At 48.0% G+C, this 70,291-nt stretch overlaps 5 protein-coding genes and 1 long non-coding RNA gene across 10 annotated transcripts in view; 3 read left to right on the top strand and 3 right to left on the bottom strand.

Moving 5' to 3' along the window:
- Positions 1–1,018, top strand: part of LOC120700859 (ethylene-responsive transcription factor ABI4-like) — a 1,113-nt gene extending 95 nt beyond the window's left edge. Inside the window, exon 1 of the mRNA XM_039985068.1 lies at positions 1–1,018. This exon is cut by the window's left edge and continues 95 nt beyond it. Within this exon, the coding sequence (XP_039841002.1) occupies positions 1–649 (649 nt within the window). The 3' untranslated portion in view covers positions 650–1,018.
- Positions 1,019–7,699: 6,681 nt separating this feature from the next.
- Positions 7,700–9,153, top strand: LOC120699045 (transcription factor MYB77-like). The gene has a single exon (XM_039982909.1). The coding sequence runs from the start codon at positions 7,911–7,913 to the stop codon at positions 8,928–8,930; it is 1,020 nt and encodes a 339-aa protein (XP_039838843.1). The 5' UTR covers positions 7,700–7,910; the 3' UTR covers positions 8,931–9,153.
- Positions 9,154–10,363: 1,210 nt separating this feature from the next.
- On the bottom strand, positions 10,364–21,911 carry LOC120699044. Its single transcript, XM_039982908.1, has 16 exons — positions 21,730–21,911; positions 19,992–20,514; positions 19,499–19,745; positions 18,825–19,123; positions 18,488–18,661; positions 17,585–18,319; positions 17,418–17,512; positions 17,265–17,318; positions 17,084–17,172; positions 16,901–16,966; positions 16,191–16,736; positions 13,429–13,503; positions 13,095–13,165; positions 12,862–12,919; positions 11,504–11,705; positions 10,364–11,385 (listed from the first exon to the last, which is right to left on the bottom strand). Exons 2-16 carry the CDS (start codon positions 20,387–20,389, stop codon positions 10,748–10,750), a joined length of 3,747 nt encoding a protein of 1,248 aa, XP_039838842.1. The 5' UTR covers positions 20,390–20,514; positions 21,730–21,911; the 3' UTR covers positions 10,364–10,747.
- A 9,411-nt stretch (positions 21,912–31,322) lies between these two features.
- Positions 31,323–36,835, bottom strand: LOC120699043 (ran-binding protein 1 homolog a-like). Its single transcript, XM_039982907.1, has 4 exons — positions 36,509–36,835; positions 36,258–36,409; positions 36,029–36,154; positions 31,323–31,896 (listed from the first exon to the last, which is right to left on the bottom strand). Exons 1-4 carry the CDS (start codon positions 36,694–36,696, stop codon positions 31,688–31,690), a joined length of 675 nt encoding a protein of 224 aa, XP_039838841.1. The 5' UTR covers positions 36,697–36,835; the 3' UTR covers positions 31,323–31,687.
- A 2,049-nt stretch (positions 36,836–38,884) lies between these two features.
- Positions 38,885–42,142, bottom strand: LOC120699042 (ERBB-3 BINDING PROTEIN 1-like). The gene is made up of 10 exons (XM_039982906.1): positions 41,946–42,142; positions 41,726–41,822; positions 41,019–41,103; positions 40,783–40,932; positions 40,538–40,691; positions 40,115–40,330; positions 39,902–40,038; positions 39,728–39,819; positions 39,322–39,504; positions 38,885–39,118 (listed from the first exon to the last, which is right to left on the bottom strand). Exons 2-10 carry the CDS (start codon positions 41,820–41,822, stop codon positions 39,054–39,056), a joined length of 1,179 nt encoding a protein of 392 aa, XP_039838840.1. The 5' UTR covers positions 41,946–42,142; the 3' UTR covers positions 38,885–39,053.
- A 7,566-nt stretch (positions 42,143–49,708) lies between these two features.
- LOC120699041 lies at positions 49,709–53,045 on the top strand. Of its 5 annotated transcripts, XR_005685167.1 has the most exons (8): positions 49,716–49,905; positions 50,652–50,725; positions 51,278–51,537; positions 51,627–52,302; positions 52,376–52,435; positions 52,522–52,632; positions 52,708–52,747; positions 52,825–53,045. It is a non-coding gene; the product is annotated as an uncharacterized LOC120699041 (long non-coding RNA). The 5 variants fall into 5 exon arrangements; XR_005685169.1 differs by having other exon boundaries at positions 49,712–49,905; positions 50,354–50,725; positions 51,278–52,302; XR_005685166.1 differs by having other exon boundaries at positions 49,714–49,905; positions 51,278–52,302.
- Positions 53,046–70,291: the final 17,246 nt, after the last annotated feature.

The following is a 70,291-nucleotide window of genomic DNA, read 5'->3' as shown; positions in this document are numbered from 1 at the left end:
CGGCCCGGAGAACGGCAAGTTCCGCTACCGCGGCGTGCGCCAGCGGAGCTGGGGCAAGTGGGTGGCGGAGATCCGGGAGCCCCGGAAGCGCTCCCGCAAGTGGCTCGGCACCTTCGCCACCGCCGAGGACGCCGCGCGCGCCTACGACCGCGCCGCGCTCCTCCTCTACGGCCCGCGCGCGCACCTCAACCTCACCTCCCCGCCGCCGCCGTCGCTCGCCGCGCCGCGCTCCCACCCGCACTCCTCGGCCTCCGCCTCCGCGCCGCCCGCGCTCCGGCCGCTCCTGCCGCGCCCGGCGCCGCACCAGCACTCCGGCGCCGGTGCCCCTGCGGCCCCGGCCTTCCACCACCACCAGTTCCAGTATCACCTGCTGCCGCCGCCGCTGCAGCAGCCGACTCCTCCGCTGTACTACGCCAGCATGGCCACTGCGTCCACGGTCACAACCACGGTGCCGCCACGGGTGGAACCGCAGGAGCCGGCGGTCGCGCCCGCGGTGGGCTCCTCTACGTCACCACTGGAGCCGCCGCAGGTGGGCACACCGGAGGAGGCGGGCTGGGAGTACAACGGCGGCGAGGAGGAGGACTACGCGGCGGCGCTGCTCTGGGACGAGCCCGAGCCCTTCTTCTGGTTTGATGTCTTCCTCAAGTGATGAACAGCACTTGAATTGAAGGCTTCAGAGAGGGGCGGCCATGGCGGCTGCTCATGCCCATGCATGCATGTGTTTGGGAGCAAGCAAGCAAGGTAGATATATAGGCTTACTAGCTAGGGTTTCTGATTCCTTTGCACCAAATTATCTTTAGCTTTTTCTCTCTCATTCTTCTTTTTTTCCCCTGTGGGGGTTTGGTTGCGGTATAGTAATGTGAGGTGGTATTGCTGGGAGGGATTATTTAGGGTTCCCTGCTGCTGATTTAAGATTCCATTTGAATCATGCCTGTTCCTTGCATGGATCCATCATGCATTGGATGCAAACTATATATTCGTGTGGTGGCATATATAAATATCAGAGATGCAACATTTTCTCTCTTTTCGTCCTTGTCTATCATCAGTTGTCTCCTTTTGAAATAGTGAACGAACTACGAAATCCAGATTCCTTGGTTCTAGTCCAGAGTTCTGGTTGTAGCCATTGCGCATGCAAGTTATGGCGTCATGGATCAACAACGATCTGAATCACTGATTGCATCACATAATTTAGAAAGGGTGTATAGTAGTAGTGTAATTTAGGCATTTAAGCAATGAAAGACTTTTTGTCTGAGATATATTTAATTGCTTTGGTTTGTTCATTAAATTTTGGAGTAGATGTAGCCTCATTTCCCTTTTGTGGAGAGTTTTATGGACATTGGTTCCTTTTTTTCCAAAGTTGCTGCATGGAAATTTGATAAAATTAAAGAATAGTCTGAATAGTCTGTCAATGTGATAGTTTTGTTGGATTTGACTAACATATATATGAATTTTATGTCGTTAGATAAGAAAAACGGAACATGAATCAACTATCATTGATTCAGATCTTGATGATGCCTAAACCTCAAACCTCTGAAAGTACCTCTTCATCTTGTTTTGCATATCGACGATACTTTCTTCTTAAAAAAAAACACCTCAGCCTTTTCCTGAAATTGTTTTCGTGACATTTCGCTTGAGTATCATAAAACTCGCCATTCTTTGTTTCATCTTCTGTTTGGGTAGAATTTGTCCCGTTTAATTCAAGGAATGCGAAAAATAGCAGCCAGGGTCACGGTGGTCCAAGGCTCCAAGCTAATAATAAGGGAGATGCATGCTCTACACAATAACCGCTGGATCTTTATTCCCAACACAGACGGATATTACTGCTTAATTTGTGGGATCTCATTAAGTTGAGTCGTGAGAATTTACATAATTTGTGGAATCTAGTTTGTGGCATACTTTTTTTTTACCAAGTTGCCATTGGTTAGGTTTCTTATGGTGGAAGGACTTTATTTACAGCCTACACTACTAGTCTCTCCGATCCGAGGTTTCCATGATGTAGTGTCGAGTACGTGTGCATGCAACTGCTTGCTTGTGTGTATTGTATTCAGGAAATAGAGATCAATTGTGTCATTTTTGGTGTAGCAAAAAGAAATGAACAGCATGCATTATCAGCTATCTAAAGACCAAGTGACGGATCGGAGAGGGTTTGTGTAGGCATTGCAATCAACAGAAGAATAAAATGTGGTAGATATCAAAAAGAAGCTGAGAATTCCTTGTATTTTGAGATGGAGGGAACACTATGTAAAAAAAAAGGTCTAGTGACGGGCATAGGTGACGGACATCATTCTTTTTTGTGTTAAAATAAATATTTACAGCGTGAATAAAAATTAAAAAAATATTTTCTGTTTCCCACCGCGCTCGCGTCTCAAGCCGCAAGTCACGCGATTTTTTCAGCATTGCTAGGATTCAAACTCACAACCTCATCATCGCGCGTACCCTTCCATACCACTAGGTTACACCATCACATGTCACCAAAAATGAGATATTTTTCTTTTATCATCACTTTCAAATGTCTTACCTTTTCACAGCTACAACAATCTCAAATGAAAATCTTTTCAACTACAAAGTTGTAGATCTTGCCGCGATCTACAACTTTCATATATACTTTTCTTCATCTGATGTCATTTGAAAATTTTGAAAATTTCAAATTCAAAATTTAACTTATGTATTTGTGTGCCAAAACAACCTCAACTGAAAAAATTTCAACTACAAAGTTGTAGATCTAGTTGAGACCTACAACTTTTATATAGACCATTTTTTTAATATGAGACCGTTTTAACTTTTTTTAAAATCGCATATTCAAATATTAATAAAAGTCACAAAGGTGACGCGCATTGATGTTACACGTCACATATATCATCACAAAGGTGACAGACAATATTTTAGAGAGGCCCCCAAGTGGTCGAAGGTGACGTGCATCATCTTCGTGCGTCACCTATATAACAAACGGGACATACAACAACAACAACAACGTGTCACCTTTGTGCACGTCACTATAGGTCATTTCTTACATAGTGGAATGGCCGGCAGAGCATCTAGTTACAGTCAAATGACTAATAACTAATAAATAATAAGTACTCCCTAAGTTCCAAATCATTAGTCGTTTTGATTTTTCTATATACATAGATATTTGCAATGAATTTAGATATAATAAATATCTAGGTGCATAGTAAAATCTATGCATCTAGAGAAATCAAAACGACTAATAATTTGTGACCGAGGGAGTACTGATTAAATGGCAACTAATTATTAAAGCGCCCCTAAAATCTGTCTAACCAGCCAGCAAATCACTATTCAGAGATTAAAAGCAGCGGTGTGGAAATTGAATAACACTAGTACCCCCTCTATTCCAAAATATAGGTTTTTGACTTTTTTAACCTCAAGATTGACTACTTGTCTTATTTAAAAATTTGTTCAAAATATCACTTCTTTTATTGTGATCTTTTTATCAAAGTTCTTCAAAAATAACTTAAATATGAATATGTTTGCATTTTTTAAAATAAGAGAAGTGGTCAAATTTTGTGTCAGAAAAGTCAAATGATCTATAATTTAAAACTAGGAAGTACTGCTCAGTTGCACGAGGTCGCAGTACTTACAAAACTACGCATGAGAATGAGTATATACTCTTTTATAAAAAAGAATGGGTATATACGGCCAGGACACGAGCAAACGTAACCACCAACCAGCAACATTTCTTAAGAAATTAAAGGAGAAAATCTTTTTTACTTCCCTGGACTATGAGACGAGTCCGCGATTCCTCCCTAAACCACAAAACTATCCGTTTGGACTCCTCAAACTCACAATACCGTTTGTGTTTCCTCTTTGGCTGGTTTTCCTGCTTTTCTTTTATATTTATTAGGCTGAATATTTAAAAAATTACAGTAAAGTATATAAAAATTATAAAATAGAAAATCTGATTTTGTTGAACTCCACATGACTAGATCTATGCAGTGAACATATTATACGATATACTTTAGTACATAATTTTTTTTCTGTAGATTCAAATATATACTCTTCTATAATTAATTTATAGCTACAATTTGGTCCAATTATGGTGAAAATTTTATGGTGTTCTAACCATTACATTCTTGAGACGTAAAAATTTTCATGCTCATTGGATAATGCATGCCTGAGTTGAGATTTGTCTAGGTAAACCTTCAAAAAAATGTAGTAAATAACAAAGAAATCATAAAACGGAAAATTCAATTTTTTTTTTGGATTCCACGTGAGTAGAACTATGCAGTGAATATATTATATGCCATACTTTAGTTCAAACTTTTTTATGTAGATTTAGATATATATTATTTTGTAATTAATTCATAGCAACAATTTTGTGATCAAATTATGGTGAAATTTTTGTGATGGGCTAATTATTACATTCTTGATCTACAATAAAAATTGCATGCTCATTGAATTATGCATGCCTGATTTATAGATTTGTCTACATTTATCTATATACTCCCTCCATACAGTTTTGATAGATATATTTGCATATGTCACAATGACCAGAACTTCAAGTGTGCTTATCAATCTAATAAATGCAACACTGACTTTTTATTGGTTCTCCAATGTTTTAACCGGAAGCTCCTTGTTACTAGTGCTATTTGTTGCCATAACTCATGCCGATAGTAAATATAGCTATTATTTTTTAATATTTGAGTTTTTAAAATATATCTATCAAAATTGGATGAAGGGAGTATTTATCTAGGTGTATCTAGACAAATCTATAACTCGACATGCATGATTCAATGAGCATTATTTTTTTTTGATAGTATGAGCATTAAATTTTACTTCAGTTTTTTTTTAGAGTAATTTTTACTTCAGTTGAGAGAAGTGGGTGGCCTGGCCTGGCCTGTTGGGAATATATATGCGTGGGCCGGGCCCATGACCCACATTCAACTACGTGGTCAGGAGAGGAGGGCTCGGACCGGATCGACTCGGCCCAGGATGGGAAGAAGGACAGGCCCCGCCGGCCTTTGCCTTTCAGTGTTGGTGGGTCCGTCCAGAACTCATCGCTGAGCCAGCTTTCTTCCGTTCCCTCGTCGTGTCGTGTGTGCAGGCGAAGCGGAACGGAACGGAACAGCTAGCTCGAGCCCGGCTTGTGGATCGATTACGCCGAGGCTGTCTGCAGGCTGCAGCTTGGTCAGGGGCGGAGCCACCATTAGGGCGAGCCCGGGCGGCCGCCCTAGGTCCCTTTGGCCGAGCAGTAGAGGATATCCTCAGACCTCAGTTCTCTATGCCACCGGGAAGGGAGCAAATCGCGGCGGCGATTGCCAGACGCGAGGACGACGCTGAAATTTGAGAGGAAGACAGGCAACCGCGTACTGGGCCGAGACTTGGTGGCTCGTGGGCCGAGTATTGGGCTGCGGGACGCTTCAGGCTTCAGCCCAGCGTAGCCTAGGGTTTGCGTGGGATTTGGTGGCTGCTTGGCCAGCAGCCCAAGCCAGCCGCGCGACGCGACCGCACCCCCGGCAAACGCCCGCCTGCGCCTGCCGCAGCTCGTCGCCTCATCCTCTGGCCATTGCGCCCGCCGCCCGGCCGCCCGTCGGCCGTCGCCCCATCCGGCCGTCCGGCCGTCGCCCCATCGCCCCGTCCGGTTGTCTCGTGCACCACCGCAGGCCGCCTCGGGCGGCCCTCGGCGGCAGCACCTCCCACCGGCCGCGCGCGCGGCGCACCCGCAGCCCGCCTCAGCCCTCGGCGGCGGCGCCTCCCGCCGGCCGCGCGCCTGGCCGCCGGCAGCCTGCCTCGACTGGGGGACGGAGATGGAGGCAGCCGGCGGGGGCGTGGGGCGGCGGCCGGTGGACGGAGGGCTGAGGCGGCCGGCGCCGTGGGCTGCAGCGGCCCTGCGCTGCTGCGTCGGAGCGGCCGGAGGCCTGGAGCGCCGGGCACCGGCGGCCAGTGAGCCTGCACGCGCGCCTTCCGTGGCGCGTTGCACTGTTTCAATGGTTCTGTTCCGCCCTAGGTCTGACCTTGTCAGGCTGGCTTCGCCACTGAGCTTGGTTGTGTGCCGCGGTGCACGTCAGCCAACCGCTGCGTGCGTGCAGTGGCGTGTCTCGATCGAGTTGGTCCAAATTAATTATAATTCGGGCGAACAGGTTCCGGTCGAGCGGCACGCACGGTCGTCGATCATGCCGCCCTGGCCGGAACCTGAAACCGTACCCCTCTAGCCGGCCGATCTGCCTCTGGCATCTACTAGTAGTCGAGATCTGCGGCTTTCTGCGCGTGCGGTTGGCACGTTGGGCTCCCGATCCGCGCGCCTTTTCCGGTTTGGTGCCAGGTCGACGTGCCTGCATTGCGTCGCCAGTCGCCACCACATGATGCATATCGCGGGTGGTTCGTTACGCCAACTGCTGCTGCTGCTGGCTGCCGTCGTCCGATCCGTCGGTCGCTGCGTCGCTGTTCGCTTGCATTGGCCGTCGTACGTCTCTAGCTAGCTAGCTAGCTCACTCCGCCGCGCGCCGTCTCTTGCCTGCCTGCCTGACTGACTGCTCTGCTCGCTCACCGCCCGTCCATCGATTCGGCACACCATCCAGCACTGCACAGACGACATGACGCGACTCCTAAATATGCGCGCGTCGCGCGCCTTTTTCCCACTGCCGTGCCACCGGCCCGGCCCCTTTCTCCTCACTTTCGTTTCGATCTCCTTCTGTCTCTTCTAGTATGCCTTTCTGTACCCACATTGGATAGGATCACCACCACCAGGCACCAATGCAAGTCATGTCGCGACTGCCACGTTATTGGATATTTTGGAGGAACCAGTATATATATTAACAAAAATAATTAACCAAAGTGGTATTCCATTTGGTTAATTAGTTGGGATAGATGATGGAAGCTGCTTCTTCTTCTATATCATGTCCTAAATCAATGGTACTCGACTTATTTATTTGTTTATTGATCAAAGTACTCGATTTTAGTTTTTTTTTAGTACAAGTACTCGATTTTAGTAGTTGAGATGTAAGCAGAAGCGCTTATAAATAACAAAAATCGTAATGAGCCGCTGTCGTCTAATTAGTATATTTACTATCTTTTTCTGTTGCGGCAGGTCAAGAACTAACCCTTATCGAGCTAGCCGGTCGGTTCTGATCGGATTAGGGATCAGCTCGCCGCCGCACCAACCCCCCGCACGTATTTTTTGGGCCGCAGGTGTCTCGCTCGCTCCTAAATAACCTCCGAGCAGAAGAACCAGGAGCCCAACTTTTCTTTTTAGAAAAGAACCAGGAGAGCCCAACTGAATGAATGAATGAAACACAGACATGCATCCATTTTGCTTTTCTTTTATTTATTTACCTTTTGGCACGCACAGACGACACTGGAACGGCACCGATCTCGTCTGACACGCAACGACCGCGGCACCGACGACGTCGCCGGTCGCCTCGCGTGACCACCAGCAGCCGCTGCGCGCGCGCGGCCAACTCAACGGCGGCCGGTGGGAAAGGCGCAAAACGACGCTGGAACCGCCGCCGCAGCGACACCACGCCGGCCGGGCCAACTCAACCCAACCCGCGCGACGTGACGCGTGCGGGGGCGGGCGGGCAGGAGCGCGCGCGCGCTCTGTCCCGAGACCGAGACCGAGAACCCAGCCCGGCTGGCGGTTCGCCATTCCCCGGCCACCACGGCGACGTACGCCAAGCCAAACCCAAAACCCCCCCCTCCACCGAAAACGCACGCCCAAAACCCACCGCAAACGGCCGCGCCCGAAACCGCCCCCGCGGCCCCGCCCCTCCACCTAACCTCCCTCCCCTCACACGAACGGCGAACCAACCCAACTCCTCGGGGAGGGAGCCGGGGAAACGAGAGCCTCGGCTTCGCCTCTCCAACCACACCCCACGTCTCCTCCGCCGCCCCTCGCTCCTTATATACGCGCGCAGCCCCAGCCCCGGCGGCGACCGGTCGATCGATCGCGCGAGGGAATGGTGGTGCTGCCGGGCGGCGAGGCGGGGGGAGCGGGTAGCGGCGGCGCCCCGGCGGGGTCCGGAGGAGGGGCGGCGAGGGTGAAGGGGTCGTGGACGCCCGAGGAGGACGACCTGCTGCGGCGCGCCGTGACGCGGCACGGAGCGCGGAACTGGAGCGTCATCAGCGCGGAGATCCCGGGCCGGTCGGGCAAGTCGTGCCGGCTGCGGTGGTGCAACCAGCTCAGCCCCGGCGTGGAGCGCCGCGCCTTCACGCCGGAGGAGGACGCCCTCATCGTCTCCGCGCACGCGCAGTACGGCAACAAGTGGGCCACCATCGCGCGGATGCTGCACGGCCGCACCGACAACTCCGTCAAGAACCACTGGAACTCCACGCTGCGCCGCCACCGCAGGGCCGCGGCGGCGGCGGCCAACGGCGGCGGGTTGCAGCTGCGCCCGCTCGCGGCGGCGGCGGCGGCGGCGGCGGCGGGCCCTCCGCCCGTCCCGCTCCGGCATCTGTTGGCGGAGTCGGCGCCGGCGCCCCCCGTCGTCCCGTTCCAGCCCCTGGATCTCAAGCGGGAGGACGACGGCGACGACGAGGAGGAAGATGACGAGGACGAGGACGGAAGCAGCGAGGACTCCGTGCTCATGGCGCCGCCCAAGAAGCGCCCTTGCCTCGGCGCCGGCCACACTACGCATCCTTCTCTGCTGGGTGCAGTAAAGCCGCCGCCGGAGCACACCAAGCCTCAGCCACCGACCCCGGCCGCCGAACCGGTCACGTCGCTCACCCTCAGCCTGCCAGGCGGCGGCGGGACTGTCTCCGAGACCCCGGCACCGCGCGGCGCTGCGGCGGTGTCGAGCGTGGATGGAGCTGCGAAGATGCGGGCGAAGCTGGAGCAGGACTGGCCGTGGCTGCTGCCCGTGATTCGGCAGATGATCGGCGAGGAGGTGCAGCGACACCTGCAGGGGGCGAGCGTGCAGGCCTGCTCGCTCGTCGCGTCGCCGGCGGGCGGGGCCGGCGCCGCCGACGGCCAGGACTGATCGGCGTGCGTTCTCAGACGACGAACGGACGGGCGGCGGCCCATCGGCGGCCGAGCTCCACCACCATCTAACCCCTTTAATTTGTTGTTTAATTTCTTGGTTCATCATCGCATGAACAATGTCCATCGCCATCATCATAGGTAGGATCTTAGAACAGTTCCATGGAACAAAATTTTACTTACTCCTGCTAGCAGCAGTAATCCAAGCAAGTTACAGATCGAGACGACTGCAACCATCCGTCCCATAGTAGATTAAATTAAACCTCCATAGATCGATTTTCTCTCTAGGGAAATCAGTTCGTTCGTTTGTTCGTTTGATTATTCGATCCGTGGGTGGATCGGGGTCGAGGGATGGATGGAGCAGTGATGGCTGCTGCCGTTGAGGTGTTTGTTCAGTTGGGCGGTTCAGGTGTGGTTGGGTTTCATGTGTGGGTCATTGAATGTGTTGTGCGTGCGCGCGTGTGCGTTGGGGGCGAGTGGGGTTGGGTGGCGGGCGCGCGGCGTTACCCAACCGAACGAAACCGCCCTGTACGTGGACGTGGCAGCGCACGTACTCCTACGCTGGCTTCCAGCAGCAGTTTTTCAGTTCAGTCCCCGACGGAGTAACAGCTCCACTACTGCTACTACCGTTACAGCTTTTTTTTTTCTTTTGCACACAAAAAAAAAGCTTTGTTGCTTGCTATAGTAAATAGTAGTAGCAGTGAGTCCTCAATATCGCCTACAGAATTAAGGCAGCGTCATCTATATTTAGTACTGTCAGATGAACATATTTTACTGCATTCAACACATATATAGTGCGCATTTTTTTCCCCTTTTGGCAACTCAGCATGGTGGTGTACATCTTGATGGCCGAGAAGCGAGGTCATGGGCCGAGCCGAGTAATTGGCTGCTGCCCTCATATCAAAATCTCAACGGAACATGTCTTTTCAGTTCTGCAATTTCATGATAATAAGTTAATAACTGTCAGACTTCACAGTAAAAACAAAGCCGATGAATCTAAGGCCATGCCCGTGTTTAGTTACAAAATTCCAAAAAAAAATTCCGGCACATGTATGGAGACTTAAATCTAGACGAAATAAAAAAATGCATTGCGACTGCTGTCTGTAAATGGTGAGACAAATCTAATGAACCTAATTAGGCTGTAATCAGACTCTAAATTGCTACAATAATGCTACAGTAAACAACCTATAATGACGGATTAATTAGGCTCATTAGATTCGTCTCGCGATTTACAGACGATAAATGACTTGCATTTGTGAGGGAGTATACATTTCTCTGCAGTTCAGAAGAACGTTTAACGAGATATATACAGACGATCTAGATAAGGCAACACAACAAGATACGGTCGGAGTGCCACAACAAATAGCAAATAAGGTGTTCACCAGCCGTTACGGGAAGCAGCAACAAAAAGAGAGTGCCAGGAGAGGAAAGATGTGAGTAAAAGCTATAACTGACGCGCTTTATTTCAGCACTAGGATGGTGGTAATATACTGATATATACAACCTTGGGAGTACACCTGGATAAATGAAGCAACTAGCCTCCCAACCTTGTACAGCACCAAAATAGATATGTACACGTCTACACGACAGAAGAACATTGGGTACAAGGTAGGGAGGCGAATTACAAGATGGTACAAAGAGGAGCAAATGTGGTTGATGACTGTGAATAGGTCTCTATAGACTTTATCAAAACTACGTGAAGCCTAGCCGGCCTGGTGTTAGATCTGCTGGGTTGGTGGTTACCGTGAGAAAATCACCTGTTACCTGTGCACTATACGGAGCTTTTCTATTGGGCCCCGTTGAGATGGAAATGTACGGCTATATCATGAGATTTATTTCATTGATATCATCCATGGGGATCTCAAGGCCCATCAGATCGAGATCCTGGAATCCATCATCATCGTCCATATTTAACCAGCCGCCAAAGTCAACATCCATTCCTGGCAACTCAAGGTTAGACAAGTCTGGCATTTCAGCATCATTTGAAGTATTTGCTGGATCATCACGTCTAGCAGCAGCAGGAGCTGCTGTGCTTTCCTTTCCATTGCCCGAAGGCATTATTTTGGCTGGAAGCTGTGGATCCCTAGGAGTACTGTTTGATGGAGCGGAGATGTTGGCTGTCTTCTGTTTGGGCTTTGTTTTATTTTTCCTTTCACCTTTGGCATTAGATGATGGTGGACGGCCAGACCTAGCACCATCTCGGTTGTGCCCCTTCCCCTCCCTATCTCTCTCACTTCTCTTTCCTTTTGTATTGCTGACAAGGGAAGTACCAAGCCCCGAGGCTTTCAAAGTTCCTCCTGTTATGCTACCTACAACCTCATCGAGCAACAGTTCCCTTTGTTTTACATTGTTTGTCCAGGGATCTTCCTTCACAAACGACAGATCTGTTAGGTGACTGCTTGCCCGCGAAGCATCTGATGCACTGGCCCTATGAACTGATTTCACTGTTGTATTATCTGCAAACAAGATAATAAATCAGATAGCCGATGGTCAGGCAACGGGAGACAGAAAACAAAGCAAAACAAGAACTGGTAAAAGACACAACACAAATAATTGTTATGGTGACTGCAATACCTTGTGAGGCAGCATCTGGGCTGCTTCTATGAGACGTTGCTGATAAAAACATATCCTTGAAAGTGGGCTCATCAAAGCAACTTGTCCCCACCTCCTCACAGTTTCGGCATCGTGCTAGTGCTCGTTTGACAAAACTTACAGCAGCATGTCTGCCAGCTATATTAATGTTTTTGCTGCTTGAAACATTTGGACCACAGAAAGCCTGGAGATTGGCAGAGAACAGATAATCACTTAAGTATGTTAAACTTATTAAACCTCATAATCCACAAAGCAAGCAGCGCGGCTCAGAGCCAACAAATGTCCCAAAAAGCTGATCTTGCATTTTTTTTTTCTTTATCATGTATTCGGCGCAAGCGTATGCCACTTCTTAGTTCTTATGTAATTATGTGAAACTTGAACATTAAGTGTTAGGCTCAAATGGAGTTCCATATAATGACACAATGCTCAAGCTCAAATGCTGCTGAATGCAGGGGCGGATTTAAAGGGGGGGGCTAGGGGGGCTCTAGCCCCACCTACTGCCCAAAACCTCCATTGAAATCAAAGGAGAAATATGAGAGAAAAAGAGAAAAAAAGGTGAAGAAATGAGTGGAGATAGGAAGGAGGAAGAACCAAGCCCCCCCTAAGTTGAAACTCTGCGTCCGCCACTGGCTGAATGTTACCCACCTCAAATAACTAAAACTACACAGGTTTTAAACTACTGAAGCTGTCTCACTCCCAGTAGTTGGGAACAGCACCAGGGGGGACCAAGTGAAAGCCCTAGCCCTAGATGCGCATTGAAAGAACAAATACTCATGTACATTGCAGAAACTGGTCAGGAAAGGAAAAGTGAAAATACCACTACACTCGCAACACAGTAATTGACATTTTTGGATGCTAAATAAACCATAGAAGTAAATTTGTGTTAGGCCAAGCCAAGAAGGCTGAAATCCTTTTGAAAATAACACAAGAACTTAAAAAACATAAAGATACCAGCAGCACGCTTACAATATTGAAGAACTGTTGGTAATAACATATGTACCTTTTTTTGCCATAAAAAATATGCACCTTTTTTGCCATAAAAATGCATTTGAGTAAATTCTCATTGTATCAAAATGCAAGATACACACATAACTTTTGAAAACATCAACAAAATTTTACATGCCCTGAAAGTGAAAAACATATATACAAATAATGCACCAAGATACTTTTTAAGAACAAGGATGGTGATAAAGGCAATGGATTCATAGAACAAACAGTTCCAGTAAACTTAAAAAGAAACAAAATTTGGTTGATGCATAACCAAATTGGCAATTAGGAAATACATAGTAGTGCATCTAAAATGAAAAATAGCTACATATTGGGAAATTTGTGGGAGTTACCATATATTTCTCGTATGCTCTCAGCAGAAGTCTTTCCATAGCACGCCGTGAGAATTCCCTGTTAATAGTGCATCAAGTATCCATAAGAGTTCGTGACATGGGAATTTGTTTCTGTATTAATCGCCTGTAAACTGGAACTCTCTTTGCGTCCCTTCTTAAATGACAAGCAGTGCTCCTGCTACTTTTCAAAAAAAAAAATGTTTCTGTAAGAGGTGCAAATGGTCTGAAAATACCTCTGCTGAGACTCTTTTGCAGTTCTAACAATACCATCCAGTTTCAATAGCAAATTTTTCTTCTCCACAACCTATGACATCATAAAGTACTACAATTAATGAAGGGTATGTAATAATATAGATATGGGTCAAAGACATCAAAGATCAAGTTGATCAAGAAATGAAAATCACCACATCAAAAAAGGGCAGCAGTTAAAGATGATATGCAATATTGCAGACATGGGTTCAAGATATTAAAAATAATATTTTTTTCTCAAACACAAAGATATTAAAAACAATAGAATGGATCATCAAGAAATATGACACATGCGTGCGCTTAATAAGTTATAAATACCTCTTTATGAAGTTGGCCTTCCAATTTACAGATTTCAGCATCAATATCCTCATCCTCACTCTGTGCAAGATCAGGCTGAAATGGAAACAAGAGGTCAAAACACTAGAAATGATTTGCTAATTGTATGCTATTTGAGTAAATCAAGATTTTATAAAAATGGGGATTCAAATAATTCATAAAACAAAGGATGTTATGAACTGAATCAAAATAACAATACTACTAAGACTAAAATGCTTAAAGTAAGAGGCTATAGAACATTAACATATACCCTGAAGCCTTTTCAAGATCCATCACAGTAAACTATTGTTCCTAATTAAAAAAACTCCATGCTGTAGTTCAATGAATCCAAACAAAAGGATAATATCAAATTTAAGGGGAGAAGTGCAGGACAGAGTAGGATAAGAGCCAAAATAAGATAGCAAGTTTTTCTTATTCTGGCCAAATAGTTCAACATACAAATACTTGTCAAATGAATAGAACAGCATTTATATGGATATGATTGCCTAGCACTTCTATCTAATCCAACATTCATATTATAATGCTATCAAATATTGATATGCTTAAAGGCGCATGAGCGCATCTGATCTGCTTAAATAGATCCACATGATCTTTTCATTCCAAACATTCTAGCAATAGGGGAAATGAAGGTTTTGCTACCATATAAGGAAACAAGTCACCAAAAAAAATATCAAAGCGAGGTGAATCTAAAAAGGAAACAACCAGGAGTTCTTCTTAGCAGTTTCGAACATGACCCATGCAGATGTTAACAGGAAGACACGGAAGAAAACTCAAGGTCAAATAATTTGTTTACAATTTTTTATGTGTCATAAGAATGAAAAAGCATGGGCCCTGATGGTAGAGATCGGGGAGGCTTTGAAGAGGATGAAGGGAGGTAAATCGATGGGCCCTGATGGTATCCCCATTGAGGTGTGGAGATGCCTAGGAGATAGAGCAATAGTATGGTTAACTAAACTTTTTAATCTCATTTTTCGGTCAAACAAGATGCCGAAAGAATGGAGGAGAAGTATATTAGTACCTATCTTCAAAAACAAGGGTGATGTTCAAAGTTGTACTAACTACCGTGGGATTAAGCTGATGAGCCATATGATGAAGCTTTAGGAGAGGGTTATCGAGCATCGCCTAAGAAGAGTGACAAGTGTGACCCAAAACCAATTTGGGTTCATGCCTGGAAGGTCAATCATGGAGGCGATTTTCTTAATACAACAATTGATGGAGAGATATAGGGAACAGAAGAAGGACTTGCACATGGTCTTCATTGACCTTGAGAAGGCATATGACAAAGTACCGAGAAATGTCATGTGGTGGGTCTTGGAGAAGCACAAAGTCCCAACTAAGTACATTACCCTCATTAAGGATATGTACAAGGATGCGACGACGTTTGTCCGGACATGTGATGGCAACACTACTGACTTTCCTATTAACATAGGCCTACACCAGGGGTCAGCATTGAGCCCTTATTTATTTGCTTTAGTGATGAATGAGGTCACAAGGGATATACAAGGTGAGATTCCTTGGTGTATGCTCTTTGCTGATGATGTGGTGCTAGTTGACGAGAGTAGGGCAGGGATTAATAGGAAGTTAGAGCTGTGGAGACGCACGTTAGAGTCGAAAGGGTTCAGACTTAGTAGGACCAAGACCGAGTACATGATGTGCGATTTCAGCGCGACTAGGCATGAGGGGGGAGATGTTAGTCTAGATGGACAAGTGGTGGTCCAGAAGGATACTTTTCGGTATTTAGGATCGGTGCTACAAAAAGATGGCGACATTGATGAAGATGTTAGGCATAGAATTTCAGCTGGCTGGTTGAAATGGCGGCAAGCTTCTGGCATCCTTTGTGACAAGAGAGTGCCACAAAAGTTAAAAGGCAAATTCTATAGGACAGCAATTCGTCCGGCGATGCTATACGGTGCTGAATGTTGGCCTACAAAAAGGCGACATGTCCAGCAACTGAGTGTAGCAGAGATGCGGATGTTGCGGTGGTTTTGCGGGCACACAAGGAGGGATAGAGTCTGGAACGAAGTTATTCGGGATAGGGTCGGAGTGGCACCAATTGAGGAGAAACTTACCCAGCATCGGCTGAGATGGTTTGGACATGTCCAACGAAGGCCTCCTGAGGCGCCGGTGCGTAATGGGGTTCTTGAGCGGGTCGATAATGTAAAGAGGGGTAGAGGTAGACCTAAACTGACGTGGGATGAGTCGGTTAAGAGAGACCTTAAGGATTGGAATATCTCTAAAGAGATAGCTTTGGATAGGAGCGCTTGGAGACTAGCTATCAATGTGCCTGAACCTTGAACTTATTTCTTTCGGGTTTCATCTCTAGCCTACCCCAACTTGCTTGGGAAAAAAGGCTATGTTGTTGTTGTTGTTGTGTAAGAATGAAAAAGCATCAGGGGCATAAAACTATATTGGTGCACATATGCACAAAACTCAATATCATCTCTCCAAGAGGAATGAGATAATTTCCATCACCAACTTGGGCACCCAGATTCAAACCGAGAGATGTGTGTGTGCGTGCGCGCGCGCGCATGTGTGTTCACTGATGCACTCTTCTGTACCTAATGTTTCTTACATAAGAATATCATCTTTAAGGCCAATCCTCATAAAAGTAACACCGTCATGAGTGTAATATGCATATTAGTGAATAAAAAACAATAAGCACAGAACTAAAATAATGCAAAAATATATCAAATAACTAAGACAAATAATAGAAACTTTATGATTATAGAGGGGAAAAAACCTACCACAGGTTCAATAGATACACCGACTTCACTCAGCTCGATGATAATCCTATCACTGAAGCACATCTCGCTGTACTGGAACTCAGGCCACACCTTGGCTTTATCGATGACATTACTGCTTTTATGCGACAGCCCATCATTATATTTCCAGTCAGAATCCATCATCAGACCATTTGGGGCCCTCACTGAAGCTTCGAAATTCATTAAAGGTTCTAATTTATAATTATGTGCATTGGACTTCCATCCCCCTTCGTCAAAATGAATTTCATGTGTATCAAATGGATATCCCTCACTTATGTAAGTGTTGTTGGTAATACTTTCAACCTTATCTTCATCGATCAAAGCTTGAATAAGTCTTTGGCCAACTGAAGACCCTCCTCGTACCCCAATCCCATGGACAAGTTGATCCAGGATAGGTTCAATGCAGCTTGCCTCCCATGCAATGCCATTATCCAATTGATTCAAGACAAAACCATTTCGAAGGGCAGTGTGATCATCTTTATTGCTTGCAGCTGGAGTTGATGGCTGTGAAATGTACTCCAGACCACCCTGTATAGGGGAAAAACCTTAAGCATAGGACTTCATTTAAATCAAGTTATAAAATGAATCCTACCATTTGCATATACAGTAGCTACCCAGAAATACATCGCCACTAAACCAATTTGCTAGTACTGGTACTGGATTGAACAGAGTTACCAAAAGACATAAAGTACCTTATACTTTTGGCCTTCATCTCCTTCTATTGACCTGCTCAAGGTGGAATCGTCTGGCAAATGTATCTAACCAACAAAGTAATCAAGAAAAAATAAATTAATGTACTGAAGAGTAAAATGTCTTTGACACGTTGACTAAGGTAGGCCAAGTCTTTGACACAACAGAAAATCACCCTATTTTACCTGTTGACTAAGATAGGCCACATCTTCTGTAGTTAAAAAGGCGAAGAAAGGTTCAACCTGCCGCCAGAATGGACTTGAATAAGCAGATCCTGCAACAATAAAAAAATATCATTCAAATATTCAATGATTTACAAAAGGAGGAAGTTCAAAAAAGAACAGAATGTGAAGGTAAAGTCAATACTTAGGGCAGCATTTGCTGCAGCAAGAAGTTCCTCATGGTCATCTTCTGATTGCACTGAAAAGTGAACAAGGTAAGTTCAAGAGTGTCCAACAGAAATTGTTGTAATGCATGAAACGCTATAGTCATTAACAAGAGAAGCTGTTGAGCATGTACCTGGAGAGTCTGATTGCAGACTGCTATTGGTATGCCTAGGCCGTGCATTGCCTTTGCGGTCAGATATCTTCTTCATCATTGGTCTTCCAGATTTACTACATGGAAAATTGAGAGTCAGAATATTGATTAGCAAAATACAATTGATTTTTAGCTGAGGAAGAAATCACCTCTCATTTCTCTCTGAGACTGTCCTCACACTTCTTTGTTTTGTAGTTGGAGCATTTTCAAGCTTATCAATTGATACAGGAGTGCCAGGCCTGGTCGGAGTAAAACCCCGTCCAACTCTTCCTTGTCTCCTTGCAGCATCTCCAATATCTTCATCAGCTGATAACTTATTCCTTTTGGAAGGATGCCCAAGCATAGCAATTTTCTGAAAACCAGAGCCATGCCCATCATCCAGTTCATCAGCCCTTTTGCTTTTGTCCCTTAACTTTTTTTCAGCAACTACAGGCTCATCACCTTCAGATCCAGTTGAGAGCCCATGATCTCCCCGTTTTGTTTGTTGAAGACCATTTACAGATGCACGCCTTGGCAGCCCTGCAGAATCTTCATTGACAGGACTATCTAACGAACCTGGTACCAGTGCACCATCCGTGGTGATAATAGGGACCAAATTTGACTTCCTTGCTGAACGGGATATCTTCTGAGGCCTCTGCCCACCCCACTGGGTGGGAGGAGATAATGAATGCGTAGATTTCGTACGTTTAGGATTGCCAGATCCACCAGCAGAAATCAACTTATTTGTACCAGAAGGATGTTCCCAATCATCAGAACTAGCTTGTAAACGATGAATGTTTGGAGATGACTTCAATAATGAACCTGAATTTGATCGGGGTCCCCTGGCAGACCCATTCACCTTCGGTAATGATGTGATGTTACCTCCACTATCATCCTCATTAGGCCTGAAAATAAATGTGTGTGTTTCCAAGTGTGTGAGCTGGGTTGGTGGTGGAATGCTAATCAGAACTGATTAAGCCTCAATGTGGCGTACAAGATAACTACCTAGTTTAATGTGGTAAATAATGGAGTAGAGGAGCACAGAGTGGAACAGGTAAAGAAGCATATCTTACTTGTTAATGGTTCTTGGATTGGGCATTTCTTTATCTAAAACAACTTGACGCTCCCTTTTGTTAGTAGGATGGAAGCCACTGTCTTGGTCACTCCTATTTAAGGGTCGTCCAACAAGACCATTTTGTGCAGAAAGCAAATCTGCTTTACTTGGGCCAGATGCAACAGTTCCAGACCTGTACATTACAGAATATTCAGAGATAAACATATTAACATGTTCCCAATTATGTTCAACAGAAGTTAAGTTGCCCCTTAAAAGAAGCACAAAGGGATAGCATTTCAAATTGATAGAAAATTAGAGATGAAAAACTCCAAGCCTAAGGTTGTTAAATTTCTGACCTGAAACTAGGGGAACTTGCCATTCTCGCCCTACCATCACTACTAAACTTGTGTTGCATGCCTTGTTTCGACTCCCGGTCTACATCAGCGCTCCTCGAAACACCAGCCAATGACATGTCTGCCTTAATGGCAGATCGCTTTTTCTTCATCTTTGGCTTCTCCCAACCATCAATACTAGTTGCCAAACCTCTGATTTTTTCTTCTGAGACAGCAGAACTTCCATTGGTGGCTTTGCCAGGGTCTGAGATTCTATCAACAGGTCCAGGCCCCCTTGATGGACCAGCAGTCCTTGCATCCATCTAACAAATCAGATGACCATCAGGAAAAAATTACAAACAGTACAAAAATCCATAGTACGCTAAATAAGGCACCCAACGACATGATCTCTATGTGAAGGAAGTATCATCAGATGGAAGCTAATAATGGCAATAGAATACATTTAGCATACTAAAAGTAAACAACTAAGCCACACAAAAACACAAATGCATCCAAGGCCTATGTAATGCACAAGGAATGTCACATATATAAATGCGTTCAAAGCAGGCAGCTCGTTCTCTTCTTATCCCAAACCTGAATCCTGATTGTATCATTTTGACAACATAATTGCAACCAACTACTAAAACCTTTTTATAAACAAACAACTAAAAATAATATTTTTAGATACAAGGCACAACCTCAACTATGGATGTACGTATTCTCCTGTTTTGTCCTGCATTCTTTGTCCTCTCTTCTCCTCTCTGAAGTCCAACTTCCATATCATCTGCATTTAAATGGCTTTGAGGAACATTTTTAGGAATGGCTCCTCCAGATGATAACACTCGTTCATTTGATGAACCATCTCCTCGAGAACGTTTTCGTACAATATTGGGACAAAGTTTATCAAGCTTCGTTACAGCACCACCAAAAGCTCTAGATCTTTCCCTGAAAAAATACTCCAAAATTGAACAATTATTGGACAGGAACACAAAGTTACCCACATATAAATCCCTAAACGCTAGGAAAATGCCCCACATGACTACCCCCAGAAGGTAAAAAACAGCATCGCTGCCAAGTCTTGTGTTGATGATGTGTTTCTTTGTAAAAATGGAGATTGTGTTCAAGTATCTGCTACCCCCTTTTATCTGATAAGTTCATCTCAAGATAACAAAGTGATTAATAAAATAATACCTGGCCTTATTTGAGATATCATTAAGATTACTCCTCATGCGTCTGATCTCTTCAATAGAATTTGGTAGATTTCTTCCAAGAGATGGAATTGATGTCGAATCTTCTGCGCTGGTTCCAAAAATGGAACTTATTGATTTCTTAAGATCTAACCGAGATGTCTTGTGATCCACAGTTACAGTTCTTAAGTCCACAGCAAGTGATTGAAGTAGACTGACAGAGTCCACTCCTGCAGACCTTGATGAGCTTGATGCTGGAAACATCGCGTAACCATCACCACCTTCACGAAAGCTTCCTGACCTTTCCAATGAAGCAGTTGCATAGGGCCCACGTTGTGCATTCAAGTATCCATGCCCATCAGGGCTCCCAGACACCAAATCAGATTTTGCACCAGATGCCATTGCCCCCAATTCTGGGAATTTTTAAACCACTAACATGTTGAACACAAGTTCAGAAGGTGACGGCAACTTGGTCTTGCAACCATGAAGCTAAAGGTAGTAATAGAATCTTCAAATCGCTGAAGTACCTGTGAAAACAAACCTCAAAATGATTTCTTTCCACAATTCCAACTACTCAGTTCAAACAACACATAGCATGTCCAAACTCCAAAGTAAGAAGTAAAAGCTAGCTTTTAGACAGAAAAATAGCTCTTCCAAGTTCCAATAATAGGCTACTAACCTAGCAAAAAAAGTATCAGAATGCTCTTATTCCTTTGACATAAAGTATAAGATTTAACAAACAAACTTATTCCTTTTTGTCTATATACTAACCTAGCCAAAAAAATGCTCTTCCAATACTGGAAGCTTCTGAGTAAGAACTATTTCACATAAATGCCAAAAGAAATTAAATGCATTCTAATATGCCAGTGCTGCTTATATATAATAATGTAATGTAATTAAGTTGTAAACTTCTATTAAGATTATTTCCATAAATGCAACAGTAATAAGCTACTAAATGCACCCATCTATATTCCATAACTCTTAACAAATATGACCAGCGCTGAATGAAATCAGCATGATGCAAGTTGCGAACTCATATAAGGGAGGCATCATCCTAGTGATGACCAGTACAAAACTACCATGATCCCGGAGCTAGCAATGCAAAACAACCATGATCCATCCAAATTGCATGGACCTCGAAGCTACAAATGCAAAACCACCATGCTGCTTAATCGTTGTACTCCACTACACAAATGAAGAAGCTCAAACTCCTCTACTTCAATTTAAGACAGAAACAAGCCCATGATGAGCCGCTAGCTAATCGCAGCCCACTGCTAACTATCACACTGCCGTGCGGCACAGAGCAATCGAGAATCCCCACAATACACGCAGAGCGGAGCAAGAGGCCAAAATTGACACCACCAGAACCTAGCACACCCAGCTCAATCCACAAGGCTTCACGCACCGCCCCAGATCTCTGAGATCCCACCAATCCCAGAAAGACGATCCGTCACCATTTCCGACCCAGAGTAGCTCTAGCTCACCCCCGGACCACATCGCCCCACGCGCAAGCGACCGTCCGACCCCTTCCCGGATCCCGCTCCCCAAACCCTTGCCGCGGATGAAGGACACTGCCCACCCAAGGTGGGCCCCACACGTCGGGGACACGTGCCCCGCAAAAGCGCCCTTCCTCCCAAGCTACAGGAGCTACCCGAACCTCTTGCGGACGCCGGAGCTACGCGGAACCGACGCGATTGCTCGCCGGAGTCCGATTGCGCGTAAGGTGGGGAATTAGGGCTTACCGCGCGCGGGGGGATCCGGATCTCCAATCCGGCGACGCGGGGGGTGGTCGGCCGATTTCTCGGGGCGAGGTCCGGAGGAGGAGCTCCTCGAGCCGGAGAACGGAGAGGAGAGAGAAAGCCTCGGTGAAGGCGGAGGAAGGAGCGTAGAGAGAGAAGGGGGAAGGTGGGGTCGCCGTCGGTCTAAACGGAGAGACGGTCGGGCGGCGGGTATATGCCGATGACAGGTGGGACCGGACCCACGTGGCAGTGGCAGAAGGGGGGAGCAGGTGATCTGTTAGAATTTTCTTTTTGTTGCTGATGTTGTTCTTCCGTGCTCCACTTTTATCTGAATTTATGCGCAGATCAAACAAAATAGTGCATTCGCCGCATTACAGCCAAAAGATTTTTGTCTCCCGCTAGGCAGGTATAATATGGAGACATGAAACCTCGCTTAACACACTCCTTCACCTTCGCCTTTGCTAACAAAGCAGCAACTGAAAATCAGGGACATGCCCCCCCCCCCCCCCCCGGTCGAGCACTGACGGATCAACGCTTGACAAGTGCGCTTTAGAGACTCGCTAAAAGTAAAGTAAAACTCCATTTGTTCCATATTGTTGCTCTTTTTTTCTAAGACAAATTTCTCTAATCTTGATTAGATTTGTAAAGACAAAATAGGTGCACGGGTCTCTCAAATTTACTGTGAGGGTCAAATTTGTCCCTAAACTTTTAAAGAAAAAATAGTTTAATCCTTTGACTTTCATTTTTAGGTCAAATCTACTGTGCTCCAAATAGCATAAGATTAATGTGAAAAATCTTGTTTGCCCTTAGCTATTTCTTCCTCTCCTCAATTTGTCTATTGAGCGGTGTTGCGGAAAGTTGAGATAATATATGCATGTTATTCTTGTATGATCTAGATCAAATTAAACAGTAGATCTATTGTGTCCTATTATTGATTAGTCACAACGATACGGTAATGAAAATTGAGTGCTTTTTATCCCACCAATCCATTCCCAACGGAATGGATGGGTTAGGGTGCACTATGGGGTGAAATTATAAAAATATCTCTGAATTATAAATGAAGCTCCACTTTAAAAGAGGATATTATAACTATAAAATAATATATCCCTAACTCAAACTTACCCCTAAATAACCCACTTCATATCCCTATCATATTTTCTCATGCAATCAAAAAACACCATACGCACTTCATACACCTATCCTATTTCCTCATGCTACCCATACAACACCTCGGGGAAACGAAGGGAGGAAATGGGTCATGAAGGGTGTGGATAGATTTTATCCCATATTTGGATATATAGGGTTTGGGGAATAATGATGATTTGGGAAAGGGAAATGAGAGTTTCTTATTCCACCAGAGGAAGGATGGGTTATGGATGGATTATGATGCACTATGATATGATGTGCAATTATAAAAATACTCTCAACTATAAATAAAGCTCCATTTTAAAAGAGGATGTTATAGCCACAAAATAATAGTCCTGTTTGTTTCTGCTTATCTGGATCTCTCTTTTCTGATAAGCAAGATTCTGTGATAAGTCAATTATCTAGAGAATCCCTCACAAAAAAAAATATGGAGAATCAATTGTCTACATAAGCTGGGTGTGTGACAATTTTGACTATTTTGAGTCGATTCTCTTGATTGAATGGTAAATGTCTGAAGTGCCCATGAAGTTGATACTATCTTATTTTTCTTTACTAAATATGAGCATAACTTGATAATTCGTATGCTTTCTAGAGTATCTTGAGTACATAATTATATTAAAATAATATCAAATATACGATAAACCAACCCCTTCGTATAAACCATGCAAACTTTAATCTAGGTCACCGGATTAACATCCAAGGGGGTGCGCAGGGGTGTGTGAGGAGAGGTTTGCAAAAGTGTGATTACAGGCGGGTAGTTAATTGTGTAAAATTATTCAATCCTCCTATGCCCCTTGCATATTAATCCGGTGGCCCAGATTGAAGTTTGTACAGTTTGCACGAAGGAGTTGGTTTGCACCTGATGTGTTCCCTATGTTAAAATCACAAATGAGTAAGTGTTTCATCTGAGGTCCCAAAATATGTCACGCAAGCGTCTGAAACCGACGTGGCATGTGGCGCCATGGTGGCAACTATTTGCAAAAATACCCCTGCATATTTTTGTCCTCTCCCATTTGCTCCTTTTCTCCCTCTTTCTCTCTCTCTCTTTCTCTCTCTCTCCATTCATCTTCTCCGCCTGCATTTCGCCGAATCAAGCACCTCCGACCTGTGCAGGGAGCGACCTGCACATCACTCCATGGCTCACCTTCTCGACCACCCTCGCCTACGCGGTCAGCTCGACGACCACCTCCGCCTCGAGCCTCTGGCCGCCGCTGCGCCGGATGAAGGGGATGGTGCTGCGACATTGCTGGGAGGAGGACGCGGCAGTGGGAAGTCGGCGTGAGCAGGCGCGGAGGGGACCCCGGAGCGGGGCGAGGTCTCGAGCGCGCACGGCCCGACAATCAGCAGCTGGAGTAGCAGCTCGCTCCACAGGTCGATCGGCCCCGACAGGCACCACTGGAGCCAGTCCACCACGAGTCCACGAAGCTCCCCCTCCACGCTGTCGCTCGGCGGGTGGCCGGGCCGACTCTGGTGCTCGTCCGACCGCAGGTCCATCGCCTCCGTGATGTCCAGCAGTAGCACCTCTGCGTCGTTCGGCCGCGTCGCCGCCGCCATCTCCCTAAGCACATCAACATGCAGTCTGGACGAAATCCTGATTCCCTACCTGCGCGCAGTGGTACTCGACCTCGACGGTGCCTAGGGCGCGCTCGCTATGCCGGAACGAGTGCGTGCAGACGCAGTCGCCGCCGGTGTTCCACTCCCCGTTCTCGAAGTGGGCGGGCGTCACCGTCCGGAGGACCGCCTTGCCGCGGAACCCCTCACGCGTTGCGATGGCGCCTAGCGCACGCGGCTCGTGATTGCATCAGCGAGCGCAACGGGGAGGCGTAGGAGGGAGCGGTGGAAATTGAGGCAGAGAGAGGCGAGTAGGCGAAGAGAGAGAAGGAGGTGACAGGAAGGCGCAGGAGGGCGCGTGCGCGGGGGTGGCAGCAGCGGTGATGGCGAGCGAACGAAGAGAGAGGGGGTGACGGGGAGGTGCAGAAGGAGGGCACACGCTGGGGTGGGAATGGCGGTGGCGGCGAGCAGACGAAGAGAGAGAGGGCGGTGGGGAGGGATTGGAGAGGGAGGGAGAAAAAAGGAGCAAATGAGAGAAGACATGCAGGGGTGTTTTTGTAAATGTTTGCTACTGTGGCGCCACATGGCATGCCATGTCGCGCGTTTGGGACCTCAGATGAAACACGTAACAGAGTTAAGTGACCCAGATGCACGATTTGAGAGTTCAGGGACCCAATAAAGATCTCAGGATAAGTTTGTTGAATTGTGATCCAAATTCAGTCCTACACATATAAATGCCGATTTGGACGTAGCACAGCGAAGGCCTGTCGCCGAAGTCCTACACACATTAGGGTTACTCCATATATACCTCTTGTAAGCCGCCGATTCGGCATCCTGTAACCGTACTCGGTATAGTGAAGATTTGCTGGCTGGCGCCCGTGGTTTTTCCAAACCGCATTTGGAGGATTTTTCACGTTAAATCCTCGTGTCCTCTGTGATTGATCTACTGTTTGTCGTCATTTATTTGCCGTCAATTCTCTAACAAAGTTTGGCGACCTAGGGTACAATTTACTCATCACAAATATACCGAAAGATAGACCAACACTAATTCCTAAATTTCAAGTACATTGCATGATGGATAGAACTAAATAACAAAATCCTAGAGGTAGTGATAGCACCACCCAATGCACCCATATCCACGTCATATGTATTAGTTTGAGTTGTATGAGAACTTCATCTTGGACATCTGATTCAAAATCTAAGTCTTCTAAGGCATCATCCCTAATGACGTTATGAAGGGCCATACAAGCACTTATAGTTCCAAAAATTATTCTAGCAACTACTAGTACCTCAAAGGAAAAAAATCCTATACAACATCTATGTAGAAAAACATGCAATTTAGTAGCCAATCCACTAATTCAATTCACTAGCAAAACATCCATGCAACATATCTTCCCAATCATCCACTAATTCAATTTATTAGTAGCAAAATAGATATGCAGCATATCCGCCACTAGACAATCATCCATTAATTCAATTTAAGAGCAAGAGAGGGAGGGATGCTTAGAGGTCTTGAATGCCAAAAGGGGAGGTGGGAGCACACAACAACAAGGGAGAGGTAGGCGGCACTACTTTGTGGTCGGCGGGAGGGCAGGGACAGTGGATCCAGGGCGTCACGGCGTAGGGAGAGGCTAGGGGTGGCAAGACCGGCAGGGGCAGTGCAGGGAGAGGCAATGTTCGTCTAAACGGTCATTTAGCCCATTTAAGCACCGTTTAAACACTACACAGTGGTACACCGTTCCCATTTAATTGGTTGTTGTTTTTTTCCATTTAAACACCCGTTTTGCCCAAATAATGGGCTAAACGGTAGGTGGCCGATTGTTTACCGTTTAGCGTTTAGGATAACACTGGGAAGAGGTCAGGAGCGGCAGGATAGGGCAGGGGCAGCGTTGGTAGAGGGTGCAGCGGTGTAGGGTCGTGATGGCGGACTAGATGGGATGAATAGTCTTTTCTAAAACTTAAAATGTTTTCAGCTAACCGAAACAAAAGTGAAATTAAACTAAACGGTATAGCCAAGACCACACCCCTCTATCTATTACTTACACATTGAAAAAAAAAATTCTAATTGAGCAACTAAGGCGTGCTAGGCTAGATAGAGCTCACCTAAAAAAACTAGTTTGCATGGTGACACAAACCTAACAGCAAGGTGACACAAACCTAACACTAATACTAAAAGCAAAAAAAGAGTTCCTACTCATACTAGTATGTAAAGTGCACAAAGTTTAAGCACAACTAGAACTTACTCAACTAGCAAAGCAACACAAGCTAAACTAGAAAGTTTACAACTACTTAGCTACACAAGCTGAGCAAAGCTAAACTTTGTTACACAAACTAACTCGCACAAAAAAGAGAATTACTTTACTACACACGTAAACTAGTTACACAAGAACAACTACAACAAACTAGCACAAGTATATGAGCAAATAAATACAAGCTAGTGAAGAGAATTGCAAACCAACGGGAAGAATATGTTGACACAATGATCTTTATCCCGAGGTTCGGCGGTGTGCCAACCACTTAATCCCCATTGAGGCAAGCTCAAGGTTACAGCCGGTTCTCTTGCTAGTGGTGACTCTCAAGTCACACTCTCCCGCGTGGAGTGCTCACACAAGCTCAAGCACTCAACCTGTCCGGACCACTTGATGCTCTTCACACCTCGATTCTACTAGAGTTGCCTTCGCGTCTCCCGCGGGATGAGCACAACACCCTTCACAATCACAGTCCTGGAGCCTTACACAATCTGCTTGCAACCTTCACGGAGGCACCACCACCTCCAAGCCGTCTAGGAGGTGGCAACCTCCAAGAGTAACAAGCACCACCAGCTTGCAACTCTGTCACCTAGTGCCAAACTCTTGCAATCACTCAATGCAACGCACTAGAATCGCTCTCTCCCTTAGTGGTTATGATTTGCTCTAATCACAAATGAGTTGGAGGGCTCCCAAGCACTCTCACACAAGGACACAAGTCCTCAAGGTGCTCAGCACACGAAAAGGCAGGCCACCACCTCTATTTATAGAGGGAGGCCTCAAACTAGCCGTTACACTCATATTCTATTGAAACAGAGTTATCGCGGACTGTCCACCTCCCAAAGACTAGACTGTCTGCCATTCAAACCCAACGGTTAGAATTACAATGATTGCATATTAGAGTCGACCATTAGAGCCATGACAGACTGTCCGCTCCCTAGGGGTGGACCGTCTGTAGTACAAAACTCCAAATACCTAGAAACAACAGAGTTTATGTCCAAGATTTTTCAACAGACTGTTCGCGGTACAATTTGTAACAACACCCAGATATAAGAATGGTTATGTTCGAGCTCAAACAAGAAACTGGCGGATTGTCTGCCTTCCAGTAGCGGACGGTCCGCTGCTCCACTTCCAGCAAAATCGATCCTCGATAAAATTCTCATAACTTTCAACTCCGTCAACTAGAGTAGATGATCTTGGACTCTATATATGGAAAGTTTGTTCAGAGCACTAGGCAACCCATCTAAATAATGGATCCAAAACAAAATTGATCAACCCAGAAATCCATTTCAAGATCCAACCCATAGTTAGGAGCACAACAAAACCCCTTTTTCCAAAGCATGCTGTTGGCGCCAATTTAGGGCCAACACATGAACATGCTTGAACGTGCAGCGAGCAACGGCACAATCACAGCGCCGATGCTCAGACCGGTCAGGGTAGCCGGTCAGACCGGTTCGCCGGGGTTGACCAGCGAAATCCGACGAACGCTCGCCCGGTTGGGACCCCGTCAGGGCAAGCGCACGTAGGATTGTTGTAGGATCGGCAGGCCACCTAGAACGCCATCAGACGTTGCGGAGACAAAGGAAGAACAACAGATAGGAGGTTGGAAGAGCTAGGATTCGGAGATAAAAGTAAAGGCAATAAAAAATAGAAAAGTAATGCATTGTTGTGTTTTTGATCGATTGGATGCCCTCAATCGGCTGTGACCCTTTATATTTATAGGATGGGGTGGACTTATCCCGCAAGAAATCCTTTTATAGATCTAAATCTACAAAAAAAATCATTAGTTGTACTCGGACTCTGCCTTGAACCGATCAGACCGGTCACACCCACCGGTAAAACCGGTCGGTTGTGCCAGACCAGTTACAGGAACATGACTGGTCAGACCGCTTCAGCATACCGGTCAGATCGGTCTGTTCAAGTTGCTGCCAATTTTGGTCGTCAACACATGCCAACTCCAAATGATCTTTCCACAGGATGATCAATACCTTTAAGTCTTGGTTAGCATTTTCAAATCATTTTGTTATAACTTTCAACTCCGCTCGATCCTATCAAAGTTTGAAAAGTTAGATTGATCAAGTGGCACTAGATGATCGATATGCAAACAAGTTTGTCCCACTTGATAGTACGGCCATCTATCCTAAATCCAGTCATGCACTTCTCTACACACCTGTGATCAGTGAAATGAAATGCTCTACAAGCTATACCTTTGTCTTGCGCATTTCATTTTATCTTCTCAAATATTGATGCCACACAAGCACCAACCTCCATCAAGCCTTTTGATCATCATCATGAGTCAATATTTGGCTTGATCTTCTTTGAATGATATGATCCACTTCATATCATCATGTAACCTTATTGGTTCATCGATCTCAATTTAACTTGCTCTTCATAGTTGGCTTGGTCCATCGGTTCCAAGTATTTACTCAAGGTTACCACCACCTAGGGTTTGTCGCTTCAAAGCCTCCAACTTGCCCTCCACACTTGCAAACGGTTCATCGATGCAAAGTCTTGTTTTGATCTTCTCCATCTAGCCACAAGGCTCCATGTCATATCTCATATGCAATGAGTTGCTCATACTAGCCATTTCTCCATAATGGCACATGTTTGCTCATACTAGTGTCTTTGTGTAGACTAATCACCTATGTATCTTAACATAAACACTTATTAGTCCACCTAAGTTGTCACTCAATTACCAAAACCAAACAAGGGCCTTTGAAGCGGCGGTGCAGGGAGGGGGCACAATTGCAGTGGCGGCACGAGCAGGCAAAGGAGTGGTGGGAGGGCATGGCTACAGCTGCAGCGAGAGAGGTAGGGGTGGCGGCAGGAGAGGGCAGGGGCGGCGGAGGCACGGATCTGGGAGAGCATGGCAGGGGCAACTCTATTCAAGGGAGACAGTGCACAACAAGGGAATGCTGTGATAGGGATGCAGATCCTTAGTTGGGGAGGCCGGGAAGGGATAGCAGCCGGCGGGTGCGAAGGGATGTGGAGGGCAACGACCAACGAGCCTCGCTAGAGCGCGAGGAGGCGGCAAAGGGAGAAGGGTGGGATCAGAACTAAGGGAGATGGAGTGGAGGGCACGGAGGAAAAAACGCCGCTTACCAAATACACGGGCTCAGGAGCGCGTTGGGGAAAATTGATCTTCATGTTGTTTCGGGGCTTCTCAGCTAATCGGCTTCCCAAATAATCGAGAAATAATCGGCGAGAGTTTGGGTGGGATTTTGGATTATTTCCATCGATAATCAACTTATAATCGAATCAAACAGGGCCAATATATCCCTAGCCCAAATCCACCCAATACCAACACAAAGGAGCGGAGAATGAGATGCAAAAGGAAACCGAACGCACAAGGGACCGCGAATCACCCTCGAGCTGTTAAACTCGGGGCACCAGCTGTGTGTAAATTGTAATTAGTGTTAGAGGATTGCACCAGGGGTCAGCATTGAGCCCTTATTTATTTGCTTTGGTGATGAATAAAGTCACAAGGGACATACAAGGTGATATCCTATGCTAGTGGTGATGATGTGGTGCTAGTTGACGAGAGTAGAACAGGGGTTAATAGGAAGTTAGAGCTATGGAGACACATTAGAATCGAAAGGGTTCAGACTTAGTAGAACCAAGACCGAGTACATGATGTGCGTTTTTAGCGCGACTAGGCATAAGGGTGGGGACGTTAGCCTCAATGAGGATACTTTCCGGTATTTCAGATCATTGCTACAAAAGGATGGCGACATTTATGAAGATGTCAAGCATAGAATTTCAGCTAGTTGGTTGAAATTGCGTCAAGCTTCGGGCGTTCCATGTGACAGAAGGGTGCCACAAAAGCTAAAAGGTAAGTTCCATAGGACAACGATTTATCTGGTGTGCTAAATGATGGCTTACAGAAAGGCGACATTTCCAGCAACTGAGTGCAGCAGAGTTACGGATGTTGCAGTGGTTTTGCAGGCACACAAGGAGGGAGAGTCCGGAATCAAGTTATTCGAGACAGGGTCGTGGTGGCACCAATTGAGAAGAAACTTAGGCCCTGTTTAATTCCCAAAAAATTTTCTACAGTACCCGTCCTATCGAATGTTCGGACACATGTATGAAACATTAAATGTAGTTTAAAAAATAATTAATTATACAGTCTAACTGATTAGTATGAGACGAATCTTTTAAGCCTAATTAGTCCATAATTGGACATTAATTGCCAAATAACAATGAAAAGTGCTACAGTGTCAAAATCTAAAAAATTTCACGAACTAAACAGGGCCTAACCCAACATTAGTTGAGATGGTTTGGACACGTACCGATGCATAGTGGGATTATAAAGCATACCGATAATGTAAAAAGGAGTAGAAGTACATCTAAGATGAGTCAATTAAGAGAGTTCTTACGGATTGAAATATCTCTAAAAAAATAGTTTTAGATAGGAGCGCTTGGAAACTAGCTATCAACATATCTGAACCATGACCTGTGCGTTGTGTGAGACAAAGCGTATGCTGTTGCGTGAGAGCGCCCTCCCCTGTGCCTTCGCAGAAGCATTTCCAGCGCAGGAAACGTGTACATACAAAATCACGTGTATAAACATGAGATAAGATACCTGATCTAACTTGCCTCCCCGTGTAGCCACAAAAAAAAAACCTTGCCTCCCCGTGGCGTTGACAAAAGTTGTAAATAGTATAACACATGTATCATAATATAACGCAGTCCATAACGATCCATGCAGCGAAATACCTGCAAACTCACATACCAAACATTCCAACTCATACCAATGAACTTCAAGTTTTTAACAAAACCAAGCCCAGACCAGACCAAATCCAAACGCCAACCTTGAACTCAGGAACGGTAACCTTTTAAAACAATGGAGGCTACCCAGACAGGAGCGCGCTTTAGAAGATGACTCAATGACTCTGCTCCGACTCACCCCAAAGGATAGCAGCATATTTCATGGGTACCGAGTACCAAACTTTCACTTGCGAGAAGGACAGACAAACTGACTCGCCACTGGGCAATCTTCTTTGCAGTGTGCAGTACCACTACTCAGATGGGGTAGCCTCGGATTTGGTTTCTGCCTCCTTGCCAGATTCTGTGGATTCCCCCTTCACACCTTCCTCAGATTTGTTCTCACTTACGGTGAGCTTCTCCAGCAATCCTGCTGTGGACGAACCATCTTCATTGACCTTGCTTTCATCCTTTGCAAGAGACTCAGCAATCTCCTCGACCAAGTCCTTGAACTTCTTGCAGTCTATAATGAGATCAAAGGAACATTGATGTCAGCATAATTTCATGAAATGAAATTCAGTAAGATCCTATAAGTGCCAACGACTAGGAATTTGGCAACGAACAGAAGAGGAAAAGAAAAAGGAGCACTCGACTAACAGACAAAATAACAGACTGGAAGGACTTAGAACCTACGTTACCCCGATACTCCAGAGGAGGTGCGAATTACGTATCCGATACATATCGGATACCGATACGCGACGGATACGTATCGGAGAAGTATCCGTAAAAAAAAATAAATGAAACATAAATCGGATACTTATTTGGGTACGTATCGGATACTCTATTGAACGTATCGCAGAGAGAGAGCAGAGGATCTGCTTCCGATCGACCGATCCAGAAAAAAGGAAGGTTATATGGGCTGTTTGATGGTCTCTTGGGCTGAGCTTTCTTAGTTTCTTCTTCTTTTCTTTTTTATTTTCTTTTTCCTACCATTAAAATGCATTAATATTTATTTTATAAAAAATCACTAAAACGTATCCGCGTATCGGGTTTTTTTGGGAAAATGACGTATCCCCGTATTCGTATCGGCCCGATACCGATACGCATATCCGTATTTGTGCTGCATAGCTTAGAACACAGAACTACGCATCTTTCTAAATAAACTTAACCAAGGAGGCAAAACAATACATAGTCTAAACATGAGATCACAATCCAGGTAATATGCTGCTGTTATGATGGCTGTTGGGCTGAGAGGATTGAGGAGGAAGAGAGAGAGACAGCTAGAGCTGCTGGGGCGCTAGGAACACCGGCCGCGGGGCTTTGCCCACGGCCGGCAAGAGAGAAGGGATTTCCTTCTAATCTCTTGCTTGATTAGATTGATACATCTCCTCTTCTTAATTTCTTATATAAAGAGGTTTACTTGACCCCTAAGCATGCAACTAATTAACCCTAATGGGCTAAGGCCCAACAGGCCCTTGACTCCTCTAACACTACACCCCACCTGGACATGCAGCTCGTCCTCGAGCTGCAGCCTGAGCTGCAAACTAACGATGAGTCTACTAGGCACAAACCAAACACCTAAGAATAAGCCTTTTACATCTCAGCTTATTTTAAATAAACTGCGACTCTTTATTTTTGACTCCTGAAGATACGGCGGACACCCTCCGCATGCTGGACCTGCACGCCTGGAGCCGCCTGGATCCCATGGAGACCATCGGAACGAGGGGGGTGCATGGGTACAGCCACCTAGAATTAATCGGGACCGCGACCAGCGGAGACGTCCTCACGGCGGCCGGTAGCGGAAAACGGTGGCGCTAGACAGTGCGTCCCTGCCAGTGAAAGAGAGGAAACTGCCTCCCCTACCGCCGCTGCCGCAGAGCTGGAGTTCGCTGACCGCAGAAATGACACCCTGCTCGTGCATGAAGACAGCAGCAGACCAGTGCGATTGCTGGTGGCCGTCCGACGGAACAAGGACACGCCCCCCCTTTGCCGAGGTCGACCGCCGTCAAGGCCGCCACGTGCATCTGCCGACGCATATCCTGCAGCCGACGCCGTGCTAGGAGGCCGCGTGCTGCAGCCTACAGCCGCACCGCCACAGACACATGACAAACATCCTCTTGCGCAAATGTCTTCTTCTTCCCGAGCGGCGGCAAGGCTACTGTTGCAGGGACGACCGGATGCCAGCAGCTCGCCGCTGCCTGCAGCTGCGCCACCGCTACCTGGATGCCATCCACGCTCCAGTAGAAGAGGCCCTCACAGTGCTGCTGTGATGGCACGGGGCTAGGGCGGTGAACGACGGGAAGGAGACGGGCGCCGAACTCGTAGGAAGGACCCGTGGCGCGGAAAAACTCTCCGGCACGACAGGAACTGCCGCCGGAAAGGCGGGGATGCCCCGGACCCATGGCTGCGCGGAGGGCGATGGCCTGCCTGCGAGCGCCGCCAGACGTGCTGAGAGGTCGTCCATCTGGCGTTGCATGCTGTAGACGGCCGTCCATCTGGCGTTGCATGCTGTAGACGGCCGTCGCAACGCGTTGAGAGCGCCCGCGGGAGGCGTAGACTGTTGCGCAGGCAGCGGTGGCGTGGTGGCCGTGGCGGTGTTGAAAACTGGCGGCGCGGCGGGTGAACCAGGGCCAGCCATGGCCGCCGTGGTGGGGAACATGGACGGCGCAGCAGGGGCAGTAGAGTGGGCAGATCGGGGCCTGATCTCTGATACCAAATTGTTATGGTGGCTGTTGGGCTGAGAGGATTGAGGAGGAAGAGAGAGAGAGAGAGAGACAGCTAGGGCTGCTGGGGCGCTGGGAACGCCGGTCGCGGGGCTTTGCCCACGGCCGGCAAGAGAGAAGGGATTTCCTTCTAATCTCTTGCTTGATTAGATTGATACATCTCCTCTCCTTATATAAAGAGGTTTACTTGACCCCTAAGCAAGCGACTAATTAACCCTAATGGGCTAAGACCCAATAGGCCCTTGACTCCTCAGCTGCGCTGATGTATTGCAGTACAAATGTTACACCTGTACCAAGATTCAACTACACCAATTAACAGTGGAATTAAACTAGTGAAGTGGCTGCAATCAGAGGAGAAACACACAACAAAAGACAAAAGTATACCATAGGCAACGCCATAGCACTAAAAATGACAAAAAAACATCACTAACATAATATTACACTGTAACTAATAAATACTGAGTTAGTTAGGAGGTTAACACAAATATTTAGCTAGTTTGCACCAACAGAACTAAAACCAAACTGGGGCCAACACAAAACATACATGAGAACATATTTAAAAAAATAAGGAGAATGCTGATAAACCAAAGTTAACGCCCATGACTGCCAGTAGGAACTCATTTGAACTCCGGACGCACAAAAAGAAGACATTGAACAATTTGTAAAAAAGAATTCTCTTCAAATCTAGAGCAGCGATAAAAAAATACTATATTGCCAAAACAGAAATACAGAATGAGTTTGTGAGCCGTGCTTAAGAACTGCAACTGGCAAGTGCCAACCAACTGTAAATCTGTAATATAGGTTGGCCACAGGTGGCTATACTACCAGACCGTGATATATGTACTAGAATTCTGCAAATCAAGTAAGCACTACATATATGCTCGTACACAAGCGCCAACCATAGGTTGGCAACAGGTGGCTATACTACCAGACCCTGATATATATACTTCTGGAATTCTGCAAATCAAGTAATCACTACATATATGTTCATCCGCAACAGTCTGGGTATTTTTTGTGTGGACTGCTCAGGAATTCACAAATCGAGGATAATGTTATAAGACAAAAGAAAAGAAAAAAAAACGCAAAACTATATGGAGTGTACAGTGTGGTAGGAGCCAAGGCTTGTTAAAACTTTGGATGTTGCAGGGTAAATTTAGATCACGTAAATTTGACATGAAGACAAATAACTGGTAAAAAGGTACTATGCAATGGCGTTACAGTGGGTAAACTAAGCAAATGATAAACTCCGATAGATTGTAATCAATTGATCATACCACATGGCACACCTCCGGTGATATGACATGATCAAGTCCCTTTCGACCCACGACACATCCCTAACTAGTTCTTTTTGTAAAGACAGGATAGTGGTACATTATAAATACTGTATCGGTACAACTAACAAACCATGGAATTAGTGGATTCCCATGTTAAAAAAATCAATGTCTAGTGCCCATCCAATGACCCTGCCTTGTAGCAAATATAGGTAATTTGGTCTTTTATGAGGTTTTAGTATTTACAATATGCTACAGCACATGAACAAATCATCTTATTTTGCAGAGGCTAGGAAATTATGCAAATCCTCTTTCCAACAATAATTAGTTTTGCAAAGCCGATCAATGGATAAAAAATGAAATCATATAAGATGAAAATTTAGTACAATGACAAAATTGCTTCTTAAGCATCAATTGATAGAACAGCTTGAATTGTAAAATCGCTCTAAAAAGAAATGACCTTTTATTTTGGTAAGCCAATTAGTTTGGTCACTTTGCAATAACAGGAAAGGGGAAGGCATATTATCATCTTAAGTGCAGAACAACCTCACAGCCCATACAATCAGATTAAGTTTTAGAACTACAAGACTTGAAAGCTCTATAACGTCAAACATACAGTTAGGACAAGATACCGAATGAACTAGGAGGTAGAAGAACTCACTCTCTATAGAACCGAACCGGATAGCGAACATCTCCTCCTTAAGCTCACCATCAGCGAAATCCGCAGCGTGCCAGACGCACGACTTGTCGCTGCCGGCGTGCTCCTGCATCTTCGTGGTCGAGACCACTGCAAACACAGCACGTGGCATCAGGATCACAACTCTTTGGGATCAAACAACAGCACCAATCAAATCCCGATGGCGAATTTCAAATAGAGAGAAGGGGGATACCAAGGTGGTTGGCGCAGATCTTTAGCGTCTTGGCCTGGCGCATGACGAGGCGGACCTTGCCGGTCTCCTTATGCTTTAGGAGCTTGACAGTGCCCGTGCCACGCTCCTTCCACTGGTTCCCGTCTTTGTCGAACCTGTAGAGCTTTGCTTTCCTGCGAAACCCAACCAACCCAAATCAGGACCGAATCGAGCCGAGGCGAGGGCAATCGCGCGCACCAAGGACCAAAGGAGGGGAAAGTGGGGCATCTGACATATCGAGGAGTACATCCTCGTCCTCCTCGCCGGTGGTGACGGCGACCTCCTCGAGCCGCACGATGGGGGCCACCTGGGCGCCCGTGTCCTCCTCCTCCCCCGCGGCGGCGGCGGCGGTGGCGGCGGAGGCGTCGTCCTCCTCCTCGGCCGCCTCGGGGCGCACGGCGACGGGCTCCTTGTCCGCCATGCGTTGGTTCGATCGCGGCGCTTCTCGACTCGATTCGAAGAGGACGCGAACGCGACGGCGGGAGGGAGACGAGAAGATGTCTCCAGAAGCTTTGGGGAGAGGACTGGCTGCGCCCGCGTGCTAGGGTTTTGTGAACGAAGGCCGAAGGGGAGGCACGCCAGCGGGGATGGGGCCCACTGGCAGAAATATTGGGATCTTTTTTTTCTTTGAGAGCAGGCAGAAAGATTGGGATGACTGCGTGCGGAGAACGCGGGGGTTGGAAAACAGCAACGGTTTATTGCAAGTTTTTTTTTAACTGATCCGGGTGCTCTTATTGGACGCTACTACCAGAGAGAAAAATCTCACCACAACATTATCTATGGATCATGACCGGATCAAATGTAACACAGAACATGCTGCTGCAACAATTATTTGAAATATTTGCAACATCGAAAATCAGATTTGCGATATCAACAAAAATGCTGAAATAGTTGTTAGCCATCCGTTGATGATGAATAAAAAAATCCACCGCAACATCTATTTGATGTTTTATGGAACATTTGAAATACACATAAAACATATCAATGAAAATGTAACATCCAGATTAAATATTTGCAACATGTCTGTGAAACATATGCAACATCTATAGCTAACATCCACATGCAAGAAGTGCAACATACGTCTGAACACTTGAAACGTACATCTGCAACATAGAGAGAGAGTGACCAACACGGGGAGCGTCATGGCCACCAGGGTGGGGGAAGCTCGGTCGCCGAGAAGAGAGAGAGAGGGCATTGCCGGGGTCGGAAGAGTGTCGTGCATCGGGTGGGAGAGAGCCATCGACTCTCCTGCAACTCCGTCGGAGTGAAGGGTCTCGCGGGCTGCGTGTTCGTGGTGCTCCTCTCGCAACGGGCCACCTCGGTCTGCCCGGGGATGCGGGGCCCGGAAAGGAGTGGAGTAGCTGGATGCAGTGGCCCCTTTGGCTGCCATGTCTGGGAGGTGGCAGTGTGCAGCGAGGAGGCCTGAGTCCCCGCCGACCGCGGCGGTGGCGCCGCCGCGTTGGATGCATCGGTGAGTGTTAGGGCGACCACTTGACAATCACGAGGGCCCGCGGCAAAGGGTCTCGGCGACCTTGCTTGTTGGTCAGGCGCAGGCACATTGGCATGGCGCGCGAGTCCGGGGTGGCGGACGCCCCGTAGGGGAGGGGGCGCCACCGGGGTGGGGAAGGAGCTACCGAGGTGGGGGAGGAGGACGCCAGAGGTGGGTGAGGAGCCACCGTCGGCTAGGGACCAGATCTGCGAACGTTGGGACTGCCAGTGTGGGAGGATACTGGGTGGGAGAGGGGCGTTGGGGAGGAGGCCGAAGTGTGGGTGAGGGCGCCGCCCCAGCCATGGAGGGAGCGGGTGGCACACGCAAATGCAGAGGATGAGAGGCAAGCAAGCCAGCAGATGAGTGGAGGATGTTAGCGGTGGGTGTCCGACCACATCCGATCCGTTGGACACCCTATCGGAGTTTCGTCGGCGATGTAATAACCGGCGTCTATTTTGTTTTTTTAATATAGTATGTTTTGTTTTTCAAGCATAAATAATATAACTTTTTTTCTCAAATATAGTACGGAGGCAAACATCCAAGTTCACGCATGATCACGCACCTAATCTTGACGTCCATATTTTTTATAGACTAAAATGCCCTAGCTACAATTCTCTCTCCACTTACATGTAAACCCGTCTATCATCCCCTTCCGCCGTACTTTTTTCCTTCTCTCTGCTAAAATCCTGTTCGCATTGACATCAGCCTCCTCACCAAAATGCCCCTGCTACAATCCTCTCTCCACTCGCTGATATCCGGTCCCACATTTCATCCCCTTCATCATTTCTCCTCTTCTACAGGGTTCAAACCAACTGTAATGGCATCGTTCAGAATACATGACTTGTAATAGTATAACTCAGAAGTTGCAAATTTATAAAGGCATAGATCCAATTAACCCTATAATCTACGGGGAAAAACAGAGGGGAAAAACAGAGCCTAGAGCCCAGAGCATAATAAAAAACATATACCAAAAAGGACGAAACATAAGTTGCCTATCAACAAAATTCAGGCGCCATGAGCGGATCCACCTCCAGGATGCATCTTTTCACGATGAGTACCTCAGAATTATCAAGGAACGTGAGATTACGCAAGAAGAGAGAACTAGCGCGAGCAGGGCACATGGATAATTATCTTTGTCATTAGATGCGATAATGTGCAGCAGGATGCGTCATTTCTTAAGACAGTTGAAACAGTACTCAATTTTTTCCACAACTGAATGTAATATAACACCATCAGATGCAGCAAAGAAACATGAACAAAACTAGAGGTAGCAATTCAAAAAATCAGAATTATTCTTGGCTTGGAGCACCATTTGTTGCCTCCTCCATAGGCTCTGCTGCATCTCCTTTCTTGCCTATATTCATGAATAAACAAATGCATATGAGTAAGTCCAACAGATAATACAACTAACATGTAGACAAAAGGCACTAGAATTGTGGAACAGATAGAACATTCAAATCAAAGTAGTGTGTCACTGTTTATCGCAGAACAGACTCAGCAAGTCAGCATGGAGCTTAGAGGTGCAAAATAATGAGCTTTGAGTCTGCCTGGACAAACCTTTCTTCTTCTTTCCACCACCCTTCTTCTTGGATTTTGTCCCCAAAGCAAGCCATGCCTTTATCTCAGCATTGTCTTCAATGGATTTTGTGGGCTTTAACTCCTGTAGCGGATGTGATGTAATCTTATCCGATCCATTGGGCATCAGCAGCACAGTGAATTTTATGTGCGCAACAAGATCACCTACACGATGCAACCGCTTAGTATTACTAGTTTACTACTGTTACAATAAACAACTAGATTACAGTGACTAGAAAAGCTTTAAGAATTACAAATGAGCACACAAATCAATCTGCACCATAAACCCACAAACCTTAATAGGTGTGTAAATAACCCAAGCTGAGAAGTTTAGACATGTTGAAAAACTAATTCATGCATTCAAGTCTAAAGGATACTATTTCTCTACCTGGCTTCTCATGGAGTACTGGGTATGGCTGCAATAGCCCATGGTTCATGCATTCCACCAAGCCTAAGCGTGCACGCTTCTCTTCCAATGCCCTGTGATAAATACATGACCTCATGTTTCAATAGGCATAATCATAATAAATCGCATCAGAAAAATCGGTCTGCAGTTACTAACCTAGCGGTGAAAGGCATGATCGGGAACTTCTGGCTGATCTCACTGAAAATAAACCTTGATGCTTTCATCTTTAAGTGATAATTCTTGTCTACAGCCCTTTTGTAGATGGTGGTCTGCTTCTCATCCAATAACTTGGGCTGCCATGAATATTAACAAAAATGTAAGCAAGCAGGAAAAAGAGAAGCATCATATGCAAGTAACAGATATTCTCACCTTTCCCTCCCCAGTGCTAGTGACAATGTCAATTGCATATACTTCATTTTCTTCAAATTCAGCATCATCCACCTTAGTATCAGCATTAGAGACACTGAGCACGACTTTGTTACCATCAATGACAAATTGTTTCAGCTGATGGCTAAGAACACCTTCGACAATTTTGCAATCATAAGCAGCAGCTACTTTCTGGATTGCTTCAGTGACATCCTTGTTCTAAAGAAGATATAAACAGGGGATTAGTAACAGCACCAACAAATCAGACCCACCCACAATTCAGAAGGTAGTACTAGGTCACCAATTTAATTTTTTTTCAGATACTAGGGACAAATATTAAACCATGAACAGAGAAAGCATAAAGAATGTGCCTGGGGGCAGACAACATCATGATAGAGAAAATATAACTTGCGAAAGAGACTGTACCTTCTTCCCAGGTCTCACAAGCCTCATTGCGACTTCTGCTGCGGTGTTGGCAGCAGCAAGAACATCAGCTGCTCTTCCAGTGACCGGCCCATTCGTAATTACATGAGTATGAGCCACCACAGCAATAAAACCATCAATGTGACAGCCCATATCTCTGTCAAATGAAAAGATAATTGTTAGGATCACAATATAATTCCCCAAAAAAGAAAATTACAGAACAAGTTGGAGCAAGACAATTCAATTACATTTTAACCATATCATTTTCTTCCAGAACTGCCTCATCAGTGGCAAGCGGTGAGAAATGGCAGACTGTGTTATTCACAGATACACAGGTTGGGAAAGCAATGCCCCTTTCAATCTTCCTCTTTGCATTCTTGTAGACATTCCCAGTTTGCCTATTCCCAAGAAAGAAGTCCATGTAAGGATGCAAATTAGCAAGCAAGTAGCATAAAGCAAATGAAGGCACAAGAAGATTCATTACTCTCTAATGAAAGCATCACCCTTCTCACAAAGGTCAACAATCTTGGCTTTCGGCTTGCACTCAGATACAACCAGCTTCAGAGCGTCTGTTCCAAAAGGGTCAAAATACTTAAGCATTGCCTTTCCAATACTACTATGAACCATCATGCTAGAGCAAGCACAATCACCCAACCACATACTTAATACCATAACCTTAATAGCTTACATCTATGATCTATCAGCGAACATCAAGAAAAGCATGCTCTCATACTTAAACTCCATACAATACAGAATACAGAGAAAAAAAAACACTTCCAAAGAAAATGGAGCAGGCAGATAGTGCCGTACTACGAGTATAAACCTCCTCTGGAACCCACAACTGATAAGGCCACACAACTGAAACCAGAAACCAAACACTACCAATTTCTATATCTCAAAAACTGCCATCACAGTCAATATGAACAACTTTGACATATCAAGCCCCATTTCTCAAAAACTGTCATCACGATCAATTTTAACACCAGAATAAATGCATACATAGCTCACCAAACAGCTAAATCCAGCTACAGCTAAGAATTTTAAAATAGACCAGCAGCAGCCGACCCTAAAAAATCCAAACACTGCCCTTCTATCTGAGAATACCATACAATCCCCAGGCACGCGGCAGCAACAGACAGCAGGTCAAACGAACAAATGATAAGGTTAGCGAGAAGGCAAGGTAGAACTTACTGTTGAGGATTTCGGCGGCGGCCTTATACTTGGTGACGACGTCGTTGGATGCGAGGTCGAGCTCCTTCTCCTCCCGGACCTCATCGTCCGACGACATCTACAGCACAAACCAGCACGAACAACACCCAAAGCGATCAGAAATCTCGAGAAAGTGACAGGAGCCAAACGAAAAGGGGCGAATCAAGCACGGGGAGCGTGGAAGGGGACGGAAAATACTCACTGCTTCGATCCGAGGCGGGGGACGTCGGCGGCAGGGAGGGGAGTCGCGGCGGCGGCGAAAGCGGTGGTGGCGGCGGCTGGGGTGAGAGGTTTAGGTTTAGGGTTTGGGCTTCGGGAGGGGGGGTTAGAAATGGAGGCAAGGCAGCGGGGCTGGGGTGAGGCGGCGGCGTCTGGCTAGGGCTTAGAGTGGAGGCTCGCGTCTCGCTGGCGAATGGGGCCGGGTGCCGGCCTTAGCGAGGTTGGCACCTCGCCGACGGGTGGGACAGGAGGTCTGGAGGTGAGATCGTCATGGCTGGGTTCTGGGCCGCGCCTATAGTTGTCTATTAGGCCCGCCTGGCACGGACCCGGGCTGGCCCGGGCACGACTTGATCGGGTCTGGCCGGGCACGACGAGGATACCAGGCCGTGCCGTGCCACCCGTCGTGCTGGGTGGCAGCCCAAGCACGAGCCCACAGGCCGTTTTCGTGTCGGGCCAGCCCGTGAAGCACGGCCACAATAGCGTGCCCGGGCCAGCCCATGGCTTGTTATTTCATCCACCACTTCACCGACTCCACATTTCATTTTACATCCAAAAATAGACACACAAAAAAAAGTAAAAAACACACAAGCAATCAAATAATCAAAATTTCACCCCTTCATAGTATAAAGTTCATAACAGGGGTGATGGATGAATTATAGATCTGTTTTAACACTTAATCTGTGTGATCAAGTGTAGCTGCCTCATTAAAAACTTTCCTAGGTAAAACTCACCCTTGTGAGAAACCCTAGGAAGGAAAAAAAAGAGTACAGCCTAGATCTATAATTCAAGTTTAATTGTTCATTACATTACATCACATAATGAGTTTATTACAAGAATGATCAATAGATGCACACTCTCACACACAGATGCAATGCAATCTTGGTTCTTGCAGTTTTGCTTGCCATTTCCCAAAAGCTCAAAAGGCCATCACTTCATCATGTTCCCTAGACAGATGGCGCAGACGCAGTGGTAGAGACAGTCCTAGCAAGCAAACGATTTTGCATTAGAGATTTGATCAACAAAAATATGAATGCATCAGCCAAGTTGTTAGTGACTTACTGATTTTCATCAAATTGCTCTTCTTCTCCCAGCAGGTCCTTGTTCTGCATTCTCCAGCTCCATCACCTCCTTCTCAATGTCGTGTTGTGCCCTTGCATCACCCAGCTCCCAGTCCTGGACACAGGTTAACATCTCCACCGTTTGAGGCAGCAGTCGGCGGCGGCGCTCCTTGATCACCCAGCCAGTTAGACTAAAGCAAGACTCTGAAGAAACAATAGATACTGGAACAGACATTATATCTCTAGCAAGTATGGACAAAATGGGATATATACACTTGTGCTCCTGCCACCAACTTAGAATGTTAAAGTCATCATCAAAACAGGTGACAATATCACTGTCCAAGTAAGAAAGACAACTCAGAAACAACTGCTATATGAGGAGCAGATGCAGATGCAGATGCAAGGGGAGTTGAAGAATTAGAGGCAGCATTCCCATATATCTTACCCCATGTTGTTCTTTTCTTACCAGAAGATCATGTTGCTTGAGAGGGCCTTTTGCAATCGAACTGCACCAAACTTGGTTTCATATTTGTTAAAAAGTCTGTACAATTCAGTTCTTACCTCACTGAAGTAGTTGGAATAATCAGTTCCAATGGTCTGAGAAAGAAGTTGAAGAACATTCTGAAAACCTCTCATTTTGGCTCTAGGATTCAAGATAAAAGCAAAGGAATACAAAAGAGGTATGTTGTGCCAGTACTTGAGGAACTTTAGTTTTATAGGAGTAACAATATTAATTAGCAATGGATCAGACTCTTTGGCATGCAAATGACCAGCAATGTCAAGAATATGGTGCAGCATCAAAGGACTGGTTGGATAGTAAACACCAGATAAAGCAACAGTTGAATCATAAAATAGTTCAAGAAAATTCATCATCTCAGCAACAGCCCAATGACCATCACTGAGTAGTGGCTCACCATTAACCAAACCATAATTAGCACCAATGAAGATCTCGAAGATCTCGTCGAAGTCCTTCCAGGCACCAGATCTATGCTTGTGCGTGCTAGTGCCAGTAGAGACGGATGGAGTCGAGGAAGGCATCACAGCAGGAGGGTTCCCAGCACCTACACCTCCAGCACCACCGGCATCATCACCGCCATCAACATTGATTGGAGCACCAGAGGTACCGAACAATGCCTCGCCGCCAGATGCCAGCTCATCCTCATCGTCGCCGGGAAGCCTACATGCTCTGAGGTCATCGTTGATGGTGTACTCATCCCTGTCGTCCATCACGACGACCTCCTCGGGCCTCCTCAACTCCGTTCCTCAACGACACGCGGCCTTGCGCCGCAAGAGCTAGCAGCAGCACAAGACCTGCAGCCATTGTGACACCCCAGCCCAGGGCTTAATAGGATTAATAGGATATTCATACCAACAAGTTGCAACTTCTTTTCCGGAAGCCGGTCTCCAGAAAACTTCGAGGTTAAGCGTGCTTGGCCCGGAGCAATTTGGGGATGGGTGACTGACCGGGAAGTTATTCTCGGGTGCGCACGAGTGAGGACAAAGTGTGCAGAAAAGACATGTGTTGGTCTGTGAGGGCAGTCTATGTTATAGAAAGCTGTCAGATGTAAGCGGGCCCGACCTCGGGGAGGCGGGATGTTACAGAATGGTATCAGAGCCGACTCTCGTGGTTTCACGAGCACGTACGGGCGTAAGTGCGGAGGCATGAGCACGGGCGCGTCGGGGCGCAGATGCCACCGGCATGTGCACGGGCGCGTGGCGGGTCAGTGCGCGGGCATCTGGGATGCGCCGTTGGCACTGGACGCACGAACGTGGCACAGTGACCATTGGCACTGGACGCACGGACGTGGCACATGAGCTGCTGGCATTGGACGTTCGGGACATGGCCAAGAGAGGACGTTCCTGGCTTGGGATTGACCGACGAGGACATCGGTCTCTTAAGGGGGTGAGATTCTGTAACGTCCCGCCTCCCCGAGGTCGGGCCCGCTTACATCTGACAGCTTTCTAGGACATAGACTGCCCTCACAGACCAACACATGTCTTTTCTGCACACTTTGTCCTCACTCGTGCGCACCCGGGAATAACTTCCCGGTCGGTCACCCATCCCCAAATTGCTCCGGGCCAAGCACGCTTAACCTCGGAGTTTTTTGGAGACCGGCTTCCGGAAAAGAAGTTGCAACTTGTTGGTATGAGTATCTGTCGGTACCCCAGGACTGGAGTACCCCTTCTTGCTGTGTCTAGGCAAGGGCCTTGTAGTATTCCTGACTACGTCCAAACAGCCGGACCCCTGTGGTCCGGAGTCCTGATCTCTTGGCAACGGTTCCGGACCTGCCTCACGACTGGGAAAGATCCGGGAACGACGCGTGTCTCGGAAGAGGCGGGCAGCCCGAACAGCCGGGGCTCCGGACCTCCCGAGTGGTCCGGACCCTGCGGAAGTCCCGGACCCCTCATGGGGTCCCGGACCCCTTGTATGGTAACCGGACCCCTCGCTAAGGGAAGAAGTCGACGCCCTGCCTTGGGGTGGTCCGGAGCCGACACGTGTCTACAAGCACGGACACGTGTACAAGGCCGCTTGGTCTCCATACTAAGCCCCACCCACCACTGCATTTATTGTGGTAGGTGGACGCCCGCATTGATGCAGTAGAAGCCGAGGCGATTCTTTGACTAGGGGGCACTATTGATCGCGTATTACCAAGGTGCATAATGGAACCGCTGGCGCCACCCACGCCGCGCCTGTCAGTCTGCCATAACAGATGGATACGACGGCTCAACTCCACCCATTATGATGCCTACATAATAGCCTCAACAGGTCACGCCGCAAGCTACGTTCCCCCAACGGTCACCTTGCTGACGGGACAAGAGAAGACCTCCTTTCGTCAGAGAGCCAGCAGCGCATGGAAGCATATCGGAGGAAAGATTCGTAACCACTGTAGTCATTTGAGTACTCTGCGCAGTATGTTGCACAGCACGTTGGGCCCACTTGTCGGGGCTCCAACGTCCAGTGTATCCGCACCCCCTTGGTCTATAAAAGGGGGGCGCCGCTAGAAGAAAACCTCAGACTGGGTGAAAGCTAAGACCCGGCAGAGGATAGGTTCATTCACAACCAAGAACAATACTTCTCCCAGTGGACGTAGGGTATTACGCTCCGGCGGCCCGAACCACTCTAGATCGGGTGTTCTTGCGTGCTCGCCTCAGTGCAAGATTAGCCCAACTGCCTAGTACTCCCCCGAGAACTCCCTCACTGGGAAGAGGTGGGTGCGTTCCGCCACCCGGCTGTGGGTACCCTAGAAATCCCGCGACATTTGGCGCCGTCCGTGGGGAGTCAGGCGCAGGCTGGATCTGCAGACTTCAGGGGCTGTGTTCATCCTCTGCAATGGCGAACGAGAAGATGAAGGAAGGCAGGGCGTCACCCACGCCACATGCCGTGGCACTAGGGCACCAACGCCCACGGTGCGGCGGCGCATGGCAGCGGCGTCTGTTGTGCGTCGCCACTGCGACACCTCGGAGCCGGCGCAGCAACGCATGGCGGAGGCGCCGCTGGGCGCTGCTACCCCTATGTCGACTCAAGGTTTTCTCTCAAGCAACGGTCATGCTTCCTCTGCGGCGGTATGGCGTCGGCTCAAGGCTTTCTCTCAACATGGAGCCTGGAGCCGATGGCCATCCTGGAGGAAGTTGATCGTGTCGTCGTGTCATCTCCGGCACCACCCGAGGTGCTTGGTGCTGCTGCAGACAGGACCCCGCCAGGCGCGGGGGCCCCTGGTGCGAGCACCAAGGACAAGCCAGCGAACGACCGCCCTTCTCCACACTCCGTGCTCGTCCATACGGGCACACATTTTCCCGCTGCGCCAGGGCGGAAAGCCAGCTCCTGCCGCAGCGGAGGGCGTTCCGGCTGGCTCCCGGTGGCGGACGGCGGCGGCAGGGGGCCTCTTCCATTCAAAGCCAAAGAATTTGTCTCGTGCTACCTAAGCATATGACAGCTCTTAGGCAAGGAGTGGCCCCCCGAGCTCCCGAGGTGATGCTAGATGATGCAGTTCAGGCACATCTAGGGCGCCTTCGCCACCGACAACTATGAAGAATTCAGGAGTGGCCGTACCACTTCCAGCCGGAGAAGAACACGATGTATAGCATGCAGCCGTAGGTTACTCCTAAGAAAAGATTAAGAGAGTTCCTCCTTTGTAAAAACGTGGCGCCTACGTGTGTGTCCATAGCGGTCAAGGTCTGACCTTGTAAACCCGACCTATGGCCCTATCACGCAAACAGGCAAAAAGCGGTCCGGAGCGGTGGAGATCCGACCTCGTAATCCCGACCTCTGATGTATACTGTGATAACCACAATAATAAAGGAGATTTATTTTCTTAGTCATATCTCGACTCCACCCTGATTACATTCTTTCGTTCTGGTTGGTTATTTCTTGGTTAACCGTCTCTTCCCCCCAAAACAGAGTCTTTTCTTTTGCTGTTAGCAATCCAAGTTAAGTTGCCGGCTTGAACTCAGGTGAGGACGCCCCTTCTAGCTGGAAGGCAGTCCGGACCCCTAAAGACCTGCTCTGGAGAAGTGGTACTCGTATCCTGGGGTAGAGGAGCTCCGCGTAGCTTAGCCTGGTAATGTACCCTAAGTTTATGTACTTCACTACCTTGTTACAAGTACTCTAGTATCCGAGACTGCTGTCCTTAGAGGTCCCGGGCTCTCTTCTAGTATAAGGCTTGGTTTCTTGCACCTTACTATGAGGTCCGGTGACATATTCCTTTGGTTCGTCAGCAATAATCCAAGTCCACTCTGGTGGCCCGCTCCGGCGGAGACCGCTCGCCACGGTCGCTCCAAGTCCACTCCGGTGGCCCGCTCCGGCGGAGACCGCTCGCCACGGTCGACTCAAGTCCACTCAGGTGGCCCGCTCCGGCGGAGACCGCTCGCCACGGTCGCTCCAAGTCCACTCCGGTGGCCTGCTCCGGCGGAGACCGCTCGCCACGGTCGCTCCAAGTCCACTCCGGTGGCCCGCTCCGGCGGAGACCGCTCGCCACGGTCGCTCCAAGTCCACTCCGGTGGCCCGCTCCGGCGGAGACCGCTCGCCACGGTCGCTCCAAGTCCACTCCGGTGGCCCGCTCCGCGCGGAGACCGCTCGCCACGGTCGCTCCAAGTCCACTCCGGTGGCCCGCTCCGGCGGAGACCGCTCGCCACGGTCGCTCCAAGTCCACCCCGGTGGCCCGCTCCGGCGGAGACCGCTCGCCACGGTCGGCAAGAGCCAGGTCCGGGAAGTAGTGCTTGCTCCCTGAGCGATCCGAAGTCTGTGTAGCCGCTTAGCTTGGTTCCATACCCTAAGCCTACACCTTCATCGCCCTGTGGAGAGCACTCTAGTACCTGAACCTGGCAACAGGTGTACCGGCCTCAGGGGTCCGGGACGCTCGCTCTCTCCATAAGCGCACCAACGTAATCAAGTTGCGTAGAAACACATCACGGTAGTGGTCCCACCCGCGGGTTCGTACCTCGCCTCAGTGCAAGATTAGCCCAACTGCCTAGTACTCCCCCGAGAACTCCCTCACTGGGAAGAGGCGGGTGCGTTCCGCCACCCGGCTGTGGGTACCCTAGAAATCCCGCGACAATATCCTATTAATCCTATTAAGCCCTGGGCTGGGGTGTCACAGCCATGGCCCATGAAGAAGGGGGATTAGGGGGGAAGGGAACTCAAGATTCAAGATCCAAAACCACGAACAAGAGAATCGAGAAGTTGAGGCCTAGATCTAAGAACTAGGGGTTAGGGTTAGGGTTACCTGCGCAGCCGGAGCCCAAAGCCGAAGAAAGACGAGGGGGGATGGCCAATGGCGGCGAGATGCGTGCATGTGGAGGAGAGGCCGAGAGAAAAAGGGAGAGGAGGATCCGACGTTCGAGGGTGGCCGGAGTCCGGGGGTCGGAGTCGGCAGAGGTAGGGTCGAGCAACCCAGGCAACGAGAGGAGGGAGCCCCGAGCCACGAGGGCTCGAGACGGCGAGCAGGCGAGGCGGCGAGTACTGTGATCTACATCTACTCACTGTCACCGGAGACGAGGGAGGCGAGATGGCAAGCGGTGGCGCGGCGGAGGAGCCAGGCGAGGCGAAGTCGCAAAGAGGCGGGGGGGATTCAGGCGTTGCGGCTGCGGGAGATGGGGGATGGGATTAGGGTTAGGGTTGGGAGCGCGGGGGGGGGGGGGGTTTATTTGGCCGGCGGCCTGCGGGCTCCCCCCTCCACCCGCTCCTGACCGTTGGGGGGCAGCGGGCCTTAAATGGGCCGGCCTGCTCCCCCCGTGAGCGCCGGGCTGCCCGACGTGCTGGGGTGGCGGCCCAAACCCGGCACGACCTACCGGGTCATGCTGGCCCAGGCCTGAATCGGCACGGGCCGGGCCGGGCTTGGGCCGGGCCAAAAAATCGGGCTATCGGGCGGGCTTGCGGGCTGCGGGCCAAATGGAAATCTTTGCTGTCATATTAGTGTATACTAAGCATAGACGCACGTGCGACACGCACGTTATTTAAGAATCTAATTAGATTTTAATTCAAAAGTGTATTTATTTAAATATTAATTAAATTAGCATTCAAAATAAATTCTAAAAACATGTCTCTATATGTCAAAGACGCACACTTTTTCGGCTCCTCATTCGTCCACGCAATCAAAAAAAATATTAACCACGTGATGGACATCGTACGGTCCTAGTAACTTCCGTGCCGGTCGCCCCCTCGCCCTGCTCGAATCTTCTGGCGTCGTCCCGTCTCGCGTGCTCCCCTCCCCTCCCCTCCCCTCTTCCTCTTTCTGCACTCTTTGCCTCTCTCTCGTACTTTCTCCTCTAACGAACTCTTCCGTCAATAGCTTCAACCTCCGCGTGCAGCTGCTGAAGGTGCTCTCCTCAACAGCTTCACTGGTCTTGGCATCCACCAACGGCGAGCCTCTTCATTCCCTCAATCTGGTATGATCATTTCCTTCCCCTTCTTCAATGCTTAGGTTTTGATAATGGCCGCCAACCTCTGTTTCCTGCAGATGTGAGCCACCCAATCCTAGGTCCCTATTAAATTCCCCCCAGCCGTTTGAATCATTCACTCTGCCACAGATCCAACTTCATCCATTCAGTTCTACAACAGGCGCTTAGATTTGTTTTGATAATGACTGCCTACCTCCATTTCGTCCTTTTGCCCAAACTTTTCTTGCTCCTCCACATGTGCGCCACCCAATACTAGGCCGCATATTAAATTCCCCCAAAGTTGTTTGAATTAATTCCCCAATGTTTCGACCAGTTTAGATTTAGCTGCTGTTCTACTACATACTAGGTCCCTACACTAGCTGCTCCCCTAGCTGCCATTCTACTTCATATTCGATCTTCGTCACCAAATTTACCAGCAGTTTTTCTTTATGCGCAGGTTGGTGTAACTGCTATTTTGGTTCACATAATTGTATAGGCAACGACAAGTACTCCCTGCAGGCATACTTAAACAAACATTAGTTGCATTCATCCTTAAAAACAATCAAACACGACTTCACTTTCCCCTCTAATCTTAACTGTTCTTTAAAAAACGAGATTAAAAAAAACAAATACTTCGCATTCCTCTGCATGACAGCTGCATACTAAATAGCCACATATTGCCAATTTGTTACCATTTTCTCAATTTAATTACTAATTCTGTGATACATTTACCTTCTACTATGTGTGCTACACAGTAAGAGATGACCTGTTCGGAGAAAAAAATCCAGTAGAATTGGTCGCATTTTCCACATCAACTTTGACATTGCTGGTAATCTACTATTGACATTCCTGAATGCTTTCTAATAATTCCAATTGCATTCTTTATTTTCCCCAACCCATATGGTTTCAAATAGAAATGTCAAATACATGGCAAGCTGTTGTCCATTTACCTTTTGCCAGAATCATAGCTAATTTAAATTAATAAAAAAAATTAATAATAAAACCTGCACTTATATGTGCACCCTATCTGTATATATAAACTTAAACTGGATTGGCAATAACAATAGGCATGTTGTATCCTATTAATAGAATTCAAGTGAACAACTTGCTGAAATTATTGTGACATATATACTGTTACTTACCTTCCTGCAGTTTTCAAACTGAAAACTCTATGCCCATTCAGACTTAATATTCCTTATTCTTTCCCTTTGCTTACACTGAATCGGCCTCCTAAAGTTACATGTACTAACTTCCTGCTGTTTAGTTAAATTTGCTTTTCTAATTCCTTTTGTCTGATACACATTTCTACCTTTTACTTTTTCTCTCTTTCCTTTGATTGTATTTATCTTTTTTTTATTTTTCTATAACTTTTGTACAATAGCTCTACAAAGCAGAGGTGGATCATCTGGCACTGTTACAAGAACACCATGTTTGTAGATGGACCATCTCCAATCGCACTCCTCCATGCTGCGGCTTCCGAATGCCGTTTACCATATGCATCTCTCATCACTGAGATTGCAGACAACTCGACAATATTATGTGGCATTGAATTATGGGCCATAATCTCTAATTTCAGATAGCTCCGCCAAGTTAAGTTCAGAGAAATTCGCACATCATTTAACCTCACATTGCAAGCAAATGGTAAAACAAAGCAATTTTTCCGCTATATATTACAATATTTCAGTAACTCATATTCAATCCGTACTAATTATTAATATTTTGTCTTTAAGGCTTCATCTTCAAACGTCGCACTTGGACTAATAGATCTTGGTGATGAAATGGAAACAGCTTTAGCAAAACTTCAGCTAGCCATTGTTGCAAAACCAATCACATCCCTTCCACCAGTACCAACTGTTTCCGATGTTGAGGCCATGTTTGCACGACATTATCCAGCATCACCCAAACCAATGGACATATCCTGCTTTCCACCAGATTTTATCTTGCAATTTGATGACAAAACAAGCTATGACACAATCCTTAGCTACCAAATCCTCACTGATAACAACTACACATTTTCCTTAGCACCATGGTCTGATGATGCAAGATGCCAAACCCAAGCATGGAGTGTTCCAGTAACAATAGATATCCATGGTATACCTCCCCATGCATTTCACATGAAAAGCCTTTCCGTCCTGCTTGATCCTTACTGTGACATCGAAACCTATACCATGGACAAAAAAAAAAACAGGTATCTGTACCGTTGAAGGCGATGCATTAAATGTTAATTCCATTCCAACGACAGGTTTTCTTTCATATCCACGTCGTTCTGGATATGAAACAGTGATACATACATTTCCTGTTACTATGAAAACTAGCTATCTATGCCTAACAAGAACGCCTCTGATTGGCAATATCATCCTTGTCGCGCCTTACATCCGCACAAAGAAAATTCATCTCACATTAAAGGTAATTATTATCACTCCATTATAGCAATAATTTTGCCACAACCACAACCTAATCCATAACTCTTTTGTACCAGATCAAGAAAAAGAAGTGGATTCAGACATGGTGAGGGAATGCAATAGAGTTGTGTTTGAAGGTCAGCTACATTTTTCCTCCTAAAAAAAAGAATACATTTCTTTCTGTATAGCTACATTCTTATGTACAGATCAATCACCATTACAGCTGAAATGGAAGATGAAAGAAGGATGAAAAACTTTCCTACCTTCCATGGCTTCGCATATTCAGGAGAAAGTTCAGACGACGATGACCCAAATGAAGCCTACTATTATGCAGGTGGATTTACTAAACTTTTTATATACAGCAAACAATTCCAAGCATCAACATCTGAATCCCATTTAATCATTGCAGATTCAGATCGCGAGCCAAAGAACTGGTAATTAATAAACAGGTACTTTTCTTATTACAAATCACTTTAATTTACAATAATACAGATCTGACAATTCACACTAATCAATCAACTTTCAGGCTCGCAGCAAGTCACAAAACTACCTAGTTCTGCAACAATGAACAAGATAACATCTAATATTATGACCGAAGCCCAGACGACTCATCTTTTGATACTTGTGTGCGTGCGTGCGTGTAATCCCTGTATCTATGTATGTGTCGATGTACGTATCAAAACTTTTACTGTTAATATATTCGCATGCTCAGGAACTTACCAAATAAAATTATTATTATTCTTACTTGCCAAAGATTATATACATACAATTACAAAACACATGGGCGCGCGCAAAGTACTCGTATCATGATAAAGGCCATTGCTATCTCATAAGTAAATTTAAAAGTGTATTTAGTCAAGCATGTAGTGGGTAGTTGTTCAGTGCCTAATTTGATTTGATAATATTGGTCAGTAACACAACCAGGTGCTCAATATTAGAAGTAATACTGAAAGTGTGAAAGCTTGTCTGGCATATTTCCTCAAGAATTCTTAAAAAAAAAAGAACAACATGCAGATGGAGACACACCTAGTCGAATGCAAGATTGACCAAAGCTTCGATTACCTGATTACGGCTGGTGGACACTCACGCCGAGAGCAACAGACCCATCGGCAGGGTACGGTCTCCGTCAGACAAGCCAATCCTAATCCATCTCACATCCAAGCAGCTACCACTGAGCTCTCATCTGCTCCTAGTGCTATGGGTCACCACCGCCACTACCAAAGGCAACTCGGATGCTTCTCTTTTTCTTCCCCTCTACCCGTGATGGCCGCGGGACGGCACCGGCCTGGAGAATGGACCGAGCAGCAACTGCATGGCGGCGTGCTCCTCTGAGGGCTTCTTGCCGCTGCCGCACTCGACGGGACCAGCTGTCATCACACCGCCGAGGACGCCCGGCGGCTTCGGGAGAACACACTGCAGGGACATCGGTGTTGTTTGGTTTTCCTAGCACACACAAGCCGAAAAAAACTCGCATGTATAGAGTGCTAAATGAAGTCTATTTACAAAAATTTTTTAGGGATGAGTATAACTTTTCGCAACGAATTTAATGACAGTAATTAATTGATAATTGGCTACAATGATGCTACAGTAACCATCCTCTAATCACGCGGTCAAAGATCTCATTAGATTCTTCAGGTTTCCTAGCGCAGAGGTTCTGGAGTTGTTTTTGTAAACTGGCTTTATTTAATACCGTAATTAGCGGTCAAAGTTTCCTAGTACTCCCTAGCGCGGGGAACCAAACAGGGCCATTATGGTGGCACGTTCTAGTGCAGCACGCGGCAGATGGGGGAGGGTTGGGCAGTGCGATGAGCGGGCGAGCGTAGTGTCGTGCGTCCCTAGGCTTCAAGGTCATCACCATTGATTAGAAGTATATCGAGCATCCCACTGGAGAAGATAGGTGGTGTCGTGGTTCTTCTAATCTTGTTGCCTCCAACTTTGGTCCACTTCAAATTATCATCTTTTGCGTACACAGCCTTCCAATCATCCTTTGACATCGTCATCACCTTCTTCGTCGGTTGCTACTGCCTCTGTCCTTATTGAATTCCCCTTCATCCAGTGCAGAACATGTACCAAACTTCTGCTCCATTGCAAGGTGCATCAAATTATCTTTCCAACAAGTGGTCATTCGCCCCAATTGGACTCCAGATAAAGAAATTATGCTTGTTTTATTACAGTGCTGCAATCTGTCCAGAGGAATTTCAGAACGCGCAGTGTTGAAAGATTTTACCATAACTCTTCGCACCGATCTCCACAGTTGATGGTTCTTGATCCGTTGGAAAGAAGACTTGATGGAGCTTCAAAATAATCTATTATTTGCTCATGGCACTTTTCTGATCTTGGACGAAAAACTCATCACAATAGTAACACTTCCTAGATGATGATGATCGCACGATTTTCTTCGCGGGCATGCTTCATACCTATTGCTTGAACAAACAATTCTTCCCGAAAACATTAGTCTTTAAAATTAATTGACACGGAGGCGTAACTTATTTATCATCTTTTGCTTTGGGGAGTGGGGACTCTATAGCGGATGCTGGGCTACTAACAAAATTTAGCACCTACCACTATAGAGCGAATCTTGATGTTGTTGCCGTCATGTCGATGTGGACATTGTTAATGTTCCATGTCGAGGCTCCTCGATCATATTGTTACCGATTGTTCAAATTTGTTGAAGTGGATTATGGAATTCTCGAAGTCCAAGTTTGGTGTCTAGCTTTTTCCACCTGCTTTCAAGGACACAAACAAGAAAACAAGGGTATATGCAATAATAAAAATTAGGGTTAGTCCAAAAAACTAGATAGATCGCCCTAGGGTTCGAGTTGCCGATCCCCAGCAACGGTGCCAGAAAAGTTTGTTGACAGTCCTTAGCGCCCCAATTTATGTACCGCAAGCGCACGGATCGTGGTAGCTTTTCCCTTAGAGTACTCCCCCAAGGTTTATCAATCCATGGATCGACAAAGAACTACCTAAGGTTTTCCATCTAATCTAATGGATCTATCCTAACAAGAAGTATGAATTGCATATATAGAGTAAACCTTTAATAGATACGAGTGTTGTGTAAAGGTTGATCTCATCTATGAACATAGGAGTAACCATAACAAAACCAAAGACATGACTAGGCCTATCGTCATCTAGTTGTAGTTCAAGCTAACGAGCAAATAAATCATGCATCTCAATCAATAGCATATTTAAATCAAAACCTCCAATCCAACCTCTCGGGAACCCCCCTACTCAGGCCACGCCCTGTCACGACGCTCCCTTTGGACAAAAGCACCCCGAAGCACGATAGACGTGTCGAACCCACTTGGGTAGATCCGGTATGAACTCCTAGCCACCAAAGCTACAAGAACACCCCATGCAATCTATCTCGAAAATAGATCTAGGAATAAGCGCACCCAAGGCAAGAACGAAATAAAAAAGGAGAGACATAATCGCTAATAGATTCGGAAGACATGATTATCATTACTCACATAATAGATGTGTTTGGATCATCACCGCCGTGTGCACACCATCGATGAATCCAACTAGCTCATGAACTCCGCCATGGCACAACCACGCAGGGAGGCCATGGCGGCTAGGGGCGGCCTAAGCCATCTCCTAGACAACTTCGAAGACTTGCGGCGGTCGTCGTCTCCCTCCGATCTTGGCCCTAAGTTTTCGTCGAGTTCTGGGTGGATGGATGTCCCGAGTTGAATAAGGTGCGAGCTATTTATGAGCCGAGGAAGTCACCGGTCGAAGGGGAGGCCGAACCGCCTCGGAAACGGGCTAGGCCGGCCGGCTCATGGGCCTAGGCCGGCTGGCCTACCCTCTTTTGGGCCCGCCTCGGTCTCATCTTTTGCGTGTAGACTCCTCGCATCTTCTAGAGTTTATGTCCTTCACGATTTCACCCCTTTGGATGTCGTTATCTTGGAGATATCTTCGAGGAAAGGATAGGTTAGGGAATCCTTCCTTAAATCTTCATTTGCTTTGCTTAATCCTGAAGTATCTTGATCTCATCTTCGTGGGCTTGGTCCTTTGGCCTCTCTTGGAGGATGGATGTGTATGAATGTGCTTCGAATCAACATGGGCTTTGGTCCTTCCTTTGGGCTTTGGCCTTCGTCTTTCTCCGTGTTAGCGCTCGATCACGTGCCTCGTCATTTCATGCTCCAAAATAGGGCAAAAACCTACAAAAATGAAGTTCCTCCAAAATATATGTGCAAATGTGAAAACGACCAATAATTAGGCCGGGGTTAGGACAGTTAGTGATTTTGATATTAAATTCATGCCATTATCAAGGATAAACAAGGGATAAAATGGGTACTTATGGAGCGCCAACAGTGTTTTTGGTGGACTGTCTGACCCATAGGGATGGACGGTCCACCACCTAACTTCAAGATTTAGTCAGAACAATTGTTGGTTCTAATTGCACCTAAACTTTGCACGGTGGACTGTCCACACTAGGGAGCAGACGGTGCGTCAATCTTTCTAGTTTTACTCAGAGACATTTATCGTCTATGAGTGCTCAGGGTTTTGTACTGCGGACAGTCCATCTTATGGGCTCGGATAGCCTGCCAAGGCTAAATGGTCGACTCTGACACACATTTATTGTACTTCTAACAGTTGGATTTGAATAGTGAACGGTTCGATTCTTGTGAGGCGGATAGTTCGTGAAAGCTCTGTTGCCACGGGATTAACTGTTGGATTTTCAAGAGGTGGGTGTGATCTCTTGGCACTTTGGAAAGCTTTCTTGACATTTTTTTTGATATTCTTGAGCCAACCACCTCTCTCTCACTCACTCACTCTTTGCTTAGAGACTGCATCCTTGTGAGTGTGATAGCATTATAGTGTATTGCATCAATAATTTGAGCTTTATATCACTAGGGAGTCTTCAAGTAAGCGTCATAGACTTGTTACTCTTGAGAGTTGCAACTCCCTAGATGACTTGAAGAAGGTGAAACAATTGTGCCCTCTCAAGAAGGTTGTGGAGGAGCCTCAGTTTGACTGTGCGAGGTCTTTGTGCTCACCTCCTAGATTGGTGAATCGAGAGGTTTGGAGAGGTTCATTGATTCAAACCAGCTCAAGATCACGTGATGTTTTGATAGAGAAGCAGTTGAAACTTTGAATCCACCTCAATATGGATTAGAGGTGACCGGCAAGTCATCAACACCATGAGAAAATTTAGTTGAAACTTTGAATTCACCTCAACATGGATTAGGGGCTCAATTTTTTTCTTGCAATTTACTTTGAGCAAGGCCCATGTAGTTATCCGTAACCACGTGGTAAAGGGCGGAGCAGCCGGACCCCACGGGTCAGGCCCTTACCTTGCCGGGCTCCACAAACTCTCCCCAGCTGGGAGGGGCCCTTCAAGGTCACAGAAGTGTGCCGGCCCGGATGCGTCCGCCTTGCCACAAAAGATGGAACATAGAGCATCTGCGTAAGTTTTACACTTAGGCAGAGCAGGGAAATGAATTTTTCCTTTGTAATAAGATAGAATCAGCGTGCGGCCCAAAGCGGTTGGGGTGCGCCCCCGTAAACCCGACCTCTGGCATCCATCGCACCGTCGGCTAGCATTAGCACGCAGCCCAGAGCGGTAGAGGTCCGCCCTCATAAACCCGGCCTCTGGCATCCATCGCGCAAGCCATGTATATCAAGTTGCAAAGGAAAGATTTTCTCCCAGTTCTGTCTTTGTGTTAAAATTTAATTTCGCATTTCGATTCTCGAGATTTTACTATTCTAACCCCCACGCGGACTTCCACTCTTGTCGCTACAACTAAGATCTGTATTGAGTTGCTGGACTGCCGTACAGATCCGGACCCTCTTGCTGCTGGAGAGGGGTCCGGACCCCTAGGGACCTGCTCTGGAGAAGGGGTGCTTGTTTCCTGGGGTGGTCCGGAGTCCTGTGTAGCCGCTTAGCCGGTTCCGTACCCAAAGCCTACACACTCCACCACCCTGTAACAAGTGCTCTAGTACTTGGAGCCGGGTAATTAGGGGCTCGGACCTTATTCTAGCTCAAGAGTTGGCTTCCTAAGTCCTACACGGCAGATCCAGCTCCATATCTCAAAGGATCGAGTGCGACAGAGTGACCTCACCCACTGTTAGGAAGGGTCTGGAGCATTGGAGCCAGGTCCGGAAAGGTCGTGTTGTTTCCTGGAGTGGTCCGGAGCCCTGTGTAGCGCCTTAGCCTGGTTCTGCACCCTAAGCCTACACACTCCACCACTCTGTAACAAGCACTGAATTGCCTGGACCTGTGCATCTAGAGCTCCGGACCTCGTATTAGCCTGGGTGCCGGTCCAGAATAGGTCCCGCGGGCCTACTACTAAGCTGTAACTTTGAAGTGGTACACAGGTTAAGCCTTGACTGGTGGTAGCCAGCCTCAAGCCATTGAGCCTACCTACCAGGGGGTCCCAGCATCCGCTTTAAACATTTCATGCAGATCGAGGTCCAGTCTTTATGGTAGACAGACTCAAAACAACTGAGTCTATCTCCCAGGGGGCCCGGAGCATTCGCTTTGACCCAGACATCACAGATCGATTCTGCATACGTCAAACAGCTAAGTTGCAGTATCATTACTACCATATAAGCAAATTTGATTCTCCTATATGTAGTTCTATCTGCTACACAGGGAATAAGACGCTCGCTCGGCTTACAAACCATGCTACACCTATGCCCAAGGACACTTGCCCAACCTCATACGGGGGTCCGGAGTGTCTTCTACGGCTCGGGTGACAGATAGGTCCAAACAACTGAACCTATCAGCCAGGGGGCCAGGGCACTGGGGTACTGCATTCCGCAAACCAGCAACTGATGAACAGCTAAGTTGAAATTCCTTTTTACTTAAAATTTCAACTGGTATAATGTTTGTTACATAACGCAAAAGAAAAAAAACAAGGGTACAATGTCCAGCTCAAGGGTCTGCAGGTTCCCGCTTGAAGTAGGCGGCGACGAAGTCGACGACCTCCCGCACGCTGTCCCGAGCGGCGGCCTCCGTCTCCGCCAAAGGACCGTCGACCACGGGGGCTAGCGAGATGGCCAGGTTGTGGCTCCGGAGGCAGGTCAGGATCTGTTCCGCCACCATCCAGATCAGCTCGCGGCCCTCGGCTTCAAGCTGGCCAGCAAGGACCGGCTCCAGACGCCGGAGCCTATACGAAGCGAAGTTTAGCACTGGGAGGGCGTCAGCTATCGAAACTGGCTGCTCCGCCACTTGGATTGGGCTCATTCCAAGTGGCACCAGCGCTAAGCTCGCTTCGTTCGCCCAGTCAGTGATTCGCTGGGCCCCCACGCGCTGATCCTCCTGTAGCTTCCGGACCGCCTCCTGGATCGCCTCCTGCACCCGGGTGTCCAGAGTCGCCTTGGCCGCCTCCATCTCGTGGGACCTCTCCTCGAGCTCAGCCTTCTTCTTCTCCGCCCACTCCTTCTGCTTCTTGAGGGAGTCACGCTGGCGCCCAAGCAACTTCTCCATGTTGGCGGTTTGGGACTCCCGCTTATCGAGGGACTTCCGGTCCTCCTCCAGCTCCGCCTCGGCAACAGCCAGCTTGCTGGCCCTCTCCTGCAGCTACTCGTGCCATCCCTGCAGAGTTGCAGAGAGATTGTCGAGCTCCTACTTCCGGACCTCGAGACCCTGGCTGCGAGTCTCAAGCTCGGACTGCTGGGCCGCGAGGCGGGTCTCAAGTTCGGACCGCTGAGCCGCGAAGCTGACAACCTCCAGGGCAAAAGCCTCCTCCCGCTGTGCCAGGGTCTTTTCCCAGCTCGATACTGCAAACTCTCGGTCAAACACCTTCCGAAGGTTGGCTCGGTAGGCCTCTTGGTCGGCCTTGAGTTTGGACCAAGCTTCCGCAGCATGGGAGGCTTCAGCCTTCGTGTGCGTCTCCAGGCGGGTGTGCCAGTCGGACAGGTGCTGGCGTTCGCTCTCTAGGGCAGCCCACTCCCGCCGGAAGGCTGCTTCGGCGGAAGAGGTTGCCTCCATTATCGACTCCCGTACCTGGACCAACACCCGGGGAAGGGGAACCGTTTCCTCCTCCGAGGGACCCTGCAGGAGCTGCCTACCAAAGACCACCTCCAACTCCTCTGCAACAGGATCGGAGCTGGAGGTAGGAGCTTCCGGCGCAGGCATCGGGGCCTCGGTAGCCATTGTGCTCGCCGCTGCAGCACTGGTCGTCGTCGCGCTCGCCGCCGCCAAATCCGGCACTGGTCACCGTCGCGCTCGCCGCCGCCAAATCCGGCACCGGCGCAACTGTCGCCGTAGCCAGGGTCTCGAGGGCCTCTGCGAAGGGTGCGGCGGCGCCCAGCACTGGCGCATCCGCCGCCGCTGCGTCGGGTGCCGCGGCGCCCAGCACTGGCGCACCTGCCGCCGCTGCGTCGGGTGCGGCCGCGCCCAGCACTGGCGCATCCGCCGCTATTGTGTCGGGTGCGGCTGCGCCCAGCACTGGCGCATCCGCCGCCGCTGCGTCGGGTAGGGCTGGCGCATCCGCCGCCACCACATCGGGGGTGGCTGCGCTCGACACTGGCGCACCCGCTGCCGCCGTGGCGGACGCCACCGGGCTCGCGGAAGCCGTCGCACCCGGACTTCCCGCACCCGCCGTCGCACCAATGGCGGCGGAAGAACTACTTGGGCGTGGAGCCCTGGCAACAAGGAGAAGAATCCTTCAGTAAAAAAACAGAGCACCTAGAACAAGGGGAGGGAGCAGAATAACACTAACCCAGAGGCGCCGGGTATCCAGCAACCACGGAGGCTCGATGACTGCTTCTGCTGCTGTCGCAACTCCCGTGGTGGCGACGGAGGCGCAACCCGGGACTATTCCTGCTCCTGCTGCTGCTCCTATTGTTGTTGTTGCTGCTGCTCCCGTGGTTGCCGCTGCTGCTGCTGCTGCTGCCGGAGGGAGCTATCTCTCGGCGGTGATGGTGGCGGTGCGGTCGCCCCGGAGGACCCGTGAGGGACGGTGGCCCGAGAGCTACCCTGCCCCGCGCCCCCAGCGGCCCTCTGATGCTTCGCGGTGGGCTCTGTGACTGGGGTCCCGTCGCCCCTAAGTAACCTGCACCGGCCTGCATCTCCCGACGATGCGCCGGACCCCGCTGCGCTTGGCATAGCTTGATCCCCGGACGCACCAGGGATCCGGAGCCCACGGTTCGGGTCGCCTCCAGTCTGGCGTGCGGCCAGCCCGCTTTCGTCGAGAGTCGGCAGGGTAGCCAACACCGCCGTCCTCAGGCGCGAGTCCTCGCAGAGGGGGACGACGCCCTGGGGAAGAATCAGGTGCTCCGGGATGAAGACTTCCCCCGTCACCACCCGCACCAGGACCTCCAAGGCTTCCTGGGTCAGGTCGCTCCCCTCTCCGCGGTGGGTCCTGCTGCAGTCGTTGAGGCCGGTGAAGCTCCAAGCAGGGCGCGGCCGCAGTTTCAGGGGGGGCGATCCGGCGCTTCAGGAAATCTCCGAGTACGTGCGGCGAGGTGAGGCCGCTCTCTGCCAGTGACCTGATCTTGCCCTGCACGGAGTCGAAATCCGACGGCAGGGATGGCTTGGCCCTCCAGGACCCTCGGTCGGAGGCGGGTCCCTCGGTCAGCATGACCAAGCGCTTGTTGGCTTCAGTGGTGGCGATGACCCACTCCTTGCTCCACTCCTCCCACTTCCCGCTGTTGAGCCCGGGAATGTATGGCGATGGCAGGACGCTCCGCGTTTGGAAATAGTACGCCCCCACTTCGTCTTTGATATTCCCGGACTTCACCAACTGGAAGAAGTGGCGGAAGAGGATGACGCAGGGCCGCACCCCCACGAACATCTCGCACAGGTGCACGAAGATGGCCGTCAAGAGGATGGAGGGCGGCATGAGGAGTTGAAGCTGGAGGCCGAAATCTTCCAGCAACAGCAGGAAGAATGTGGAGATTGGCAGCCCCAAGCCGGTGGAGATGTGCGAGATGAACAGCACAAACTTCCCGGCGCGCAGGTTGTCGAGGGGAACCGAGCCTGCTCGGATCCCCCAAGCAGTCTCCTGTGCACTCCACCCAAGCAGGCGGCGCACCGTGCTCAGCTCCTCCTCGGTCTGGAAATGGCGGGGATGAGCAAGGGATGCCATCTCCCTGTGGAGGTGAGGAGCAATCTACGCGGGGGAGCAAGGGGCGAGAAAGCTCGAAGGCAAAGGGGCGCAAAGGTTGGGAGGAAGAAGGCGAATGCGGGAAAGTAACCGCGGTATGTGGTTCGCCCCATTATAAAGCCTGACTCAACCGGCGCGCACCAGAACCGTCGCTGGAACGAAGCGATGCCCGCACCTGGTGTTAACCGCCCAGTCCATGATAAGGGGGCCCTGGCCCACCTGTCGGGGAGAGCGGGTAACAAACAAAGGTGTGAAAAGGCGGGATCTGAATCGTCAGCCGCACGCGAAGTGAGGCGGAAGCTGAGCTGACGTGCGCGTATTAAGCGCTGGCATGACCAAGCTTTTCGGGAACTGCACCGATGGTAAATATCCTGTTTACTCCGGCCGCAACAATGCCGAGCATCGCGCGCTTGACTAGGAGAACCACTGAGCGTAGGAACCACGAGTCAGTAAGCTGTTGCGATGTGATGAGGTAGCAAACGACCCGATGGATGGTCAAAGCCGGTCAAGACCTCTGCAGTATGAGGCTTCCAGATATGCAGAGCCAAATCGCAGTAGTGGCCCCACCTGCGGGTTCGCACCTCCCCCGAGGTGGGCCCGGGGCCACTGTCGGTACCCTGTGGCAGGGATACCTACTTCTACTGCAGCAAGGTAAGGCCCGCGTAGTTATCCGTAACCACGCGGTAAAGGGCGGAGCAGCCGGGCCCCACGGGTCAGGCCCTTACCTCGCCGGGGCAACGGCCCCGGACCCGCTCCCCGCTTGGGGACGGGTCCGGAGACGCCACGTGTCCCTGAGGAAGGGAAGCTCCGAGCTGACAGCCGAGGCCACGGACCCCCACGGGGGTCCGGGACCTCCCGCGTCCGTCCGGACCTCCCACGCGGAAGAACCAACACACCACCGGGGGGTCCGGAGCCGCCACGTGTTCTGCAGGCGCGGGCGCAGGCTCAAGCGCGAGTCTTCCGCTGGAAGACTCGCCCACCCACTGCATTTAATGCGGGTGGTTGAGGCGTGCTCTGCCGCCGCGGCATGCGGGGCAGCCTTTGTCAGGCCTCACTGTGGACCGCGTGTTACCAAGGTACACAGTGCAGCCGCCTGCGCTGCACCCGCGCCGAGCCCGTCTGCCGAGCCTACGCCGCAAGCTACGCGGCCCGTTCAACTACGTGGCAGGCAACGCCGCTAGCTACGCCTGGTGCCGTTCCGACAAGACAGCGCCTGGACATGCTGAACGGGGAATTCAAGGAGCAGGCAAGGAAATCCAGGGGAGAGATCCCCCTTCGCCTGCATCACCATAATGTATGAACAGTACGTTATTTTATACTGCACCGGTTGGGCCCACCTATCGGGGACCCAACGGCCATGTACGCGCCTCCCTTGAGATATAAAAGGGGAGCGCCCGCTGTACACCGGGGGCTCTCCAGAGCACACACAGACGCACGTTGGACTTAGCTCCCAACTCTTCAGTCTTGAGCAATACAACACACAGTGGACGTAGGGTATTACGCTCTGGTGGCCCGAACCACTCTAAACCTGCTGTGTTCATCGTGTTCTTGAGCAAAATCGAACTAGACGCTAGCTAACCCCCGAGTACTCACCCTCTGGGCTTGGGCGGGTGCATTCCGCCACCCGGCTGTGATTTGCCACACCACGACATTTATGTTTTTAGTTAAATCGCTTATTTACTCCCCTCAAATTGGTATTCTAGATCCTACAATATGCAACCATAATAGAATGAGAAGTGTTAGTGATAACCTAGGAGGGAAGAACCCTCCTACCACCCTTCTCCCTTGCGCGGATAATTAAGCATTTTGCTATCCCAATCGGCTTGTTATCCAGCCCAGTGTTTAGTGGTCCATCTTCATAGTCCAAATAGGTTTGCCGTCCATAAGATATGTACATTTCATTCTGGGTGTTGTTTTTTTTATCATTTCTTGTTGTTTAATACTCACGTCATTATCTTTTGATAGACCTATTTTTAAAACTAAACTTTTCTCTTTTGATCCCGTGCAGAATAATTCCTCTAGCGAAAAGACTATGCATATGACGACGTCAACAAGAGGTGTCCTCACCGAAAGTCATTGTACTAAAGAGTAGTAAGATTAAGGGAAAATTCGATTCATACCACCACAACTCCGTGAATTTGGGTTTCACGTTGAAAATCATGCCACTCAATGGCATGGATTTCAACATGAAATCCAACTTCAAGAAGTTGTAGTGGCATGGATCCAACTAACCCGAAAATTAATCGGATGATAAGAAAGTTTATTTTTTTTATCATTGTGCAAAGGTGAAATAGGTCTATCAAAAGAGAATGAAGAGGTATATAACATAATTAGTTATTGTAACGACCCGACCCGGGATTACGGCTAAGATTTACACTGCATGTTAAGTAAATCACACGTGCTAAATAACTCTCTTGCGCTTTCGTCCGCGTTTCGCGCAAAAGGTTCGAACCGGAGTTACTAGGTTCCCAGGCCCAACTTTTTAAGCTGGTCTGGTTCAGCTACCGTTTCCAGTATAAGACTATCTCTGGGAATACTGTGCTGGATGAACAGTACCCGCCGAGCGACAGTATGTTGTGCCGGATGAACAGTACCCACGCACTACTCCATCACCCCCTATCGCCGCCGGTTCGAAATGAGCATCACCGCCGGTTTGGAGGGGCGTTGGATTTAAGTCGATGGTGATAGGGGGGCCATCACCGCTGGTTTCAAAACCGGCAGTGATAGGAGGGCACATCACCACCGGTTCATAAACCGTTGGTGATGATTGCTCATCACCGCCGGTTCATAAACCGTTGGTGATGATTACTCATCACCGCTGGTTTGTGGCTGGAACCGGCGGTGATGACTTTTTTTCCATCAAAAAAAATATTCATATAATAATATTGCACTATTTTTACAGCATATATAATTATAGCAGCAGAATTCATTATAGCAGCAGAATTCAACCAAACAACTCGTACATCGAGATTAAACGAAAGAGTCCATACATCAAGATTAAAACAAAGAGTTCATGCACCAAATATAATACAATGTTTGATAAGAACGATAGGGTCTATGCATTACACCTAGATTATGCTGTACTCAGCCCCATTATACTTGCATATGAGTAAAGAAGCTTGGTTTTCTCAAATTCCATTTTTGTATGGCAAATCATACAAAGGATTAGTAGAAATAATATTTAAATCAGGATTCAGGTTGGAAATGTTGAAGGTTCTAGAACAACTCCATGATCCACAATGAACATCTAGTTTTTATTTCCTTCTGGAATTCTTCATGTTATTTGGTGCCCAGATAAAGAGAAATGTTTTCCCAAGATTGTGCCTAATTAAAATTGTGCACTAGATGTAACCCCTTTGTCATTTTAAATTCCATGAGACATAAGAATTCTGGACTGTTTGCTGACCTTTACAAGTGCAGTTCCAAGATAAACAGCAGCCGCTTTTACAGAAGTGCCGATTGTATCATACTCTGACCTGCAATGAATGAACAGATAAGAAAGTGTAGTCCAAGAAATCCATGGATACAGAACGCTGCTTTCATGTATGTTTAGATAAACTAGGCCAATTAGGGTATAAATACAGATGAAACTTGGCGAAGAATTCAACTAACTTATTTAAATGTTCCATTGGTCAATTTTTTATGCTCTCATGCTCAAGTGGGTGACAGTTGTAGAACAAGCCGTGCATAGTCGAACTGGATGTGACTATCGCATTAGATGAGTAATGATGTGCATACTCGTGTTAGTAAAAGTGATGCACGAGGTGGGGCAACCCAGCATAATTGCATGCACTGGACATGTAAACAGATGAACCTCAAAGACTTTAGAACTATCCTATTGGTGACGTAGTACCTATATGAATATGCAAGAAAGAAGGATGGTTTAAGTAGGACTGCCAAGCTCACCATGCAACCAGAATTATCTTTATCACATTTACCTATAGAAAGAATGAAATATTCAATCTTCCGGATTCTCTCACCTTTGTAGTGTTGAAGACCATAGTTATCAGCAGTTGGTTCAGTTCCAACATCTGCGAGATATCCACAATTTAGTAGGTGATCTTGGAAAAGGATAATTTTAGCAATAAGGGAAAGAAATATCTTATAAAAGATTAAGGTTGTAGGTTGGGGATCAAACTACACATTAGCATCCTATTACATGATATCAGCTATGGATCATATAAATTGACTAAGTTAGAAACTAAAACAGCAATGGTTGGGAATCGGATGTGATCTAGTATATGAAGCAACGGACTAGGACTAAGATGATATTATTGCTTTACATAAAAAAAATGAGAAGATGACGCATAGTGAATGTGTCGAGAGTGAAAGTAGTGAAAAAGTTGCGAAATCAGCCATTTACATTGACACCGTTATCAGCACTAGAAGTTTTACCATTGTGGTGAGCATATTTCTAGACAACAGCAGTGATAGAACTTTCCATCGCCGTTTGGTTTTGGGGGATGCTCCATTAAGAACATACAGGCTCCAGGACACTAAGCAAGCAAATGTTTCATAAAAATGCATTGCAGTTGCAGGGTACTCAGGTAATGAATTTGCAATACTGAAACTTATATCTAGAATTTGCAATGTGCTATGCTCTGCAACCACAATTTGCAAAAGGCTGAACAGTGGGATCGCATATCTAGAATCGATAAGAAAATCTAGAATTGATATTATTGGTTTGGGTAAAAAGATAAGAGCCAATTATTTCAGTTTTTTGCAGGGATTCTCACATTTATCAAGCAAATACGCAATAGACTGTACTGATGGATTGGAGTATCTACACAGCTCAGCAAGGAAGTTTGGACTAGATCACTCACAGCAAAAAAAGGATCCAAGCTAGAGGATTTCTTACCGACGAAAGATGAGATCCGCTTGACGCCGGCCCAGCAGAGGTGAGGACGCCGGAGGAAGCGAGAAGACGACAGCAGTGGAGCTGCCAATTGGATCCGGGGTCGAGGGCAATGTGGGGGTCCCGACTCCCGAGGTCCAGGAGTCAGCGCCGGGGGTTGGGGGTTCCGAACGGGGACGGCGCTGGCGGGACTCGGGAACCGCGGCGCGTAGGGCCGAGAGGTCGCCGGCGGGGCATCTCCTCGGGGATCGGAGCGGGGGCGGCGCCTCTGCACAAGGCGGGGTGGCAGCGCCTGGGGTCGGGTCGGGGAGGCGGCGCCGGGGTCGGGGAGGTAGAGAGGGGCAAGTGCAGGGCGGCCGCCGTGCGCACCACCGCGGCCCCGAGCTCCCGCTGTGCTCTTCCGTGTCGGTTCGTGTTACGATCCGGCGGTGATAAGGCGGTGATACCTATAAACTTATCACCACCGGTTCGTAATATAAGCCGGTGGTGATGAGTGCGCATCCTCGTTGGATTTATTTGAAAACGGCGGTAATAGACTATCACTGCCGGTTTGATTCAAACCGGCGGTAATAGGCCGTTTGTAATGATCATATTTGTAGTAGTGGAGGTACATTATTTTGCTACATTAACTCCGAACCCGGTCCATTTTGGCCCATCTCGGCCCATTGGGATAGGATGTTACATACACTCATCCTTTAGGATTCGACGTCCTCGTCAAACCATCTAACCAGCTTACCCATATGGGACAAAGGATCGGAATCTCCACTCTTGGCCATGACTGTATGTCCTAGTGCCAATCAACATATATACATGGCCGTGCGTTCAGTGCCAACGACACATCCCAGATGTCCGCGCATTGACCCGTGTAACGAACATGGCACCATTGATGCCATTTCGAGTGATTTTGGTGATCGAATGACAACACAACACTTGGACTAATATGATTGTTAAGATGATCATTCTCAGGCTTTTAGGTTCAAGTGATGACAAAGAGAAAGAGAAGATAGGCGTAGCAAAGCTCTTCGATTCAGGAGCACCGGAAGAACCGACGCCAGGGCATCGGAGCATCCGATGGTAGTCGGAAGAACCGACGCCTTGATACTTTGGTGCAGAAGGGAATCGAAGCCAAGTCAGCCTATAGGCACCGGTTGAACCGACGGTCCAAAATAGGGCATCGGTGCAATGGCCGTCCTTTGTACCAGAGACGATGTCAAGTGCCCAGAAGAAGTTTCTTCAGCACCGGTTCAACCGACGGTGCATCGGTGCATACCACCGGTGTAATGACGTCAGCATCCAGAAGAAGTTTCTTCAGCACCGGTTCAACCGACGGTGCATCGGTGCATACCACCGGTGTAATGACGTCAGCATCCAGGAGAAGATTCTTTCAGCACCGGTTGAACCGGTGAGGCATCGGTGCATTGCATCGGTTCAACCGGTGGTCTCTGCGTCAGCTGTCAGGACTTCAACGGCTACTTCATGTTGTGAGTGACCGGATGAACCGACGCTACCCTGCCAAGAGGCATCGGTTCTTCCGGTGGTAGCAGATTTTCAGCTGACCGTTGGAGCAACGGCTACAAGACTTGGTGGCCTATATATATGCCTCACCCCGTCCATTTGAAGTGTGCTGGAGTTGCTGAACATCCCAAACACACCCAAGAACATCTCCAACCACCATAGAGCTTCATTGTACATCATATAGGCTTAAGCACACTTGTGAGAGTGCTTAGTGCTTGTTTAGGGATTAGTTCTTGCGAGAGCTCCCTTGAGAGAAGTCTTGCTGCGGCAAGCAACTTGTGATCCGTCGTGTGACCCTCCGTCTTGGTGTGGAGTGGCAACGACACTTTGTGCGGGGGAAGAGGAGGCCCCCTCCTTGGTGGAGAAGCTCCGTAGTGGATTTCGGCCGGGTGACCGAGAGAGACGGTGGCGGTGCACAAGACTCGGTGTCTTGTGGGCACTTGCCTTTGCTTGCCGGCATCGCCATTGGTGGCGTAGTGCAAGACGGTGATCGGAAGAGCCTCGGTGTCCCGTGGACGTAGGCGTTTATGCCGAACCACGTTACATGACCGTGTCTACTCGGGAGTTTGCATCCCTCTTGCACTTACCTCTTTACTTACCGCATTACGTTTCCGCACTTACTCTACCTTGCATACCTTTACTTTCCTAGTTAGTTTGATTAGGATTAGCTAGGTTGCAAGTCTTTTTAGGGGTAAGTAGAGAGTAGCATAGATAAACCTTAGTCATAACTAGCATGCGTAGGACGTGTTAGGTTTATCTTATGCAAGTAGTTTGAGCCCTAGGTTAAAAAGCGATTAGCGACCCTATTCACCCCCTCCCCCTCTAGGGTCGGACACCCCGGTGATCCTTACAACCCGCCACGCGCCCGTGTACATGCTAGTAACGTGACCCACACCTACCCGTGAAACCGCGAGAGTCGGCTCTGATACCACTGTAACGACCCGACCCGGGATAACGGCTAAGATTTACTCTACATGTTGAGTAAATCACACCTGCTAAATAACTCTCTTGCGCTTTCGTCCTCGCTTCGCGCAAAAAATAATCGGAGTTACTAACTTCCCAAACCCAGCCTTTTAAGCTGGTCTGGTTCAGCTACCGTTTCCAGTATGGGACTATCTCTGGAAATACTGCGCCAGATGAACAGTACCCGCTAAGTTACAGTATTTTGTGCCGGATGAACAGTACCCGATCAGCTACCGTACTGATGTACAATATTTTGCTACAGTAACTCCGAAACTGGCCCGGCCCATCTCGTCCCATTGGGATGAGATGTTACAGTTGTTCACCTAGTTTGTTTCCTTTTTCCATCCTCTTCTTTTAGCGTGGGCAAAGTGATTTTTTGTTGAGAAGTATTTTTTTATGTAATGGTAATTTTATTACTTTAGCATTAACCGATGCAATTTTAGCAACCGCCTCGGAGCTAAGGCCATGGTTAATCACAATAGTAACTAAGGCAGTTTCAATGCTCGCCTCGATAAATGGAATAAAAAAATTAAAAAAACGGAAGCCTGTCGAGCCTATCACAGGCCCGATAAGCCCATCGGCCCCCATCGCCTCCCGCG

The sequence above is a fragment of the Panicum virgatum genome, chromosome 3K (genome assembly GCF_016808335.1).
Source record: "Panicum virgatum strain AP13 chromosome 3K, P.virgatum_v5, whole genome shotgun sequence".
NCBI classification, from domain to species: Eukaryota; Viridiplantae; Streptophyta; class Magnoliopsida; order Poales; family Poaceae; genus Panicum; species Panicum virgatum.
This window is presented reverse-complemented; position numbering and strand designations above follow the sequence as displayed.

What these genes read in the sequence shown, in the direction of transcription:
- LOC120699045 (XM_039982909.1), top strand. Translation starts at nt 7,911, where the DNA reads ATGGTGGTGCTGCCGGGCGGCGAGGCGGGGGGAGCGGGTAGCGGCGGC.
- LOC120699044 (XM_039982908.1), bottom strand. Translation starts at nt 20,389, where the DNA reads ATGGCATCTGGTGCAAAATCTGATTTGGTGTCTGGGAGCCCTGATGGG. An exon ending in TCTGCAATCAGACTCTCCAG is followed by an intron (nt 17,319 to 17,417) that starts GTACATGCTCAA and finishes TTCACTTTTCAG; the next exon opens with TGCAATCAGAAGATGACCAT. An exon ending in GAGCATACGAGAAATATATG is followed by an intron (nt 11,706 to 12,861) that starts GTAACTCCCACA and finishes GCCAATCTCCAG; the next exon opens with GCTTTCTGTGGTCCAAATGT.
- LOC120699043 (XM_039982907.1), bottom strand. Translation starts at nt 36,696, where the DNA reads ATGGCGGACAAGGAGCCCGTCGCCGTGCGCCCCGAGGCGGCCGAGGAG. An exon ending in GAGGATGTACTCCTCGATAT is followed by an intron (nt 36,410 to 36,508) that starts GTCAGATGCCCC and finishes TGGGTTTCGCAG; the next exon opens with GAAAGCAAAGCTCTACAGGT. An exon ending in GATCTGCGCCAACCACCTTG is followed by an intron (nt 36,155 to 36,257) that starts GTATCCCCCTTC and finishes CTGTGTTTGCAG; the next exon opens with TGGTCTCGACCACGAAGATG.
- LOC120699042 (XM_039982906.1), bottom strand. Translation starts at nt 41,822, where the DNA reads ATGTCGTCGGACGATGAGGTCCGGGAGGAGAAGGAGCTCGACCTCGCA. An exon ending in TTGTGAGACCTGGGAAGAAG is followed by an intron (nt 40,331 to 40,537) that starts GTACAGTCTCTT and finishes TATCTTCTTTAG; the next exon opens with AACAAGGATGTCACTGAAGC. An exon ending in ATCATGCCTTTCACCGCTAG is followed by an intron (nt 39,820 to 39,901) that starts GTTAGTAACTGC and finishes TATTTATCACAG; the next exon opens with GGCATTGGAAGAGAAGCGTG.